Source organism: Medicago truncatula, chromosome 4, assembly GCF_003473485.1.
Source record: "Medicago truncatula cultivar Jemalong A17 chromosome 4, MtrunA17r5.0-ANR, whole genome shotgun sequence".
NCBI lineage: Eukaryota > Viridiplantae > Streptophyta > Magnoliopsida > Fabales > Fabaceae > Medicago > Medicago truncatula.
In genome coordinates, this window is record NC_053045.1 from 25747821 (window position 1) to 25808768 (window position 60948).

General features: G+C 33.5%; 5 protein-coding genes across 6 annotated transcripts; 4 read left to right on the forward strand and 1 right to left on the reverse strand.

Moving 5' to 3' along the window:
- The first annotated feature begins 21162 nt into the window (after positions 1 to 21162).
- Positions 21163 to 29874, forward strand: LOC11443944 (DNA repair protein RAD16). 2 transcript variants are annotated; one of them, XM_003605907.2, is made up of 16 exons: positions 21165 to 21396; positions 22207 to 22314; positions 22656 to 23884; positions 24451 to 24573; positions 24733 to 24806; positions 25266 to 25329; positions 25467 to 25613; positions 25700 to 25785; positions 26614 to 26683; positions 27256 to 27384; positions 27508 to 27735; positions 28121 to 28225; positions 28300 to 28452; positions 29166 to 29254; positions 29383 to 29463; positions 29555 to 29874. In XM_003605907.2, the coding sequence occupies exons 1-16, from the start codon at positions 21348 to 21350 to the stop codon at positions 29625 to 29627; spliced, it is 2808 nt and encodes a 935-aa protein (XP_003605955.1). In that variant the 5' UTR covers positions 21165 to 21347; the 3' UTR covers positions 29628 to 29874. The 2 variants fall into 2 exon arrangements, 1 of the variants encoding a protein (XP_003605955.1); XR_003011442.2 differs by lacking the exons at positions 28300 to 28452; positions 29166 to 29254; positions 29383 to 29463; positions 29555 to 29874 and adding an exon at positions 27882 to 27951 and having other exon boundaries at positions 21163 to 21396; positions 28121 to 28224.
- Positions 29875 to 39023: 9149 nt separating this feature from the next.
- Positions 39024 to 43860, forward strand: LOC11444046 (B-cell receptor-associated protein 31). The gene is made up of 2 exons (XM_003605910.4): positions 39024 to 39454; positions 43237 to 43860. Exons 1-2 carry the CDS (start codon positions 39172 to 39174, stop codon positions 43617 to 43619), a joined length of 666 nt encoding a protein of 221 aa, XP_003605958.1. The 5' UTR covers positions 39024 to 39171; the 3' UTR covers positions 43620 to 43860.
- Positions 43861 to 46322: 2462 nt separating this feature from the next.
- On the forward strand, positions 46323 to 46862 carry LOC11445205 (dirigent protein 2). Its single transcript, XM_003605911.3, has one exon. The coding sequence runs from the start codon at positions 46323 to 46325 to the stop codon at positions 46860 to 46862; it is 540 nt and encodes a 179-aa protein (XP_003605959.2).
- Positions 46863 to 50153: 3291 nt separating this feature from the next.
- On the forward strand, positions 50154 to 50865 carry LOC25492150 (dirigent protein 2). The gene has a single exon (XM_013600218.3). The coding sequence runs from the start codon at positions 50195 to 50197 to the stop codon at positions 50729 to 50731; it is 537 nt and encodes a 178-aa protein (XP_013455672.1). The 5' UTR covers positions 50154 to 50194; the 3' UTR covers positions 50732 to 50865.
- A 2688-nt stretch (positions 50866 to 53553) lies between these two features.
- LOC120579955 (expansin-B15) lies at positions 53554 to 60740 on the reverse strand. The gene is made up of 5 exons (XM_039832724.1): positions 60560 to 60740; positions 60191 to 60303; positions 58588 to 58769; positions 58222 to 58464; positions 53554 to 53653 (listed from the first exon to the last, which is right to left on the reverse strand). The coding sequence occupies exons 1-5, from the start codon at positions 60738 to 60740 to the stop codon at positions 53554 to 53556; spliced, it is 819 nt and encodes a 272-aa protein (XP_039688658.1).
- Positions 60741 to 60948: the final 208 nt, after the last annotated feature.

The following is a 60948-nucleotide window of genomic DNA, read 5'->3' on the forward strand; positions in this document are numbered from 1 at the left end:
CCCCCTAACTCACCACTAAGACTAGTAACAAAGGCAGCATCAGCATGTTCTAAACGATAAAACACATGTTCATATTTTTCAGCAATGTTCAACATAAGATAGGTAGAATTCCACCTAGTTACTACATCAAGTGTTACCATTGCTTTAGAACATACACCTACAGAATCTGCACACTTCTTGAAAGTAGCCAACCTACTTGGAGAACTCTTGACAAACTTACATGCAGCCCTGATTCTCTGGACAGATGCATCAATATCTTTTAATCCATCAAGTACAATTAAGTTCAATATGTGAGCACAACATCTCATATGCAAGTACTCTCCATTAAACAAGGTACGACCATTCCAAACCCTCATGCCTCTATTTAAATAATTAATGGCCAAGTTGTTGGCACTTGCATTGTCAACAGTAACACAACAAATAGACCTAATACCCCAATCCTTCATGCAATTTTCTAAGGCTATTCCTATGGTTTCACCTTTATGGTCAGCAATTAAATTGAAACTCAATATTTTTTTCTTCAAAACCCACTCATCATCAATATAATGAGCTGTCACACACATATAATTCATGTTTTGAATTGATGTCCAAGTATCAGTTGTAAGAGACACCATTTGATTATTTGCAGACAACACAGATTTCAAGGTTTCTTTCTCATCAAAGTACAACCTCAAACAATCTCTAGCAACGGAGACACGAGAAGGAATTTTAAATTTTGGTTGAGCCTCACCCATGAACATCTTAAATCCTTCGTTTTCAACATGTTTAAAAGGAAGCTCATCAATAATAATCATTTTCGCAAGTGCCAATCTAGTCTTCTCTTGACTAAAATCAACAAGTTTAAAACTAACACTGTTAGGGTCATCCTCACTCCCCATTCCAATGGCTAAAGTCTTTTGTTTTTTATCAACTACCCTATATGGGTTTTTTAGGCACACCTTTAAATGTTTTCCCAGGTTAGTTGTGCCATGACTAGAACTATTTGCGGCATATTCTTTCCCACAATACTTACACACAGCCAAATTTTTGTTCCTATTAAAATGTCTCCAAACTTTAGAACAAGTTTGAGGTTTTTTTTTTTGTTTGCTTACCGCTGTAGCAGCTCCTACCTCAGTTACAGCCCCTGCTTCTGTTACTTCCCCATCTTTTCCTTGTTGTAAGTGAGCTTCTTGCACTCCTTCCACTTCCATTTCTACAACAATTTTGAACAAGCATGATTAAAACAACATCAAAAGAAACAGGACAGTGTATCATCTTTGAATAATATTTACATAAACATAACTTTTTCAAAATACATACAGAGGATTAAGTAAAACCATTAATTATTTTATTATACTTTAATGGTTAAATTATACATAATTTAACTAAATAATATAATTTAACTAAATAATATATTCTGATTTCATGAGTTTCAAATTATATGATTGTGCTTTAAATCAAACCAAAAAAATGTATGTCCAGAAAATCATATTTAGCTTATAAATGCTTAATGGTTAATTACCATGTGCACAAGCACAAGTGAATTTTCTTTCTATCCTTTTCACCTCTATTCACTCCAGTAATATACCGGATCCATATATTATTAATCCATCAAGTATATTATTTAGTTAAATTATACATAGAGAGGAATTTGAAATCGACATATTATTTAGCTTTCCAAATTTGAAACTCACCAAATCGACATAGAGTCTTATGGTTTTAAAAAATCACCAATTTCAAATCAACCTTTCCAAATCATAAAAAAGATGAATTGAAATAATAAAAGGATCCATATATTGTATAAAAGATGAATTGAAACAATAAATAGGAGTTGACAGATGAATGAAGAAGATCAATATATCATAATTCATAACCATGAGAGAACTAAGAAGTAAAAATAGCATACACACGATACCTGGTGTCCTGGTCTGCGGGAGAAGGGAACTGAGAAGGGAACTTGAAGTTTTGAAGTTGAATGGAAAAGAAGAGAGAACTCTGGACTCTGGAGGCTGCAGCCGCAGCGGCTAGGGTTTCTAAGTTTGGGAGAAAATGAAACGTACGAGGGTTTCTAAGTTTGGTTTTATGTGTTAATGTTTGGGCTTAGTAAACATTGGGTTTGGGTTGGGCTCAACAATACGGGTATACGGGTTGGTAAACCAAAACCCAATAACCGAACCAAAGCTAATGGGTTCATGCGGGTTGGGTCGGGTTAGACCCGAACCAGACCGGGTTCGGGTAAATTTTGGGTTGGGTTGGTTTGGATCGCCGGGTCTGCGGGTCGACCCGTACCCGTGTACACCCCTACATAGAATTGGGTTGCTGCAAATTTGAGGATGAAAGTGTGAAAATGAGTGGATTTGAGAATGAGGTGGAAAAAAAACAGAGAGGAGGTTGAAGTTTGAGAAACAAACCTAGAAAATGTCACGCTTCTTCCTTTTTCATTTTCTTTTAATTTTTAATTTTTTTTATTTTCTTTTTAATTTATAAATGATTATGTGGCATTTTAAATTTTTTTAATTCAATAATTACACACGTGGCCTGCCATATAGGCGTTGACCAAGTCAAAATTGACCTAAAGGACTACTATTGTAAAGGGGCTAATTCTTGGGGGGCCAAAATTGTAGTTTATGTACTTAAGGGACCAAAATTGCAAGTTTTTGAAAGTTAGGGGGGAAAAGTGCACTTTAGCCTATAATATATCATTAGATCAAATTTCATACCAAACTGTAAACAACTTCATAGTTACATAATCATTCATTAATATCATAAAACTAGATGTAAGTTAATAATTAATTGTCATTGTTTCAAAGTATGTTCATTGCTAGACATATAAATTACATCAAAATCTTTCAAGAATCAAACTTGCATAGCGTTCTTGAACATTCATAATTTCATCATCAGTAAACAGAGTTTTGTCAACAAAAACTTGAAGAAAAAAAAATATTAATTATAATGTCACGCATTCAACATTTTTTTAATGTATCTCTTAGAAGGATTTTTCCAACATGTGCAATATTGCACATGTTAAAGATTCTAAAAGAAGCAAACTCTAAAACCAATCTCCTCCCCCTTGTGTTTCTACTTTTTCAAATATAACACATCAAATTGATTATCTCTTGTCCTATTACATTTTTTTATTACACTGATCATTTGTGCCATTAAATTTTTTCAGTTACAATAGTCCACTGATTTATTGTTTGTATGTTACGCAGCCTTCAAAGCCTCTTAATAATAAAACTATCATTTATGACATCTTACATTCACTTATATCTTGCTTATGAGACAAGTTCACAAACTGAGTAAAAAAACATTCAAAAGCTAGCTACAATCTTTACAATAATGCTCACTAATATCAAAGGTTCCAAGTATCATTCACAAACTTTGGTTGCAAAAATATTGCCACTTAAACATTCCTATCATATTAGTTTTAAGGCTAAATTACACTAGGGATCCTTTAAATTTTATGTTTGTAACAGATTGGTCTTTTAACTCAAAATAACTTAAAGAAAACATTTGGGATGAAATTCAAGTAACACACTAACTCAATCTAGTTGTAAAATTTTATTTAAGTTAATCTATTTGCGGGGCTGTTCAAATAAAAGTTTAGAACTAAACTGAACCTTTAATTGAACTAATCTCCCTTTTCAGAAATTGAGCTATATTAAAGTTAATCTATTTCTATTTTTGTTATAATTGGTCATGATATAGATTGTCTTGCAGAAAGCTTTTGTGATTGGCGATGAACATCATGAATATGTATTGAGAGAAGCTGGAAAGTTGCATCGGGCGTTCAGAACCAAAATTTCCAAGTTTTTTCTGAAAGATAGTAATTGTGATTTTAATAAACAACGTCCTGCGAAATATTCTTATTGTATAAAACAAGAGCATTGGGATAACTTTGTAGCTCAACGTATGAGTATACATTTTCATGTAATATTTTTATTACTTAGTCACGGATCCTTAATGTTTTACATGCTAATAGTTTTACCTCATATATTACAATTTAAAATTCTAGTATTAGTGATATTGTTGGGGGATACCCTTTTATTAGGCAAATAACTTTATAATTATTGCAGAAACTTAGTATTGAAAATCGAGAAAGAGCATTGAATCCTCAACATCCATATAGAAAATCATGTTTAGGATGTGCTCGTCTTGAATAGGATATGGTAAGTTTATGTATAAAAGTGTTGTACAAGATGTTAAAAATGTTTTGTAGTTGTGTTAATTTGTCAAAATGTATATATAGATAGAAGAGTCCGGTAATGATCCGGTAACCCGTTGTCAAGTTTGGAAGGTTGCCCGTGTCAATAAGGATGGAGTGATTGATAATGAAAATGTTGAAGGAGTTGTGGATGAATGTGTAAGTCAAATATTAATATTTTGCATGCATGTCAGATTCTCTTGTTAATTATGATGATGGTTAACAAGTTTGTTCTACTTATCAATGTCAGGAGAAGTTAACACAATCTTTAACTGAAGAATAGAGAGAAGACCTTGGTCCTACAGATATATTTTTTAAGGCTTTAAATAATCCCAAAAACTATTGTGGCAGTGTTAGGAGTTATGGGTTTGGGGTATGTTCTAGAGACATATTTCCACGTCAAATTTGCCCCACACAAATGGACCTTGAAAAACTTTATGGCATTTGCAATACACTGAAGAATAGAGTTGAGGTGTTAGAGAGAGAGAGAGAGAGAGAGAGAGAGAGAGAGAGAAGCTGGAGAGAGAGATAAGTTAGAGAGGCAACAAACCAATGAAATAATAGAGACACATCAACCTGAAAGAGTGGCAGAAAGGCAACATACTCAAAAAGTGTCTGAGAGGCAACAAACTAAGAAAGTGGCTGAGAAGAAACAACATGAAGAAGTAGTGGAGAGATGACAACCAAAAGAAGAGGTGGAGAGGCAAAAACCTAGTGATAAAAGGTCTTGCAACGCTGTATCATTTGGCAACATTTCGGAGGTATTACTTTGTTTATTAACTCAGAAATTCCAATATTTATTCTTCTCAATAATGATAATAATGTTTACATTCATATCGCAATTGTTTAGGGTCTTTTGCCTGTTGATATCTATTTATCATCCCCAAGTCGGTGTTTGGATGCTCGTGGTAAACTATATAACACCGAAGGTAATATAGTGCACGACATTACATTACCACCTGGATATGTCAAGGTTAAGATCGAAGTTTCTATTGTGCCAAATGCTCTGTTGCCTATATCTGTTGAATATGAAGATGTATCCATGGTTGGTCAGGCAATAGGAACAATTGTGCCATGGCCACTTAAAATTCTTCAATTTGTTGGTGAATGTGAAAAGGTAAATTACTTATTATCTACTTTCTTGATCGAAGGGTAATATATACCTGTTTTATTATTTTATCACTAACCTTCATTAATGTAACTATGTAGATTTCTAATCATTTCAAAAACAAAGATAAGAATATCCAGGGAAGTACTGAATCAGTTTCATAACCTAACAAAAACAACAAAAAATTCAAAATTCAAGAGTCCCCTAAAGTTGGTGGCTCATCTGATCTTGCAAATTTACCGTTCCTTGAAATGTATACTACAAAGATGATGAAGGTTGGATCCTCAATTCATATAAATATGGAGGAGAGTATATTTGGTGAAGAGTTTTTAGAGCGTCTACGGGTAGATAATATAAAAGAGATTATTGATCATAACTGGTTAAGTGCCTCTATTATCACTGTATTTGCCAGGTACCTCTATTATTACCAATGTTCTCTAATCTGACTAATCAATTAATATTAATGTTATTTATATTGTGAGATAATATTAATATCTTTAATTGTTTTTACTTTGAAGGTACTTGTTTGAGAAGTTCATTAGTCCAAATGGATTAATAACCAAGTTCTCCTTTGTATCCCCACATGTATCACGGGACGATAATCAAGGAAATGCTATAGCAAAAACACTCTTGAAAGATAAGAAGTTCAAGGATAGGATGATTCTTGCACCTTGCAATATAGGGTGAGAATTCTATTCAATTTTTTTTTTTTACGTGAACAAGATATATTGAATGCAAATTTTTTATTGTAATATTTAAATGTTTGGTGCAATAAACATTAGGTGTTGCTTGTAATCAATCCTGATGCTGAGATGATATATTACATGGAGCAGTTGAATGGTGAGCCAACAAAATATCAAAATTTAAAAACAAAGTTTGATAAGTGAGTATCGACTCTTTTAATTTCAAATTTATGTAAGTATGTTTATTTATAATAATTACTCATTTGAAGTTAATTTAATCTTGACGGTGCTTTGCAAATTTATCGTGCCCATATTAATTCTAAAGTGTCAAAGTCAAAGAAAATCACATGGCCAAAAATAAAGGTAGTTTGAAATTAAAGTAGTTTTTATACAATTATATAGAGTAAAAGTAATCGATGTAATTTTATTTTTTTTGCGGTGCCCCCGTCAAATTAATGTTATTGACATGTGGATATTTTGTAATGCGATATATGAAAGAGGTCATCATGGAAAATGAAAATATGATCCCCATAAATGTACGTGGTTTTAATTATTATTAATTTGTAATCATATTAATGTAATTTAGTTCTAACTCAATTTTATTTATTTATTTATATTTGAAGTACTTTCCTAACCACAAATGCCGCACCTACTCTAAAGATAAGTTAACTAATGTCAAGGAGAATTGGGCTACCTATGTGGTAGATGATGTTTTTGGTGAGTTTTTGTTGTCTTTTTCTTTGTTTTTATTTTTCCCCAGTATAGTGTACCCTTTTTTATGATAAATAAAAACAAAGTTGGTAAGCATAAAAAAGTAATCTATCAGCTATAATGATGATACACAACTCAAGAAATTTCATATAAACATATGACTTAAATGTTTGACTTTTGAAAGTTGATAATTTTATTGTTTATGTTATAAGTAGTTTGTTACCTTGAGATTTTGAACTCGTTTTAGTTAATATTTTGCTTTGAAACTATCGATAAGAGAAAAGAGTACAGGTTTGTTCAAAATAACTGTTTAGTTGACCTTTTTGGTTTTTACCAAACTGTTTTGACAATTCAGTTTGACATAATTAATATTTCTTCCATGAAACAGGAAACCAAGAAGGTTGAAAGTGTTGGGGTTAATTTGTGGCTATGAAAGATGGACAATTTGGATTTTTTTGGTTCAGCTGTTGTTGCCTGCAGGTTGGAAAGTGCAATTAGTTGGGTGAAGCTGTTATTAGTTGTTGTTGTTGTTTTATCCTTGTTTTTTAATTTAGGTGGTAATTCTTTAGTTAAGGAAATATGAGTAGAATATTTGTTTGAAATATTTTTTTGAAAGAATATTTGTTTGAAATATTGATTTTAGCATTGTGGTTTTATCCACAATTTTGACTATGTAATGCTCTCTTTGTTAAGATATTTGTAGACAAGATTTTTCCATTAATGCAGATTGATTGATCATATTGCATATGCAATGAGTAATTTGAAATGTTATTTGGTATTGGAAATTGAATATAGGTTTTTAACCATTGTTTTGAAATTCTCAATTTGAAAAAGAATATGGCCTTTTAATATCACTTTGTAAAGGAAAGGCTATTAAAAATACACATATTATGATAGCACTTTTAAATAAAACGCTATTAAACACAGCATGAATCCTAATCTCCTCTTTGATAGCACTATAATGATACTACGATAACACTTTCAAGAAATGCTATTAAAAATCAGGCTTTTAATAGCACTTTAAAGTGCTATTAAAGAGGATGCACTTACAATATTTGCGCGTTAAAAAAAGTGCTATTAAACATCTTTTTTGGCGTAGTGTTGAGATTATACTTTACAATAAAAACATTAGCTTAAAAAACAAAAAGAAAAATACAACTCAAGCTGAAGCACAACATAAATATATGTAGTTCTAAACTTCTCTGATTCTGAACACCAGAAGATTAGGATTATTATTATGTATGTATAATGTCATAACAGTTCTTTTTCATAAATGTTATTTTAGAAAACTGAAAGCTCACCGAAGGGGAAAGTGCCACTACCTAGGATCCTAATTGACAACACAATTCGGAAGGCGATTCATATAACTAATAAACTTCAAGATTTAATGTAACTCATCCAGAAGAACTAGAGTCAATATAATACTTCCTTTATTGTGGCTAGATATCTTTTTGTCTTCTAAATATAACATAAATCAACAAAAATATTTTCAAAAAAATGAACAACTCTTCCTTTAGCTATAATAACAACCAACTCACCAGCACTACAACACAAAAATGAACATGCACATTAGAATAGTTAGGTGCTCTGTTAGATGTGTGACTTCACCTCTCGTAACCATGTCAAGCTATAGTTTTTTTAACTCTAAAGAAAAGCATCTACCAATAAAAAGCATTCTAATATTTGAAGGTCATTATAAGGATCAAAATTACTCAAGAAACACAATCACAATTATAAGATATAGGCAACATTTAAAAGTCCAAGTAACACTCTTAATCATCATTAGATATTACAAAGACCTGTTATCTTTCCAAATAACCATTGTGTTTACATCCTGTAATAACATGTCAAGTATTTCTTAACAAATAATAAACTTATTGATGTGTTATATTAATATAATGCATTATGATATACATTTCTTAATTATGCAAATTACTAACCTAGAGAAATATCAAATATGCTCCTTGATGATGGAACTCTTTATGCGCCTGCATGATATTTGTGTGAAAACCAATACAAACATATATTGGGTTTAAGAGATATTAACTGTCATAAAATCACTTCATTATGTAGATTTTTGTTCAAAAATTTCAACCACCAAGGTTTCTTAAAACAAGCTTATGTATATGTTGGCGTTTGCAAAATAAGTAGAAAAAAATAGAAGCCCAGACACGCGGAGAAGAGAGAAGATGAAGTGATTTGCATATTGTTTCTTCTAATCTTTTTTATTTTATTTTAATTTTAATAGACATAAAATACTTTTTAAGTGGGGTTAAACAACTTAATATCTATAGAAGCTAAAAACCTCTCATTCAGACAACTTTTTAAGTCATGTGGATATCAACCCACTTAAAATCCTTGTGCCAATAAGTGTTTTTTGTACTAATATCCCTTCGACAACTTTAACCTTGTCGTATGGAGAATAAGGTCATAACAATAACCCAACAAACTAATTAGAGAAATTTATCTTCTTAATCATAAGGTCGTAGTTTTTCTTTAAGTATTTTGAAAACCTATGCCCTTTCTTTCATTATGTTTCCTATTTCTTCACTTCCTAAAGTTTTTTCAGATCTTTGTATTTCCCCCCGAACTAGAACATGTCTGCCTCGTAGAGCCATTCTTCCACTCTAATCCAAAAACATGATCATTTTTCACTATACCCTTCGACTTTGATCGTTGAGAAAAGAACGACGTTATTTACCAACAACCTTCGTCCTGATTCCACATACCTTCTCCATTTTTTTTAAGACAGGTTTCCTACCGAGGGGAAAACTTCGGCTTTCCGGAAGTTTCCTCGCTCTATGATGCACATTTATCATGGTTGAAGTGAGTTGAGGCTACTCATGGTAAAACATGGAAGTGTTGGGGTATCTATAACATAATCAAACTCTTGAAGGCTGGTATATACTTCGATATGGACCTATTCTTTAGCTTCTTTGGGTACTTGTCAACTGGGGTAAACACCTTTGTCTTTCCTTAGGGGATGATGACTCCCATTATCCTTGATGTGGTTGTGATTCTCAATCTTTCAATCATTGTCTCTAGAGCCCATGCCTTTGAAATTTCACGATTTGGGAATTGTGTTTGAAAAAAAAAAAAATTATTACTCCTTCATCGTAGCCAATTTAACTACTCTTTCAAAAAAATTCAATGTTGAACTCAATGTCTTTTTTGTTATATTAGATTTTTAAATTTTCCGTATGCACGTACTGTAACGCTCGAGAACCTCACATACAATAATTAACTAATAATTCAACAATTATTCATCAAATATATCCAAAACAGTCATAAAGTCATAATCTCAAAATCTTAGAACATCAAAAACAGTCGCAGAGAAAATACATCTCAAACATCATAAAGTCATAATATCAAAATCTCAGATACATCAAAATAGAGAACTCAATGGTTACTCAAAACATAAATCCAAAAGACAATAAAATCCTTGACATCCTAATCATAGCACTACTACTAAGACTCCAAAAGCATAAGGATAAAAATGTGAAGGCATCAAGTTGTCCTTAGGTACTCACATCGACTCAAGTGTCCTCAACCTGCACGACGAGGATGTAGGCGATCAAAAATTCACTGGAGGGTAAGATATACGTTCAACGTAAAGAATATTAGAACCCATGCAAAATATTAGGATTCACAAATACACATATTCATTTCCTAGCAATACTATAATTACAAGCATTCTCATTCAATCAATTAAATAGATATAATAATTCTCAAATCATCAACACAAGATATAACATGTATTTCAGATTGTCGCTTAATCACCAAATCGAATATATATCATTCACACTTCATCCTCATCACCAAATATCACATGAACACACAAAGTCATAAACACATCTTCACATAGATTCACATAATCAAATCACGACTCTCACATATACTCATATGTATGTGATGTTCTAGTTCAACTCTATATGCATGTGGTACCAAGCTTTGGATGTCGGAGTTATGTTACCGAGTAATCCTCGTCTTTAAATAATTGGATAATCAGAGGTATATTACCGATTAACCCACCCGTCATCTAATACCCGTCATTAAATAAGACCGACCATGATGCATGGATACAAGTATAGACTCAACAATGCACGACTCCAAATAGTTCATGTTACATGATCACTTCATCATATAGCATAACAACACACCAATACTCAAGGCATTGTCAAATCAATACATCCATACACTAACAATTCATTTCTTCATCAACATTTATTCCCATTAATAATTCAACATCATCATAATATTCACATCAATCATGTTTATCACACCAACATCGTCTTTATCATCAATATAACATCATCATCATTTTCATCCACAATATAACATAAATAAAACAACATCACTTCATTTAGCTAATTTGCGTCTTAGACGATTTTCCACTTACACTTAGTTAATCAATATTTCATTCACATATCATTAACCAATTCGACTATTATTCATCACCTTATCATTATCATATAACAAATTACAAGGTTACATGCCATAATTCATCATTTCACAAAACCGTCTATTTTCACATCTTCACCCAAGTTCGTCTCTTTTCACATATTTCACAAAAACCAAGTTTCATGCTCACATACATCCTCATCAACCCAACATGTTATTTCTATGTATATCATCACAGTAGTTCAAGCATAACAACATCATTTCATTTGAAAAAATTATATTTCATTCTAAGCCATTTTCATGTTTCAAGTTACATTCCATTTCGTCTAAAAATAACATAACCAATTTGTTCATAAGCAAGCTTTGGTTACCTATATCATTCATCAAAAGAACACCTAGAAGCATGTCAAACCATCCCCCAAGCACCCAAATCACAAAACAACATTTTGGTTGTTCTGTCTTGGGCGTCTGGCGCTAGAGAGCGTCCAGTCAAGCGTTGGCTCTCTATAAATGGGCGCCTGGCGCCTCAGTTGCAGCGCTAGCACTATGAAAAGTGTGAAATTTGATGTTTTGGCATCGGATTTTCTTCAAAATCAACCCAAGAGTGTTTGTACCCAAAGTGTTTTAAATCATTTCCCAAGGCTCAAACACATCACTTAATCTCTTTTCACAACTACACAAAATAACATATACTACTTCAATTAACAAAGTTTTCACTTAATTCATCAAAACCTCAACAACAACAACTTAACACAAATAAACATAGCTTTTGAAATAATCAACAACATAATTCCATCACTTTCACATACCGAATATCATAGCAAGAAGATTGAATATAAATTTAACATCAATCATCAACAACTTCATGATTTTCACACAATTAAACTAAAACGCATAAACACCAACTCATCATAATCAAACATAGATTCCCATGCATCAACAACATGTTTTTACATTGTACTTGTAGTTGGTACAATATCAGATCTAGGGTTTAGTACTGTTTTTGTGATGATTTCAGAATGCTCCCGAGAGGGTTATTTATAGCCTTTTGTGGGCTTGTGTTTCCCATGACTTAAGCCCCAAGCAACCAGGGCCTTAAGTCATTTTACAATTCTCTAGATTCTTCTAGAAGCCTGTTGAGGTGGCGCCCCTAGGGGAACGCGTCTAGGCTTCAAAAGCCTTTTCGGAGGGCGTCTAAGAGCCCTTAGGAATAGATTGACGGTCCACACATACTTAAAATAATCATTACAATTGGGGCACAAAATTAACTTAATTCCACAATCAAATTCATGAAAACTTAAGAGCACACATAATCCACAACCACACATTAAGCTATATGGAGAAAATAACCTTCCATTTTACCTCTTAATCCAACTTAATCCAATTAAGCTAGCCTATAAGCTTTAATCTAACTCTTTTCTTTGCCTCTTCTAGCTTTCTCCTTTTTCTCATCTTTCTCCCTTTATAACCCTATTCTCTCTCTCTCTCTCTCTCTTGCCTCTATTTGCAAAACTTACCAAATGATTTCTTAACCCTAAATTGTGAAGACTATCACTCTTATATGTTGGAACAAAATGTGTTTAGCAATATTAATCCTTAAGTTTTGATGATAACAAAGTATTAAAAATTGTCAATTGGATATGCTAATATTTGTTCAAGTGTACAGGACTATAGACAAAAGTTTGACATTTTAAATTGGTCTTGGAAGAACAAATAAAGAGCAAGTACATCAACAAAAAGGGAAGTTTAAAGTGTCTGAAGAAAACTGCTCCTGAAATTTGAAGTGCTCCTGAAGTTTGAAGTGCTCTTGAAGTGATGACGTCATCAGAAGCAAGTTCATCAGAAGCTATGAATCACCAGAAGCTGCGGTTCATCAGGAGATGCAACTTAAAGCTTCAAAAGTTGTTTCAAGGATTCAAACTCGCCTAAAATTGCAGAAGACTGGAAAAGTATAGCAACGACTATTTTGAAAGGCATTGGATGCTTATTCTTCAAAGAGCGTTGACATAGTACGTTTGTACGAAGTGTACAACCACTAACTCCACTACTCTGTTTTTGTCTCTGCTACAAGACAAGGATAACAGCTCTGCCTGCAACAATGTTTATTCACATTGGGAATGCATTTGAAATTGATCCTTCATAGGACAATAACCATATCAGGCAAATGATCATTGGTGATTGATCAAAAGCTTCAAACGACTCTATTTTGAATGTGCTGGCAATTCAACGTCTCTTCCACACCTCTATATAAAGGAGTGAAGACTCAGAGTTTCAGAAAAACAACACTACGCATCAGCTAAGCCAAAACTCTGTTGAAATTGTTCTCCACTTCAAAGTTCACTTAGAATTTCTTAACAAAGCTTATATCTTAGGAATTCTAGAGTCTTTAGAGTCTGTATCTGATTTGTATTGTGAACACCACTGATTGTATATCAAGTGTTCAACCTCAAACAATTTTCTTTGTAATTCTGTTTGAATTCAGAAGTCTCTTGTAGTTGTGCTTGAGCAATAGAAGTCTCTTGATTGTGTTCAGGAGCATAGGAAGTCTCTTGCAGTTGTGCTTGAGCAATTTGAAGACTCTTACTAAGTTTAGTAGTGAGCATTTGTAATCAGATATTACATAGTGAACTCTCCTTGGAAGTGCAAGGGGGACATGACCGACTTCCGGTTTGTGGAAGGAACCTGTATAAATTGCTTGTGTCTTTCTTCTCCCTCTCTCTCTATCTGTTTTATCCGCTGCATCTAGTTCTGAACATCTCTTCAGAAGTAGAACTCTATCTGCTTCTGAATTGCATTTTCAGTTAGGAGAAAAAGAAGAAAAACCTAACACAATTCAACCCCCCCTTCTTGTGTTTTTCTCACCTTCATTATATGGTTATTGCTCTTCTGCCGTATGTTTTTACTCGTTCCTGTCAAAATAGCCTAGCGTGAGTTAACTAACGCAAGTGCATTTTTAATGTGAGTTAACTCTCATAAGTGATTTTTTCAGCGTGGGTTAACTCACGTTGAACATGAATGAGTAAGAACAAATGGGAGAAGACAGAAGAGTAATTCTCCTCTTATATATCCACACCTATTATGTCTGGTTCACTTAACTCCTTTTGGGCTTAGTCATTATTCTTACTCATAAAAATAACACTACATATTTACTTCACTCAAAAACCCCTTTTTACTTACACAATTATATTTTCTTAATTATTCAAAGTTATTACTAACTTATCCTCCACTCTTAAATTACTAAAATACCATTCACTCTCAAATTTCCAAAATACCCTTAACTCTTCAATCTCTAATAAAAACCAACAAATCCAATAATTCAAACACATCAAACAAGAAAATAAATAATAAACAATTAAAATAATAATAATCCTAAAAAACTGGGATGTTACACGATCTTTGTTGGTATAGTTCATGAACTCCAATTGTATCTTGCACTCTTGCTTAATATTGAGAGTAACACCATCTCCTTGAGTTCTTTTTTATTTCCCTTCTCTATCGATCGTTCTTTTCTATGTTCGAGCCGTTTAGTCAAAGAAATAAATCTTTTTTCTTTCCATGCTCTATCGATCGTTCTTTTCCTGTTGTGCTTCTTGTTAACTGTTACTAACATCCGTTACTAATTTCCTTACTATGCATTAAAAATGTCATTATGACTTATGTCAAATCTCAATTAATTCTAGTTATTTCTTCCTAACTTCCATCATTTACAAATGAATTAGGTGACACATTGCTTTGTTGCATGTAATGCAAGTGGAATTTGTGCGAGTTAGGAGTAACAAGTGACACAAGTCTTATTTGCATGAATTACACATGTCTTTATGCATGTAATTCTTGTTATATGCATGCATTTGATTCATATAATTCTTACAACTATGTCACTTCATGCTTCCTACTAAGTTAAATCTAGTAATGTTTCTAACCTCGATGTAAAATATGTCTACCGGATTTTTTCACTTGGTCTTGGAAATTTCGCATATATGTTATACGGATAATAATCCTTAACTATATTATATCCACCAAGTGATTATTCTCCATATGAAAAATATTATTTAACTACACCAATTAGTAAAAAATAAGAGATTAACCTAATATTATATAAGGTATAGTTCAACAACTCCAATTGTATCTTGCGCTCTTGCTTAATATTGAGAGTAACATCATCTCCTTGGGTTCTTTTTTATTTCCCTTCTCTACTGATCGTTCTTTTCTATGTTCGAGCAGTTGAGTCAAGGAAAACAATCCTTTTTCTTTCTGTGTTTTACCGATCGTTCTTTTCCTGTTTTGCTTGTTGTTAACCGTTACTAACATTTGTTACTAATTTCCTTACTATACATTAAAATTGTCATTATAACTTATGTCAAATCTCAATTAATTCTAATTATTCCTCCTAACTTCCATCATTTACAAATGAATTAGATTACACATTGCTTTGTTGCATGTAATGCAACTGTAATTTGCATGAGTTAGAAGCAACAAGTGACACAAGTCTTATTTGCATGATCTACACTTGTCTTTATGCATGTAGTAATTCTTGTTATATGCATGCATTTGATTCATATAATTCTTACAACCATATCACTTCATATTTCCCACTATGTCAATTCTAGTAATGTTTCTAACCTCGATGTAAAATTTATCAACCAAATATTTTCACTTGTTCTTGGAAATTTCGCATATAAGTTATACGGATAATTAACTATTACATTATTATATCCACCAAGGGATTATTCTCCATATGAAAAAAATTATTTAACCACGTCAATTAGTAAAAAATAAGAGATTAACCTAAAATTATATAAAATGGCCAAGAAATATTTGGATTTTTGAAATTAAAATTTTGAATTTTTGAAACGCACTTATGTTCTAAACAACTCAAAATTAAAGTTGTTCAAAAATTCAAGTTTTGAGTCATCTAATAATTTTGTTGCGAAAATTAAAAAGATTGAAGGAAATTTGTGTAAAGTAACAATGGTAAAATGAGAATTTGGGAAAAATGTTTTAAATCTACAACATCATATAAAGACAATTCTGAAGTTCATTAGCAAGTAACTAGTTTTATTGCCTGAAGCTGCTTTTATATTACCCTTAATGTATGTTTGTTTTATTATACTTAGTTATAATTTTTGAGGAGTATACTACAATCAAATAAATATTTAATTTATATTATTCGTATTGTATGTAATTATTCCGATTATAATAAGATTTTATTGATTTTTTAAATTGAATATTTAAATAATATTATATAAAAGACGATCTTATAATTGATTTATTCATTACGCATGTTGCTCTAAATCACGACGATCTCTTTTCCACTTGATTTGGCTTCGGTGTGTTTGAGTTTTGTGGAATGAACGGAATGATAGGCTATTTAGAAACAGAAAAAGCTCTTTACCACATATGTTAGATAAAGTAAAATCATCTTCTTTGTGGTAGTTAAAGGCTAGTAATGTTGTAGTTCACTTTGGTACTCATAATTGGTGGTCGAGCCCGCTTTTATGCATGAGCATCGACTGACAAGTTTGTAATCTTGACAGGACTTTGATCTTTTAGTGATTGTTTTGGCACACCTTGTGCTGTAACAATTACGTTGTCCGTGGTAATATAATTCATTTTTGCTTGTTAAAAAAAATATTATATGAAATATGAAAATATAATTAGAATATTTAACCTATAGGCGGGGATCCGCGAAAGCTAGACTTTTGGAGACCAATTTTAACCTGTATCATTTCAAGATTGTCGAACTGGAAATTTGTCATCTCGTTTGGTGGTCGTTTGATCCTTCTAAAATCTGTCATGTCATCTGTTTCGGTTTATTTTCTTTCTTTCTTCAAGGCCCCCCCAGATATAATTTCTTCCATAGAATCTTTATTTATTATTATTATTATTTTTTTTTTTGGGGGGGGAGGGGGTGAAGATATTAGAAAAATTGCTTGGTTTGACTGGCATTCTGTTTGTTCACCGAAGAGGGAGGGTGGGTTAGGTGTGCGGAGGTTGATGGAGTTTAATGTTGCTTTACTGGGGAAGTGGTGTTGGCGTATGTTAGTGGATAAGGAATGGTTATGGTATTGAGTCTTAATGGCTAGGTACGGGAGGGAGGGCGGTTGAAGGAAGGGAAGAGGGATAGTTCGGTGTGGTGGAGAATGTTGTCTGCTATATGTGGTGGTGTAGGAATGGGGGAGGGGGGCTGGTTTGAGAAGAACATCCGTAGAGTGGTTGGTGGGGGGAGTAGCACTTATTTTCGTCTAGACAACTAGGTGGGGGGCGCACCCTTACATGTGCATTTTCCACGCCTATTTGAACTGGCTGAAAATAAATGGGCGACGGTGAGTCAGATGGCTGGTAGATGATGGGTGGTTGGAGGTGACGCATGGGAGTGGCGGAGGCGTCTTTTGGCGTGGGAAGAGGGAGTGTTCGTCCTTGCTGTGTAATTTGGTTTTGCAGGATCATGTTCATGACAGGTGGCGGTTGGTTTTGGATCCTACTAATGGTTACTTAGTTAAGGGGACTTGTCAGTATCTCACGCGATCCGACACATCTGTGGAGTGCGGTCTCTATGATGCAGTGTGGGTGAAGCAGGCTCCGTTAAAAGTCTCAATATTTGTTTGGCGGCTTTTCCGCAACAGACTTCCTACCAAAGACAATCTTATCCGTAGGAGAGCTCTTCATCACGAAGACATATATTGCATAGGTGGTTGCGGTTTTCTGGAGACGACGAATCATCATTTTTTCAGCTGCAACATCTTTGGCATTGTTTGGCATCGGGTTTACCAGTGGCTCGGTGACTCTTTCATTTCTCCAAATGCTGGTCGTGACCATTTTCATCAATTTGGCCACATGGCGGGGTTACCGAGAGGTACAAATTCTTTCTTCAAAGTTATCTGGCAGGCTTGTGTTTGGACAGTTTGGAAGGAAAGAAACAACAGGATTTTTAAAAACGAAGCTTGGGATTTGTCACAGTTATTAGACACTGTAAAGTTTGTTTCTTTTTCTTGGCTAAAGGTTAATAGACTAACTTCAGCTTTCAGTTATAATGACTGATGGCGGCACCCTTTAGCTTGTATGGGGGTTATGGAGTAGTAGTCTTTTTTTTTTTTTTTTTTTTTCCATCACTTTAGATGTGTTTTATTTGGCAACAGATACTTGATTTGTATTCTTTTGAAGGCTGATTCTCTTTGCACACCTTGTACGAGATGAATAGCTCTTGGTGATTATTTATTCTATTTTGGCTTCTTAAAAAAAAAATTAGAATATTTAAATGAAAGGTATAATTCAAATATGAAAAAACTAGACGAAAAAACATTTTTTAGGGCAGCAAACACACATATCACCTTTATTTATATAGAATATAATAGATATAGATTTCAATTATTTCAAAAAAAAGATATATATTTCAATCTACCGTCTACATCACAAGTACAAAACATTTTCATTACAAATTTTTTCTTAAAATTTCAAAACATTTAAATCGAACATTCAAAATGAACATGTATTTAATCAGATCAGCCATATAAATATTTATAGAGATATTTCAAGAATAAACATATAAAAGTTACACTATAGTGTAAAAAAAACTTTACACCACCTATGTATAGAAATTAATCTCTCTTTGTACACATACAACAAAGCAGGGGTGGCCCTGAGCACGGGCTAAGGGGGCGGCAGTCCAGGGCACCATAATTTTAGGGCACCAAAAAATATATTTTTACTACCTATGTATGTATGTATACTCCTATAAAAAAAATGAAAATGTTAGTTGCTGACAATTACAAGGGCACTACAAAGTCAAAACTAATAAATGACGTTACTAAATTAAATATAAAACAAAATCAGTCAACTACATTTACCAAAAAAATATTAATTACGTCCATAATTTTAGCAACTAAACCGATGAGTCATGAGTGAAAAACAAGTGAATAATCTAATTGATGCATATATGAAGTATTAAGAATAATAAAGAGTCAAATTTTTTCCATTTGCATATTAAAAGTTGCAATATTTTACCTAATTTATGAGTCTCTTTTCTTTCTAATTCTTATTACTAGAACTTTTACCCGTGCTACCGCTCGGGTCATAAACAATGGAGAAACTAATATAACATCAACAATATTTTAGGACATACAACAAGTGTTCACACATTTTCGAATATCTCTTTATACACAACATTTGAAGTGGTGTAATTATAGTCCCCATTGTCATGCGCTAATAATATCTTCAGACCATCTCTTATCTCTTAATGTAACTCATCTCAATTTGTAAACAAAAACATCTCTCCATCTCAATTATGCAATTATTTAATAGTCAAACGAATTTTCACTTTCCAGGAATCAACATTGAATTATGATCCATGTGCGTTCTTTTGATAAACATATTGTCTTTAGTTAATTAAACTTGTCGAGTGAAGCCTAGATTTTGGAACATGGATCCTACCTTAGAGCTAATTGGTTCACACTTAAAAAATTCATACTTGTGTTCTTCTTGCACAATGTCAAATGAAATGTTTAATAGTCTTCTCATTCATTTATCTTAATCTTATCATTTTTTGTAAAAAATTTCTTTACAGGGGCACCACTCTCTTGATTCGTCTAAGACCTCCAAATTTGTAGGGCCGGCCCTGCAACAAAGTACCGTACACGAAAATGCAGATGGACAAACAATGTTCCCATTGTTTTTGGGTGAATTCTAGGGTCTATCTTTTCACTTGTATAAAAAAAAACAATAAAATTATTATTAACAAATATAAGAGATTATTTTTTATGCATTGACAGATTTTTTTACTACACGCATCTAATTAAATTATATCATAATAATAAATTTTATTTTAAGGAACTTATACCATTATGACAAGATTTGATCGAATTTATGTGTAAAAACTAAAAAGAGTTAAATCCATTATATACAAATTAAATCTCAAACATAACAATACTACTATACTAGTATCAATTTTGTTATGGTAAATAAAGGAAAAAAGTTCAAAAAAAATAAATACAATATCAATTTTCTTAATTTAATTAAAGATCATGTTAACCAATGTCAAGCAGTCAAAAAATGAAAAGAAAAAATAAAATCAGCATTGAAAGCAACACTTTTTCAAATTTCAAAAAATAAAATATACAATTTTTGAAAAAATATTTCCTTTTATAATTTCTTAACTAATGTTCCGGATAACTGGTTAACATTTCTTTAAACTATAGTTACACGGATACACCATACTCTCTGTGCATCTAACTAAACGTCTGAACCGTTGTTGACTTGAGTAGTCCGCGGCTTGCAAAGAAAGTTTCTTTAATATTCTTTACTTTTTTGGTCAAGAAAGTTTTGATAATTTAATACTACTACACTGTATCTTGGTTTCCACACTTAAACTTAAAATATGCCTTTTTATTGGAAAAATATAAATATGCATGAAAAATGAAGTTACTTTTTTCTTAAATAAAAGCAAAATAAATATTCTTGAAGCTGGACTTTATATTTTTTCAAATACACACCCAAAAAAAATTAACAAAAAAATATAAAAATTACTAATCGAACATAGTAGATTTAAATAATGACTTAGAGTTTTCATAAAAAGACTATTTAGAAAATAAAGAATTTATTACCCTAAACATAACTCAGTTGATAGATATTATAATATACAATAATTGTATCCACAGTCGTAAATTGACTTTTGGATTTCCACTTGTTCATCACCTATTTGATCATCAGAAATGAGAATTTATTTGGTAGCAAAAAAGAATTTTATTTTATAAAAAATAAAATAAAATCTTTTTTTTGCTACTAAATAAATTCTCATTTCTGATAAATGTGAACGGTAAATATTAATAGCTCTATCTTTTTAACACCTTCTCTAACATATACCTTTTCATTCGACAAAATTCATGTGCACCCGAGACTTTAGATTTCATATGAATATGAATTTCATCAAATAAAAAAATAATTGTTAAAAAGAATGTTTAAAAAGTAAGTGTTACTAACATTTATCGTCCAAAAATATTGAAACTATGAATCAACCTTATGGTAAAATTAATAAATTAAGATGGGGTAACACTATATTACGATGGTCCATACACAGAGAACCACCATCACTTCGCCATAACAACGCCTATAAATCCGTCTCTCTTCCCGCCGATTCACACAACAGTGTTAAGCGTGTTTTTACAATTCTCAACCATTTTCGTCTCATCCCATCCCATCCCAAAAACCGTTCCTCATTCGCAAACCCTAAATCCCACTTTCTCTCTCTTTTTCTTCGTTCGCTTCGTCAATGGAACTTCGTTCTCGTCGACAACGCGCTTCCGATGAAATCGATTCCGGTAACGAATAATCTCTCTTACCTTTACTCTCTCATTTCTCATTTTTTTTTTATTTTTTTTATTTTTTTATTTATTTTTTTCATTTTTTTTCTGTTGTTTTGATGTTAAATTTGTATTAGTTTAATGTAAAGAAGCTGTAAAGAATTATGAAGCGTTTGTGATTTTAGTTATTTTACTTTTCATTTTTTTAGTCAATGTTTTGATCGAAATCTGAATTGTGATGGTAAGGGTGGATACTTGATTGTTTTGATTTAGGGTTGTTGAAGATTCAATTTATTATGTATGATTTTCTGTAGCACACTTCTGATCGAAGTCGTGTCCTGTGTCTGTGTCAGTATAGTATCCTCCGACAACCTATACATTCAATTATATCATTTTCATTAATTATTAACGGCTAAAAAATTCAATTACATTCAATTGTATTATTTTCACCGATAATTGCCGGTGTCGACATGTTGGTGTGTCCTGTGTCTGTGTAATCGGTGCTTCATAGGTTCGATTTGGGTTTTTTTTTTTTTTTTTTTATTTCAAATGTAGCATTGACACTTCTGATCAAAGTTGTGTCCAGTGTCTATATCAGTATGCAATTACATTAAATTATTTAATTTTCAGTGATAATTGCCGGTGTCGACGTGTCAGTGTCTGGTGTCCATGTCTGTGTAGTCGGTGCTTCATAGGTTCTATTTGTTTTCTTTTTTTGTGTAGTGTGACGTTGAGTTGAGAATTTTTATTTCATATGCAGCGCGGTTTACTGTGTTACTGATTGCTGATTACTTTGTTATTTGTTTCAATGTTTTATGGATGAATTAGTGACTGATAAGGGGAAGCAGCCGATGGAGGATATTGATGAAAAGTTTGACTTTAATACAGATGAAGATGATCATGTCGCGTCTGTGAAATGCGATTCTGATTATGAAGGTATATTTGCTGCCTTTATTCATGTGTTTGAAGTCTTGTGATGATTTATCTATTTAAGATGTTATATTGCGAGTGTTATCTAGTTTATCACAAAGGACATGATACTGATGTTTCTGAAATGTTTGTTGTCTTAAACTTGAGGAAATGTTTGTGATGTGGGAGTTTGTTTATGATTCTAGTTAATTTGTGATTGGACTTTGAATGAGGAGTAAAATTTACTTGGATAACATTTTCTTTTCTGTTAAGATGAAAAATTGGAACCCTTTTATACTGCAAATTTAGTGATAAATTTCATTCTGGTGACATAGCTGAAAGCTTCTCTTTGAAAAACTTTAATGCAGCTGAAGAGATTGGTGGACAGCTCCCCTTTGACTTGAATCGAGATCCGACTATAATCATTAGTGATTCTGATGGAGAAGATAATACTTCTGATTCATCTGACTTTAGCGGGCCTTCATCTAAACGGAGAAAGACACGGTCCAGAAAGAGAGGTAGTAAATCCAAGATAGAATCTGCAGACCTGAGTGGTGTAGAGAGTGCGCTGGAGTTCGACCTGAGTGGTGTAGAGAGAGCGCTGGAGTTCGATCAAAGTTGTGTAGAGAGAGCGCTGGAGTTCGACCTGAGTGGTGTAGAGAGAGCGCTGCTGGAGTTTGATGATGAGTTATTTCCAATGGTTTCTGCTGAAGAGGCTCCATTTGATTTACCTTTACCTAAGCTGCCAAGGAAGAAAAAAGCAAAGAAGACAAAAAAGGGAGATCCTAAACCAGTGTTGTTATGGCATGCTTGGAAACAGGAACATGAGAAGTGGATCGATCAGAATTTGCTGGAAGATGTTACCCTCGATCAGAGTGAAGTGATGAATGAGACGGCCGAGGCATCGTCAGATCTGATTGTTCCGTTGCTGAGGTACCAAAGGGAATGGTTAGCATGGGCTTTGAAGCAGGAGGAATCTGTAACCAGAGGAGGAATCCTTGCTGATGAAATGGGTATGGGGAAAACTATTCAAGCAATTGCCCTTGTCCTTTCTAAACGGGAATTGCAACAAATGTGCTGTGAACCATTTGAACACTCAGATTCACCCGGGTCATCTAAAGTCCTTCCTGTGATCAAAGGAACTCTTGTCATCTGTCCCGTGGTTGCCGTCACTCAATGGGTTAGTGAGATTGCTCGATTTACTTTGAAAGGAAGCACGAAGGTTCTGGTTTATCATGGGCCAAAGAGATGGAAGAGTGCTGACAAGTTCTCGGAATATGATTTTGTAATAACAACATATTCTACTGTGGAATCGGAGTACAGAAAGCATGTGATGCCTCCTAAGGAAAAGTGCCAATATTGTGGAAGATTATTTCACCCGCCTAGTTTAGTTTTTCACCAGAAGTACTATTGTGGGCCTGATGCTATTAGAACAACAAAACAAGCAAAGCAAACCAAGAAAAAGAAAAGAGGTCAGAGTTCAAAGTTGGATGGAGAGTTGGAACAGGGCTCTATCAAAAAGAAGGAAGAGGATCTAGAAGGCAATGACAAGTCATTTCTCCATGCTGTGAAGTGGCAAAGGATCATATTGGATGAGGTCAGTTGTGATAATATAGCATTATGGTTAAGACTTAAGATCTAATCAAATTATACCACTGTCTTTCTGAAAAGTATTATTTTTTTGAATTCAAAGAGTCATTATGTATCTATTTGTTGTTTCTATTCTCTTTCCCTGTTTCTAAACTAACGTAAGTTGATTTTTTCCCCTTGTTTAACTACTGTTATAGAAAAATAAAGAAAACAATGGATTATGACTCAAGCTTAATGTTTTCACTTCGTAACTATATTTGTATATCTTATTGTGTTTTGTATTATTACAAATATTATATTGGGTTTGTCTAACATGTGCAACATTGCACATGTTAAAACAACTAATAGTAGTAACTTTTTCTTGAAAAACAACAATTATTTATTCAAAAAATTTATATTTAATATTAAATGTACAAGTTCCAATACAAAGTTTCTATTTTAAACTTCTTATCATGTGCAAATTTGCACATGATAGAAAAACCCATATTTATATTAGGACATCATCATATTATGTTATTTAACCTGTTGAAACTTCATTGAATTAGCTTATTTTTTCCATTAATTTGAAAACAGGCACATTTTATAAAATCTAGGCATTCTAACACTGCAAAAGCAGTTCTTGCCTTAGAGTCTTTCTACAAATGGGCATTAAGTGGTACACCCCTTCAGAATCGTGTTGGAGAGCTATACTCTTTGGTAAATTACCAGTCTTTTTGGCAGTAATATATTCATTGTTTTTTATATGATTTGTCAAATAAAACACTTCCTAAAAGCTGTTAGGTGAAGGATAAGGAATGTTTTATATAGCTTATAGCTTATCCAACATAATTCAAATACAATGACATGTTTATGCAGGTACGATTTCTACAGATAGTTCCCTATTCCTATAACCTGTGCAAGGACTGTGATTGCAGGACACTTGATCATAGGTATGGTTTACATTCCGTATATTCAATGCCCTTTTTGGAATTTAATTTAGCAGGCAGTGATTTTAATCAAGGACTTAATATATATTACTAAGTGTTTGATTATTATTTTTTATACTTGTTACGAAACTGAGTTGTTAGCTTATTTTTCTTATGTTATCTCATCATATAAAATACTACTACAATCTTGAAGGACTTGATGTATCTAATGCCGTCTGGGCGCTGCTCATGTGGAACCGAGACATATGATATGCCTTCATTTTTGGAGGATATTCATATCTAAATCTTTATACTTAATATTGTTACAACTTTGCAAACATTTGATCCGTCTTCCGAAGCGTTTTCTCTGTTTGAATGATTTAATTAGAAGTTCTGTTTTTACACTATTGCATTGTTCACTTTTTTTTTATCATTATTTCATTGTTTACTGATTATATTCGCTATACCTGTGCTCTTTTGCAGCTCCTCTAAAGTATGTTCAAACTGCTCCCACAGTTCTGTTAGGCATTTTTGTTGGTGGAACAAGGTAAGTTCTGCAGTTTTTGGTCTTTTTTGGTTGGGTTCTCCATATTAGAGAGAATGAGAGAAGAGTTGTTCCTTGTAATTTTATACACAAGATGTTTTAGCTGACGTTTTTTTAACCATTTGTTTAATCTTGATTAGAATATTGCCACACCAATTCAATCATCCGGCTATGGTGATGATGGGAAAAGAGCTATGATTTTGCTCAAAAACAAACTTTTAAAGAGCATAGTCTTAAGGCGAACTAAAATAGGCAGGGCTGCTGATCTTGCACTTCCGCCTAGGATCGTGAGTTCTTGTTCCCCGATGACTAAGTATGGATTTCTTCATATGAAGAGACTACAAATTTATTTCTACAACATTTCTTCTTGCAGGTTTCATTGAGGAGGGATAGCCTGGATATAAAAGAGCAAGACTATTATGAATCACTATACAATGAAAGTCAGGCACAATTTAATACGTATGTCAAATTCCTTATCTTACTGCCTAAAATGTGGTAAAATGTAGTTCTGTATTTGAAGAAATTGAAATGTGTTTGACATGAATGACATTATATTTATTTGGTGGGGTTGGATTTGTGGATCAAATCACTAAACTGTTAGTGAGGGGAATATGAGGGTAGCAAGGCGAGGGAGGAAATCATTTTATTGTTGATTGTTGGTTAGGAGAGTATTCTCTCTGGTAGTAGCATTCCTCTGGTTTATTTCCTTTCATTGTAGAGCCTTTGTGCTCAATTTACAGGATAACTCGCATACTTCCTCTTTGAATTGACGGGTCTATCAAACTGCTTCTAGATTTCCTTCACGCATAATTATTTTTTGTTATTTTTTATCATTTTTTTGGTTGGTATAAGGAAAATAATTATTGTTAACCCACCATTTTACCTTTACAAAAATGAAGATGGAAAATTGGAAGGAAAATAAATGATGGTAATGTTTTGTTGATTATATACACTAGCAGAAACCTGTTTGTCACAGTTATCTTTTACGGTGAAAAATAAATTACAGCAAGAAGGAAAGGAGCCTCAGTAAAAGTTATTATAGAGGTTATTTTTTATTTTATATTGGGCTTGAGAAGTCAAGCGTTAACTGGACAATATTTGTGCACCCCAAAACCTGCTATTAATATTGTAGATAGTAATAGTTTAGTGTCTCTTTTTCTATTTAACCATGCTCAAATTAAATAGCTGTATACAAATGTTTAACTTATGAAATGCCGACAAGACAAAGCCTTGCATGATTTTTTTTATTTAAGCCATGGTTTTATGAATTTGCTTTCTCTTTTGCAGGTATGTCGAGGAAAATACTCTGACAAATAATTATGCTCATATTTTTGACCTCCTCACACGACTACGTCAGGTGAATGATAAGGGAACATAAGAAATCAGAATTTATTTTATGGAACATAAGAAATAAGAAATAATTATGGACACTCGAAATATTGGCCATGCATCGCTATTGTATTTTGAAGTTCTTGAATTTCTAATCATTTTATTGTGTTTCTAACTCTTTTTAGTTTTTCCTTGCTGGTGAATTCATTTAGAATCTAACATTGGTGTGGAAATTAGGTTTGGACTAAAATATACAGCCTGAACTTCAGCTTACACAGAAAACAAAGTCATCTCAATCAGCTATTAATTTACAAAAAAAGAAACTTTTTTCAAATTAGAATCTGGTAGCAAGAACAATAATCATAAATCGGAAAGGCACCGTAGGATAGCAATTCAATAGTTTTATTTTAAAACCAAGTGTCTGTCTGAAATATGGTCAAATGCTTTATGCTGTTTTTCAATCCTTATTTTGCATTTGGGAACTAGGAAGTAAGTTTCCTTATTTTCTAGTAAAATATGTATGTTTGTACTCTTTTGCCTCTGGAAGGTGTATGTGATTTTCTGCCCTCCGTCTTACACATCTCTGGCTTAAATATACAGGCTGTGGATCATCCATATCTTGTAGTGTATTCTCCAACTGCAGCAGCACGGCAAGGTGGGAACTTGGCTAGTAATGGTGATGTTGAACAAGAATGTGGCATTTGTCATGATACTGTTGAAGATCCAGTTGTTAGTACATATTTTCTTTTTCTAATTAAACTTACTTCGTGCTTCTATATAATATAAGCTCCTCCTGCTAATTTTAATGTACTACTGATTTTTCTCTTCAATTCTTTTACTATATTGATTCAGGTTACTTCTTGTGAGCATACTTTTTGCAAGGGATGCTTGATAGATTTCTCTGCTTCCTTAGGACAAATATCATGCCCCTCATGCTCTAAATTACTCACTGTTGATTTGACTTCCAACAAGGATGCAGTGGTTGATAAAACAACAACAATTAAGGGTTTCAGATCTTCAAGCATTTTAAACAGGATTCAGATTGAGAATTTTCAGACAAGTACTAAAATAGAGGCATTGGTATGTATAAATTTGTTGTTGGATGATATTATATATGATGTTAAGCGTCTTTATTCCTGGCAAGTATGAACAGTTCTACTAGCTTTGAGTTGTTTTTTTCCTTTTACCTGCAAGATGTAATTGATAAATGGATTAATGCTTGCTAGAATACATTTTGATTATCTGCAAGTGGGATATTGATGCAAAAGTTGAATGTTGCTGCCATGTGACCAAGAAGTAAGAGGTCTTGGGGGGGGGGGACTTGCATTTTGACAAGCATAACTTTTTTTTTAACATGGCAACACGATAATGCTTTTATCAGTGGTGGAAATTCTCCGTCAAGTGCATATAGTTTACTATGTAATTTATACTCTTCTTCTATCTGAATGAGTTCAAATTGTCGCAGAGAGAAGAAATTAGATTTATGGTTGAAAGGGATGGTTCTGCAAAGGCGATTGTTTTTAGCCAGTTCACATCATTCTTGGATCTCATCAACTACTCCCTGCAGAAGGTAAATTTACTTGTCACTTTCTGTTTTATTAATAAATGAAAAATAGGGATGATGACATGGTGAGCTAATTGCAGTCAGGTGTATCTTGCGTTCAATTGGTTGGAAGTATGACATTGACTGCTCGGGATAATGCCATTAAGAAATTTACTGATGATCCAGACTGCAAAATTTTTCTCATGAGCTTGAAAGCCGGAGGCGTTGCTCTGAATTTGACTGTAGCATCTCATGTGAGTAATCTCCTTTTGCATGTTTATGTCAATCTTTTGGTTTTTTATGGTGTTTAATTTTAAGTTGAGTTGTGAAATATCCGGAAGTATGTTCTACTAGTCGCATTTGGTTGTAGAAGTTAAGCAATCCATTTTCTGAGCTCATCATACATTCTACAATTCTATATAGGATGGGAGTTTAATTATTGGAGTTTTTTCCGATTGTTAAATTTCGGCTCTGCTTGGTAAAAGATAGCAAATAGTTGATAAGTGCATGGCGGAAAAACTAGCTGATGGAATTTCTAGTGTTTAAGTTATAAGCTTTAAGCTCAAAAACATGTCTTAGCAGATAGACCCATTGTCTTTCAATTGACTTTCAATTTTAAGTTATTGCGTTTCTATTTCTGTTTTACATACTTGATTCTCCTGCTATCCTGCTTTATATATTCATCCAATGTTTGACCCAAACGGACTACTTGTTGAATACTTATTGAATGTTTGATGGGTTTGAATATGTTACTTATTCCGCGAACTGTTTTCACCATTGAGTGAGACATGTAGGCATTAAATGGACTACTTAAATTTTCTTTTTTTATTTCTGTTGTTGCCGCTATTTAAACCTTTGATGTAGATTGTGACTGTAATCAAACATTTTTTTAATCTTATTTTGCCATTCTTAAGTTGGGTTTCTCTCACATGGTTAACACGTGCCTCCGTTCATTGCACAATTTCAGGTTTTCCTCATGGATCCTTGGTGGAACCCTGCAGTGGAGCGTCAGGCTCAAGACAGAATTCACCGGATAGGGCAGTACAAACCAATCAGGTACTGCTTCTTGTACTCTATTACTCTAACACTAAATTTTTAAAATAGAGTAGGAAATGCAAAAGTTAATAGAAAAACATGTAGGCTGGTCTTTTATTATGAAATTCCAACATTATTTTCCTGTACAGAATTGTGAGATTTGTCATTGAAAACACAATCGAGGAGAGGATTTTGAAACTTCAAGAGAAGAAGGAACTGGTATTTGAAGGGTAAGTTTGAAGCTATAATTAAATTGAAGGTGATCTGCATATTTTTCCATAATAAATAATGACATTTCCTTTGTTGTTCCTCCTTTAATAGGACTGTAGGCGGTTCTTCAGAAGCCCTAGGGAAGTTGACGGTGGCCGACTTGAAATTTCTCTTTGTTACTTAAGCTGGCCTGATAGCTTAACTGGAAAATTTGTTGATGCTTGATATACATTTTTTGGTGACTATTTTTTGATGAAATTTATCATGCAACTGCCATGTAGCTTACCAGTATCTATGAGCAGTAAACGCATTAGCATTAGCGTGAAACATGAATTATGCGGGTGTTGTGACTTTTTTTGTTAACTAAAATGAAATAATGGGTATAAATTTGGTTGAACCAAATACTTAATTTTAATTTTTTTTTTAGGTTATGTTTCATGTTTGGATTGACCTAAAAGGATAGAGCGAAGTGATTTATGTTTTAAATCCACATATAGTTCTGACACTTATTATGTTGAATTGAATAATGACTTGATAAGACATTGGATGATGAAACAATATGCATATGATTTAAGATTAAATTTACATATCCATTTAGGCTTGGTCTAGTGGTTGACTTGGGATCTTGGAGTGTGTCACTCACAATGTCTCGGGTTCGATAACATCTGGTGTCAATTTTGGTGGGCAAGTTCATACAGAGCTTTCCATATTGACGTTAAACATCCAAAAAAATCGGATCCGTTTACTTTGTGGAAAATATTTTTTTATTTTTCGTACTTGTTTTTAAAATTTCAAGTTTTGGAAAAATTATATTCATCTTCTTTATAACTTGTTTTTAGATAATGATTTTGTCATTAATCTTCTTTTCATGTCATTTTTGTTCATTTGTCAACCAAATAATGTGAACCATAAATTGTATGGCAAGGCTCAATGTTTCATTGTCCAAAGCACAAGACAATCCTAACCAATTTAAGATAGAATGTCATAGACAACTAAACCTTTCACATGTAAATAAAAGATGATGATTAAGGCTTTCCCTAGCACCACAACGGCCAAACCATTGAGAGCCATTAATTGACACAATCTTGTGCCTTACCAAATTGTCCTAGCTTGGAAGACGATTTTTCAGTAACGATTTTTTTTTTTAATGGCAAAATATATTATATATATAGATAGATTAACATAAGCTATAAGGGGATTAAATTCTAAGTATTATACCAAAAAGAAAAAATAAAAACACCAAAAACTTCCAATGAAAAACCACCGGCCAGCACCCTCAAATATGCTGAAACCCCTAACAACAACTCCTCCATGAACCATCACTACCAACAGAGTTCAATTTAGCACCCGATAACTATTTTTGCTTCAAACATTCAGCTTCGACCACCACTCAACATCTGGTCTGTCGGAGGAGACATCACAAAAGCCTAAAAGGACATAGGCAAAAAACTAGCTCCTGATCTCGAATCAAAAGTGATCGGCCCACTAGGCTCTCGACACCAATCATTTAGGCACCCCTCAACTCACGAACCACTAGAGTAGACACCTTAACCTGTCCAAAAACTCGGCCCACAATAAACCAAATGCCAAATTCCTAAGACAGAGAAAAGGTGAAACAATAGCGCAAAGCGAACCAGCTCGAACACAAACAAATCAAAACAAGCCACAAAATACATGAGCACCGTTACAGCGCCACCCACCAGCAACCCAACGAAAACAAACCACCATCACCGGAGGGAGACTACCACCCAAACGAGCACCTGAACCTGAATAGACCGGCACACACCCCAACCCTCGACTAGACAACCACAAACCATCACGATCCTTACGACGACGAACGATCCAGTAGTTACAAAGAATGATGATTAATCGTGAAGGATCTGCAACCGCCGGCAACAGAGCGGTCATGAAGGCCTAAAGTGTGACAAATGACTACTCCGTCAACACGAAGCATCTACACACCTAGCTCTTTTGAGCAACAACAACCAAACAACCAAATCTTAAATCCAAGAGAACAGGAGGCCCGTCGGCGGCAAGGCTCCGGTGACACAAAATGGAAACACATACAAAACACAGTTCCAACAACTCACGGAAACCGTCCTTGTACCACAAAAATGCAACAAAAACAAAACAAATCCAAGCAAAACAAAACCCCAATCCGCAAAACTAACCACCGAACTTGAATCATGAATCCAAAAAGCTTCTCACAAAACCAGATCTACAAAGAACTCAGATTCGCATAAAACGCTTCAGATAACACAAAACCAGAGCACGGAGGACACAAAAGGACCAACGTGAATCGAAGCAGAACGCCGCGGCAGCAGGCCGACGACGCGAAGGGTGGTGCAACCATATTGAAATAGTGAACTGGCACACAGTTGGGCAAGATCCACCCAAAAACAGTTGACCCCATCACAACGCATCAAACATACCTCATTCTATGACACTCTAAATCCCAAAAATAATTATTACTATTATTTAATTAAAAATAGAGTTTGATTCGCAGCAGAACGTGTCAAATAAAAACTTCTCTAATAATATAGGAATTCTTCCACAAGATTTAGGATATCACATTGACTCATAACAAACATAATTCATATTTCACTTCATTAAATATTATAATAATATTAACATCAAATCTTTTGCTTTTGAAAATACTTTCTTTTACATCATATACAATAGTTTTCTTGTACAAAACGAAATAATTAAGCATATCCCTTTTTCTGTGTCACTATCAGACCGGTGCTTTTCCCCAAAATAACAGACGACACAAGACAAGTCTTCACGAAAGGCATGTACTTGACTCCAAGACTCATAACCTATATAACTACGGTTTCACAACCGTAGGGCCAAGCCAACAAACACAAACAACGAAGGGTGAGTTCCGAGAAAATGTAATAGTATAAAAAAATGAGAAGAACACGTAAGCAGTTAAGTCAAGTCGTATCAAATCACAAACATAATATTCAGAACCTTGAAGAATATACTATATCATGTCAATCCATATTAGTAGAAAATATAATTACAGCTTAAGAACCAAAATCTTCACAAACACAATGTCACAATTCAATTTCAAACTAGTCACAACACATATAGTCACCAATAACCATCTTCATAAGAACATCAACAGATAATCACCTTCATCGTCTCACACAATTACTCTTATTCACCAAATACAAATCATCGTCAAATTTTATGCATATGGACTCAGTCCTAAGACCTATATGAATGTGGTACCACACCTATCGTCATAATTTGCCAGAGGTATGTTACTAGACTTTCATCGTCATAATTTACCAGAGATATGTTACTGGACTTTCATCGTCATTTCGTCATCATGATTCCTAGACACAACTCTATATGCATGCATGAGATAGACTCTTCAAGTATTAAAAGATCATAACATCACCAACAAATCAGAATCATAAATGCAGACTCTTCCTATTATGCACAACATCAAGACAAAACACATCATCGCCATTCACATCGTCATCATAAGTAAACATTGTCATTCTCATCATCGATGTATATTAAATATCACCATACGTCATCATTCTCATCGTCAATATAAATTAGACATAGTCATTATCATCATCAATTAAAATAGACATGCATTTTATCATCATCAATACATTTAGTAACATCACCCTAATCATTATTATAAAATGAACGTCATCAATATGTCTGAATGAGGTCAAACCAAAGATAAAAGAAAGTTAATACGCATATCTACAACTTTCATGAAGGAACCTAAATCCAATTCGATACAGAGAGGGGTGAAAAGGTTGGTTTTTCCTAAACCTAGACATAATGTACAACCGTGCTGACCTCTGTGTAGTATTTTGATCATAACTCAAGTTTTTGATGTTCTATTGGAGTCGCTCCAAAGCTGCATGAAAACTGACATCCATATTTACAACTTTTATGTTTATATCGAAACCTAGTTCAGAATATAAAATAGTTGAAAATTGGTTTTCCTAAGACTCGAAAAAGAGCACGACCCTGCTGACCCATGGGCAGTATTTTGATCATATCTTGAGTTCTAGCTTTTGGGATGAGGTCAAACCAACGCCCAATTAAAGCTAACACTCATATCTACAACTTTCATGAAGACACCGAATCCTAACTCTCAACAGAAAAGTCCCAGTGTTTATTTTTGTTTTCGAATTTTCTGCGATTTCGCCTTAGGGGACCTTTCCTAACTTCGTTTTCGACCCTAAATTCGCCAAACTCGACCCCAATCTTCACTCCGTGATTAACCTATCATTCAAACACTAATCATTTGTTAACCTACTGATTTATTCACTCTTTATAAGACTAAAAACTTAATTAAAAAAAACTAAACTAGTTTTCCTCAATTCTCATCTTTCAACTTCATCTTTTCAATTCGTTCATCATCATTCTCTCATCAAAATTCACATCATAATAGTAACAACATTTTAAAATTTAAAACAAATCTTCCTTCATAGATTAAGATACCCTAAAGTGCAAAGATTCTTCCCCTTACATCTATCCACTCGTTGGCCTAAGATACTCCTTAAGAGTACCATCTACAACATAAACTGGAACCATCACTACCTTGTCATATAAAGAATAACATCAATGCTTATTCATCTCAAATCAACATCCCATTCATCAACACTTATCATATTTTCGATCACACGTAATCATATTCCAATAGTCATCATATACATGTGACATACCAAAAATTACATTCAAATACATAACGTCACATCTATATCAATCATTAAATAAGTCATCAATCTATATAGTTGCAGCAAATCAAGCATAAGCACACACAAATTTATCCATGACTTCAAATACCACATATTCACATAATTCAAATCAAGCAACACCTTAATAATGTTTCTAATTCTTCTTTTAACCTCCCACGTCTAAATTTGCACATTAATTAATTATTCTCTCAAAGGGCTACAACCGTTGCGGTAAGCCTCGAATAAACTTTGGGAAATACGATTTTCCCGTTCATCTCAGTTAATTTACACTCATGATCTCAAACTCTTCTCTCTCACCCCATACCTGGTTTGATGCATGTAGGACACAAGGATAAAAAGAATTTCAGCAGCAAAAGAAGATCGGTAGCACACAACCAACAAGTTAAATGGTTCACCGGCAGAATCACGAATCAAAAATATGGCCATGAAACTGAAGTAGATAAAATAGTCACAAGGAAGGGGGGGTTTGAATTGTGACCCTTTAAAAATTAAACCTGTCACTTAAAAGTTATTCTCAAGTTGATAACTTGGAATGGTTAAGTTAACAGACAGACTTCAGAACGTTCTGAAGTGTTAGTATAAAAACAATTTAAATAATTAAATGTGTTTGTGTGTGTTGTGTTTACTGTAAGTAAATAGTAAAGAGAAGAGAAGAAAAACACAGAAATTTATAGTGGTTCACCCAATGTGGGTTAGTCCACTCCTCACAGTTTTGTGAGATTTTCCACTATGATGCTTGAGATAACTTCTCAAATCCTGCACCTTACAACCTTGTTCACCTGAACAATTACAACAACTGTATTCTCTTAGCCTCAGCAGGCTTACACCTTTCTTGCTAAGTTACCCACTTAGACTTTACACCTTTCTACTCAAACTAACACTTTAGTACCCCTAAAGCTAGATGAGACTTTCTTTACAATTTGTATGGAGTTTGAATGATATAGATCAGACAAGAGAAGAATGGAGGTTGAGATTTATCTTTGAAAAGATAAGAGAGATATTGATTTATACTTTTGAAGACTTCTTGGAATCTTTGTGATGATCAATATTTTTGCTAAAGCTTCAAACACTCTTATGTTGTTTTCTTGTATGCTTTGCAAAGGTGTATGTTATGTTGAGGTCTTGATCTCTATTTATAGAGTTCTTGAGCCTTTGTAGCCGTTGGAGAGTGACCACTGGTCTTATGTCACGTGTCCTGGGACCCACCAACTTTAACTTGAAATTCTGGGCAAACTGAAATACTTCAGAATGTTGTTGTGTTCTTGATAATACTTCAGAATGTTGTTGTGTTCTTTATGATCTTCATCTGGGTTCATGTGGATGAACGGTCATATATGCATCTGGGCTTTTGCAGATGAATGTCACATGAATTTCTGGGTTGTACTTTGAAGATTTGCTTTGTACGACTTCAGAATGTTGATAGAACAGATCTTCTTTGAAATCTGTCTTGGAGCGCGTGCAGGATCTCATAAAGTGGAGCTGTCACTTCACTTCCATGCTTTAGGGGATTTGGTTTGCTTTGTACAGTACCAACTCCCTTTTGTGTCGAGATCTTGTTGAATCAGATCTGATCTTGCTTTTGACTTTGCCTTTTGCTTTCCAACCATTGTACTGTTCACGTCAGAAAAAGCATGGAGCAGGATTGAACTTTCTGAACTCAGGGGACTTCAGAATGTTTCTTTTGTTTCACTTAGGATGATTTGTAAGACTTGTAATTGATGTAATCAATTCCTAATAGTGAAACATTTATGAAGTGCAGCATGGAAAACATCTAGGATGATATTCTTAATGGAATATTCCTAATGTTTTGTACTTCAAATGTTCATAGTCTTGAATGAACATTGAAGATGTCCTTTTTGACTTTAATCAAATAAATGGTTTTATTCCTTGATTGATCTTAGTCATGTACTTTTCTAGGCTTTCATTTAAGTCACGTGAACCTTGCATGTTCTTCATTTAGTTCATGAATTTCTGGACTTGGTTCTTGATGTTCATCATGAACAACCTTCTGAACTCTGTCCAACCTTCTGAACTCTTTTTAACTTTCTGAACTCTAACTGAGTTCTTAAGTCTTTATGTCCTTTGATTCTTTGTATCTTGATATGAATTGAAACTTGTTCTGTCTTAGTTAATCACTCAAGAGCACAAGTTAAATACCAACAAATTAATCAAAGTCCATTAATTCCTTAATCATCAAAGTTTGTTATCTTTAAAATAAATTAAAGATTTTGCCTCAACAGAAACTAATAGCTATGTTGATCTTGCTTCTGTTATCGGTGTTATTTCTACATGTTCTACCTTTGCTTCATAGCAGCCCTGTTTTTTTTCCTTTAATTTATTCTCAGGTTGCCTATTAGGTTATGGACATATACAATCGTAGTAGGCTTATACGTTGTTACACTAATTTGATCTACTGTGGATGGCTATGGCACTTGTTCCCTGGTACCCATCCTTGTCTTCCACGTCACTCAATATCTATTAATAAATGTGTCCCATTATTATAGGATTATTTAGCATAGGCATTTGTCATCGATTTTTCTTCTTCTATTAGTAATTACTAATTAGTAATAACAATAACAGTTCTATCTAATAATATTTTTTTTTGTCAACAAAATACTAATCAGTCAATCCACTCGCCCATGACTAAAATTTTAGACTCATAAATACTCATAGTAAACTACTATCATTTTTCTAAAATAATTAAAATAAAATATGCACACACTTCTTATTAATTCACACGATGTCGTAATAATAGACAAAAAAAACATGTATAAATAAAATCCCTTACAATAATAACTAGAGATTTATACCATGAACACACACATATATAATATGGAAAATTTGGGGTGTTACAACTTCCCTCCTTTTCAACCAACCACCCAACCTGGAATAATCTTGCGACGACATATCAAACAACCGACAAAGATATACCGAAGAAGAAAACCAAGTGAAAACGAAGAAGAAAAATCGTGGATTTGAAAACTAAGTGCTAGATTGCGAAAGATCTAATGCATCCACCGTATGAGGGAGGTGGCGTGGTGGTGGGGAGAACAATCTCGTCACACCTATAGTTGCATCTTATCACCTTCATCCACACGATTAAGAAGCCTATAACATCATTTACCGAATAAACATCGTTAACAGTAGACCTCCAAGACCACTTGTCGGATACATTTTCTTGAAAGAAAGAAAAAAAGTTATCCGATTTGGCATAACATATATAAAAGGATGCAAATGTACATGTGAAAAAACACAACTACTTAAGTAAAAAGATACACAATGAAGGAGTGCAATTGGACTTCTATAAGTATATGTAACTTGATGAAAGTTACTAACTTTTTTCGTGGTGGCTGGAGTTTGAACCCCGGACCTTGCATATATTATGCATTGTCTCTACCAACTGAGTTAACCTCAGAAGGACAATGAAAGTTAATAACTAACCAAAGGATTAAGGGTTCTCGCTCTCCAATAAAATATTTTTTAAATCAACCATAAAGAACAGATCATGAGAAAGAACAGATGAGAAATAGATAAACTGGAAATCAGATGATAGAGATTTATGTTTTCTATCATGGATGAAGGTACATTGTTTAAATGTCTTCAATATGTGAGAATTAGATGATCCAAAATCTTTATGATGTAGTTTTCTTAAACGTAAACATAAATGTGAAAACTATAACTTATAGTAGTATCTTCCGTATTACTACCCACTTTAACTAAATGATCAATAAACCAATTTCCATCTTCACATTCCACCCCATGAAAGATACTAAAAATGTTTCTCCATCATCTCGATACCACACTTTCCCTCTTAGTAATGTACGACTAAGACCTTGGAGTGCATTTATCACCTGATCTCAAATTCGAATTCTCTTTATGTCAATTTTTATGGGTTAGTCCATGCAAAATTTTGCTCGGACTTTAATTAGTTTCTCATATCAGTCGGTCATTGAACATTATTCTTAACTTTAATTCATTTTTATTTTATTTTTTGACAAGAAGAAACTTATTGAATTTCATTCATGATAATAGTAGAGATACAAGATGGAATCCTAATATGAATATGGAAACTAGCATGACTCGAAGCCACTCTAGCAAAGCTATGAGCAACTTCGTTGGCTTGTCTCCGAATAAACCTAACATCATAGGTTGCCAAATCAGAAGCTAACATGCGTCTACAGTCATTGATCACTGCGCTAAAATTAGAGACGCCACAATTACTACCATAGAGACTATCTACCACAGTTTTGGAATCAAGCTCAAAGTCCACAATACCTAGCTGTAGATCGCAAACCCAATACATTGCAGATAATAAACCTAAAGCCTCACCCAACTCCACATCAAGGAGCGGAGTCATCCATTCAGTTTTGGCTGACACATATCGACCTTCTTCATCTTGAATACACACACCAATGTCGACTCGATTCAGAGCTTGAGAAAATGACGCATCAACATTACATTTAAACCTTCCGGGACTTGGTTTAATCCACTTAAAATCATTCAGAGTAGTGGGAGACTTAGGGATGAGATGACGAATAGTCTGAGCATTCCTCCATCTAGTAAGAAGAGAACTTGCACGAGCACAAATAGCTTAAGCTGTTTCAGTAACATTGTTACATACCTTATTGTTTCGATGCTTCCATATACTCCAAAGGGCCGCGCTGAAAACTTGTTTCATATCTTTCATTCATAAAACTAAGTAAAATTAGCGATCAAAAAAATAAATAAAAAAAATTAAATTCATCAAAATTAAAAAAGGTAAATAAAAATAGAATCCATCAAAAAAAAAAGAAAAACTCAAATTCAAATCTAGAAAAAGCAAAAAAAGATACCTACCTAAACCAAAGGGTTTGTGTACTTTATTGGACCAGCACACAATCAAATCAAACACTTAACCCAAACCGACACGCTTCATCATATTCACTTCTCTTCACATTCTCATCTCTTTCAATTCCCTTTCATCTTTTACACTGACACACTAAATTCATCACGATGTTGCAGTTACTTTACACTGCGATTTTCGGCGAAATGCTATTGATCCTAACCCTAGTTTTCAAAACCCCACTTCGAAAATTGGTGATTGTTTCATTGGATCGAGTCAAAAGAGGTCGTGGACCAATCGTTGTTACTACAGTTGGTGCTACGTTGATCGTTGTGCTTTCTTCTAGTCTTTATAGTATGGCTAAGATCCAACAACGTACGGTGGAAGCTGGTGTTCTTAACCCCACTGATCAAGTTCTTATGTCTAAACATATGCTTGAAGCTTCTTTAATGGGTACTTTCCAATTTCACGTTTTTTTATGATTATTATTGTTTTGTTTTGTTTTATTTGAAATTAGCCCTATCTGGTAAGAATTTGTAATGGGATTGTTTGTTTTGTTTGATTAAATGATGGATTATATTATTTTATTTTATTTGAGAATTTTATGTTTTAAGGGTTAGACATGTATGAGTGAAGTCCTATTTTAGTTATGAGGAAAAACTGCCACACCCTATTTTATATGTGACGAAAAATAAAAGCTAATATGAAGCACAGACACTCCTCGGATTAGGCGTGTCCTTGTGTCTGACACAGACACATAATTACACTGAATTATGCGATTTTCTCAAATTATTAGGAGTGTTGGTATGTCCGCGTCAGTGTCTTTGTCGTGTCCGGTGACACTGTCCGTATCTGTACTTCATAGAAGCTAACTTATAGCTGACAAGCTTATAGTGGATGACTTATAAGCTAGTTATAACTGATAGCGGATAAACTAGTTGATTGTAGTGTTTGGTAAAATTAGTGGTTGAAGTAACTTATAAATATGAAATGACATGCAGGGGTAAAATTGAGATAAAAAGTGATAGGTTATAAGCTTTAAGCTATAGGCTACTTGAGTTAGCTTATTAATAACCGCTATAAGCTCAAGAAAATACGCTATAAGCTCGTGTTAAAATGGCAGTTACCAAACAAGTATTTTTTAATCATACGGGCTTTTAAGATATATGCCATAAAACTCAAATTTATGTCTTACTTACCAGAGTCTTAGGAGAAAAATAAACTACGACAATCTAGTCCTCTACCTTCTTTAAAGAGGCGAGTATTAAGTTTTTGAGGCAAGGACTAATTTGTCCATGGTTATTTTTCTAGAAGATTAAAACTTCAAAAGTGGCTTTGATTTTATTTTATTTTAGACTAAGTTGAGTCTTGCAATTTTACTTATAGACTAAAATAGGTATGCGCTCTGTTTTTTTTTTTGGTCAAACTCAGTATGTTTTTCGTCTCTATTGTTATGTCAAATTTTGTGTACCTATTTTTCAGTTCCTTCGAATAATAAAAACATATTTACCCTTTCTGCAATGATTATAGTTAAAAGGGAAATTTCTTTGAAGGACTAATTAGCTTGACAGTGTTTGGTTTGTTGATCAAATGCATTTTTGTTATTATCCATTATAAAGAAAATGCCGTATGTGATTGTGATCAACACAGAAGATGAATTGAAAAGATTGTGTTTTGTGCATTGCTAGTTAATGTTTATTTCCTTTGATATGAGTTCTATATAAGGTAGCTATGGACCTTTTTATTGAATGCTATTTGGTGTTATACACTCCTCTGACTTTTATGACATCGGATAAACAATGATTCACTTGATTGGTATCTGATCTAGCAGTTAACATCAAATGACTCAATATTTCGTGGTTTGTTTCGAATTTTCATGTTCGTGGGTTATTGTTTTGGCTGGGAATGGTGGAGTGTGTCTCGGAGTGGGGTTGTGATTGTGTGAATGTTTGACTTAAGCAGGTATCACTGAAATAACAGTCATCATTATCAGCTCAGCAATCGCCGCAAGCATATAATTGATTGCTTGAAATTTTTATGCTTGAGATGAGCAATATCTTTGCTTATGCCTATTCCATAAACTTTTCTGATCTTGTGTGATCATGCAGTGGATGTTTTATGGTTATTGGCTATGTATATAGCAATCTTCAAACCTTTTAATAACTCTTTGGTTGAGGGGGTGTTTGATGCAAAAGTTGGCTAAAGGGGAGGGAATACAAGGGGCAAAATTGGATGGATTTGGAATGTAGGAAAAAATAATTTAGAATTTGTTGACTTAACTATCCTGGTTTTTTCCCAAACTGCAATTATATTTCTCATTCCTGACAGTCCGTCTTAACATTGCCGCCTTTAGCGTCTTTACTTTCATATTGTGCAAGTCTCAATATTAAAGTTTCTTCACGTCAGTCTAAGTCATAGCAGTTAATGTTTTTGCAACTTATTTTCATCTACCTTGTTGAATATCAATTCTATTGTTTGTTGCTGATTTAGATATGATTTGATTGATTGATCCCAACCAAAAGATTATGAAGTTTTGAATTTTTTTAGTACCTTGCTATATAGTTTGGTTTCCCATTTTAGCTATCTATTTATTTATTTATTTTACAATAATGATTTTAAATTTATAAATCTGCATAATGTATTGATGGGGACTATGGTGATCTAGTGATTTTTGATATAGCTCATATTATTGACTAGCTTGATTGGCATTTCTCTGTTTTCTTGGCATAAATACTGAAAACAACAAGAACTATTTCCCACTAGGTGAGTTGCATTGATGGTATGAACAGAATCATTGTGTTTTTGTCAAAATTAAGTTATAGAAAAGGCCCATCCAGATCTAGGATTTTTGAATGGTTCCTCAGAGTTTTCCTTGGTCTTCATCAACCTTTATTTCCTGGGCTTCTTCAATTTGATAAATTCTTCTTCTTGCGACTTTCAGTCATATGGCTAAACCATTTTAAGTAAGCTCTATCATTTCTAATCTCATTTTTCTTGTCCATTCCACTACCGAATTTTCATCCTGGATACAGGTTAGGTTCTGATTGGCATTTTATCCCTCACCATTCATTACTGTAAACCATTGTTATTGTTGATTATAGCTGTTTGGTAATTTTTGTTTTATGAAATGTGAAGACACCTTTCGATCACTGATAATACACACGAAGCATTTTCTGCAATGTATCCACCTAGTTTGAGTTCGATGATTTACATCTCTCCATTTCTCCATCACCAATTATGATTGATAATCCAACTTTCTACTGAATCAAGCATTACTTTTATTTTCTTTCATTTCATTTAAAAATATTTGAAATATTCGAATTTATTACATGTAATATGCCAGCTGTCTTGTTTGGATAATGCTAATAGATTTGAATTTTGTTTTCATAGTTTTTGCTTACTGGGTTTCAAACCTTCCATTGCTTGCTTTAGACAGGGTAGAATTTTGATTTGTGTTTTCTTTTCACATTGCATGACTTTCCCTGCTACTTCTATACTAGTTCCTAAAGGTGGTTTATCTTGCCAAGATTCCTTGATGTAGCTTTTTTCCCTGTTTTAGCTGTTGCTTATGAAGCCCAGACGCTTCAAAAAATGGAGAAGTATAAATGTCCGACACATCCAATGCTGTGTCTGATACTTTCCCATTACGTATCCAAATATTTTTTTTCTTTCTATTTCTTTATAGAAATATTTTCACCGATATACATCTTCAATCCACCTCACGTGATAAAGACAGCTGTCTTCTGGATACTGTACATCTTCAATATGTCTTACTAACTTAAGACACGACTGTATGTTTTTGTGATGCATTCAGTACAAATACGTGGGGGAAATATATGTAACTACGCATACATTATGATCAAATACTTTCTTGTAACTGCTCATCATCATATATCGACTACTACTGATATGTTTTATGTTGTTAGCGAAATGACCTTAAGCTTTGTGGATTATATATATGAATACATTTTTGTAATGTATCATAGACGTGTCATAGTATCTTGATTCTTAAAAATTTCACATATGACACGTATTGCATTCTTAGACATGTCGTAGTATGTTGATTTTTAAAAATTTCATTTATGTGTCGTATTGCATCTGTATTATACTATGTATCCGGGCTTAGTTTATGTCAGTTGGATGTTTCTTTGTCTTAACTTTTTTATCAATTTTTTTCATCCTTATAGATGTTTTGGTCCTTGAATTTGATTTTTCACTTATAATAAAATGTGCAGGTTTTGTGCTGTTCCTCTCTCTAATGATTGATAGATTGCACCACTACATAAGAGAGCTTCGTTTACTCAGGAAGACCATGGAAGCTGTTAAGAAACAAACCCGAAGTTTTGAGGACGGTAAAAATGGCAGCACAGAGGAGCAAAAAGCATTGACCGAAGAAATTACCACATTGAAGTCTAAGGTTAAGAAGCTCGAATCTGAATGTGAGGCGAAAGGAACCAAGGAAAAGACATTGGAAACTGAAGTAGAGGCTCTTAAAAAGCAATCTGAGGGGTTCCTTATGGAATATGATCGTCTCTTGGAAGACAATCAGAATCTTCGGAGTCAGTTGGAGGCCATCGACCAGAGCTCTTCACACCTTGATAACAAAAAGAGTACATGAGGGTTAAAAATATCCATAGAAGAACAGTTTTCTTTGTTTCAAATGCTGTTTTAGTGTTCCATGTTTCCTTGATGAGTTCACAGTTGTAAATTTTATGGTCTAAAAACAGCTATGTGGATTGAGTATACTTGACTGTTATTTAAGCAGCTAGCTATATATTATTATAAAGGAACAGATTGTTATTGCCATAGGTTGATTTTGAATTTCATAGTTTGGATGCAATTATGCATCTCCTCTTCAAGGTCTCAAGTTCAATTCTCCTATATGCTAGTTTAGGTGGGCTAATTAAGCTTATTCAAAAAGGAATGAATGATGTTACCTAGCTGTTATCTTTCGAATGACTTGTAAAGAGGATAAATCATTCACAAATGTTGTGTAGATAAAGTACTTAGGCCTCACCTGCTGCCTGTGCATGGAGAACACAACTGCGGCCAAATAATGTCAGTTGGTTGTTCCTCATTCAACAAAATTCTCGTAGTGTTCTAAGAGCACCGACATCCATACTATCTAATTTAATGGACTTCACACCATAATTATTTAAACAACTCAACTATTTTTTCTAAATATCCCCAACAATTTTTTTTTTTTTTTTTTTTTTTTTTTTTTTTTTTTTTTTATCTTTTAGTATTGTTAAAGAATTTTTTTTTAAGAGGAAGGCATCGTTGCCATGGGCAAAGAAACTCAATTACCATGCTTCTCAAAACGGACACGGGTAATTGTGTTTCTTTGATGGTAAAATTTTACCATGTTGGATAACGAGAGAATCCAAATCCTTAATATATTCATCATATAATTTCAGCTCATGCATTTTACAACAAAGCATTGAACCCTTAGTATTTGTTACTTGTTAGATTATGCAAATATTTATCCATAAAAAAAAGAAATCTAATATGTAAATATTAATTTTTTTTTTTTTTTGAGTGATATCGAAATGACGTTCAAAATAAACCGAAAGCTGAAGAAAAACCGACTCATAATGTGCAAACTTGTGCTGAGATCACATGCTTTGAAGCTAAATGAAACACATTTCATGTGAGTGTATGTGTTAATTTTAGGCCTTCAAACATTAACCAATTTGACTCAAGTCGGTGAATAAAGCAATAACGTATTTCCTGTTATGATTTCATAGCACAAATTGTAATGGAAGCTGGCATATATATGCATGCTATAAAGCCAAATTTTAATGCTCCTTTTGTTCCTGTTACGTTTGATGATTACCACCGTTTCTAATCTCAATTCACGTTAAACCCTTTTACACTACATGGTTTATCCTCCTCCGATTCTATCCGTTGTATTTGATTACTTCACACATATTAAGAAAAGATAAAATAAAGAATAGTAATTTTTAAAATTATTTTAATCATTAGTGTATCTTTATCATCATAAATGCGAATAGAAAAATAATAATTTTCAAGTGAGACTCAAATATTAATAAGAGGGTATAATTAAAAAATGGGTTAAGTAAATAAATTGTCCCTCTAAATATACCAACATTTGATTTTAGTCCCTCTAAAATATTCCTTAGGCTTTTGATCTCTTCAAAATTTTCCATTCAAGAAATTAGTCTTTACTTTTTTAGTCAACTCATGTTTAACCTTCATGTTTTTTAATCGAATTTTCTAGATGAATAGAATATTATGACAATCTCTAAAAAAAATAATTTTTTTTAACAAAACATGAATTAAATATGATTTTTTGTTTTTGATGCTAAAAAAATTATATTAAATTCATGTTATGTTAAATTTTTTTTTTTTTTTTGGAAAATATTGTCATTTTTCTACCCACTTATGGAAAATTTATTAAAAATATGAAGGTTAATTAGACATGAATTAACTAAAAAGTAGGGATTAATTTCATGGATGAAAATTTTTGGAGGGACCAAAAGCCTAAAAAATATTTTAGGGGGACTAAAATCAAATGTTGATATATTTAGATGGACCATTTACTTAAAAAAATCAATTAAATTACTTTTAAAGTTGAAAGTAACACTCTTTTTAAACAATTAGGTCGTATTCATTATTTTCTTTTGTACCATATTTAGTTTTCACTGTATCATATTCAAGTTATTATACTTGTATCTATGATGATGATAAATATAACAATAGTTAATAGTCTTTATGAGCATAACTCAGTTGACAGGGACATGCATTGTTATATGCAGAGGCCCGGGTTCGAAAAAGTGAATTCTAGCCACTAAACTACTTGAGAAAGAAAAAAAAAAGAATAATAATTAATAAGTATATTGAAGGTTGGGTAGCTCAACTGATTTGAGTTAAAGGTTAAATGAGTTGAAAGTGAGTTAGAAGTGAGTTGAAAGTCGCAACTTCAAATTCAAACAAAAGGGTAAATATTAATCTAACTATTGACTTTTGCCAAACATAATTTATTAAAATTGTTATTTTCTTTTATGTGTAGCTTATCTTGTGAAATAGAGAAGAAAAAAAAAATATCTTGTACACTAATTATGAGATGGAGGGAGTTCCGTTTTATTTTATGTAATCATTGTAATGTAACTAATTGCACGGTGTTACTCATATCCTCACATGAAAAATGGTACAAATTTGAAATGATATTTCTATAACGTTTCAAAGAAATCATTGAAATCTTCCTCTTTAAGCATGCTTTTTGCTTTTATTCACTTCTATAAATTTCAGCCACTTTATCAACATTTCTCATCAATATCATTTTACAATAACAAAAAAAATGGCACCAACATCTTCAACACCACTCAAAATCATATCCTTCTCAATATTACTTCTCATAACCATCAACAACATAGCTAATGGTCAACAAAATCAATCAACCTTGGTGTTCTTCCTACAAGATGTCGGAAAAGGAGTTGGCGCAACCGTTCAACCAGTTATCGGCATCAATGGAAAGGTTTGGTCCTACAACTCATTTGGAACAATATTTGTAGTCGATGACCCTATTATGTTAAACCCTAATCCAGGTTCAACTCAAATCGGAAGGGCTCAAGGTATGATTACAGTAACATCTCTTGATGGTTCAAATGTGAGCATAGTTTTGTCACTTGTGTTCAACAATGGGCAATATAGTGGTAGCACTTTGGAGATTCAAGGTGCTAGTCGACAACGCGAAAATTCAAGAGAGCTTTCTGTTGTTTCCGGAACAGGAAGGTTTCGATATGCAAGAGGATTTGTTGTGTTTGAAACTGTATCTTATGATGATTCAACTAATCATTCTGTTCTTCGTTTGACTGTAACTTTGGCTATACCATCTTGAGAAAATTATGTATATGCTTGTTGGTAAATAATATCATATGGATGTATGATATCTGACAAGCTTTATATATGTACCAGCTTTCATAAAATAAAATAAAAGTTTAGAATATGTATCAATAAATTAAAAATTTAATCTAGGGTATAAGTTGAACTTTTATCTTCTTATAGGTTGCATATTGTTACAAAGAAACAAATTGTTATTGTTATGTCCGACACCCTAAATCTCATAACCATAAAACATCATTGAGACATCAAAACATCGAAAGAAACAAGCTTCCTCTAAGCATCACGTTGCTCTTGGAAAATTTGACTCTAAGTAAGACTAGAGAATCTTTCTTGGATACTCTACCACCTCAAATGCATATAGAATATACAACTTGAGAACTCAGACCATAGAAGAGAGTGATAAAGATGATCCTTACCTATCCTCATACAATATTAAGTATTGTGTTGGTTTTATCAAAAATAAATTGTATCGAACCACAAAGACTGGACTTAGTTTTGATCGTTTTTAAATTCAGAGAAATTCTTAATCAAAGTTTGTAAAAGTCGATTTGGTAGTAGGATCACAAATAAAATATGACAAGTTTAGAGAAAGTTATCGTCGGATTCAATTTGGATAACATCCCATCTAATGTTTCCACTTAATCAATTGCATACTTTTTTTTCCTTCAAATATAACTCCACTCATCCCTTGGCACACATCTCCATTCCTGGATGATGATGCAAAATCCATTAAACCAATTGACTTTCAATGCTCGGTGGCAAAATAGCTAATTTTTTTTTAATGGCATACAACCATATAGTTTTACATGAACATAGACCTAATCGCTATTTCTTGAGTATTAACACCTACACACGGTGTAAACCAGATATGTACGTTAGATATTAAGGCAATTCTTTACTTAAACTAAATCAAAAGTTCATTTACGAATTGCACGTCGGCAAAAGCAGTAAGAACACATTTAAACCAAAGATTATATTGAATGCATAAATCATATACAATCAGCCAGACTAAGAGTGCTACATAGAATCCTAGCTATTAAATCTAATCCCAACACAGAGAGTTCAGTTAGCTAGTGAGAGCATAACTAACAAAGAAAGGTTGGTTGTTGGAGAAGCATGAACAAGCTTGAATCCAAGCTCGCTAGCTTTCTTATGGTGATACTCACAACTTCCTCTCTATGTTTTTCTCTCTAAATGCATTAAACTTATGTGCATATACAACTCATAAATGCATTAAATTTTTTCAAATGGATGTAAAATGTCCATTTTTTTAGTGGATTTCTAAATGAAGAAGTTTATGTTCATCAAACTCTTAGTTTCATCAACAAGGAAAAACCTAGCCATGCTTTCAAACTCTTAAAATCTCTATATGGTCTCAAACAAGCACCAAGAAATTGGTACGAGAGATTGAGATATTTTCTAAAAGAAAATGGTTTTTCTAGAGGACATATTGACTTAACACTTTTCGTAAAATTAATCTAGTTAATATGATATGTTTATTATTCTAGTCTATGTTGATGATATCATCTTTGGCTGAACAAATGAAAATATGCGTAAGGAATTTTCAGACCCTGTGCAAAACGAATTTGAACCGAGGAGCATGATGAGAGATTTATTCATTTTTATTTTCTTGCAAATCAAGCAACAAACTGAAGTAATTTTCTCCGTCCTTTTAGGTGTTTGCTTCCATATAAGATGTCTTGGGATCTGAGAACATAATTTCTCCCTCTGTAACATCTTTCGAGGCCTTTTGAAACTTCATTCTTGATCTTCCCAAAGTTTTCACTAATCTTTAGATGTCTTGTTTTGCCGATTTTCATGATTTCTTTGTGAAATACATCAAAATACCCTAGAATTGCTAATTAACTTTCGGGAAGAATAGAATTACAGACCCAAATATAGAAAACATTACAAATGTCCCGAAATCATAAGCAATTGATCTAATACTCCTCTATTCCGCAATTAAAACCTACTGAAAATGACTTAAAAACATGCTAAAAATAACGTAAGATGACCTGTCATCACAAGTCCAGGCACAAAAATGATTGAAGTTCAAAAGATAAGAAGCAAGTTAGAATGACATCAGAAGTACAGATTGAGTAAACACCAAATGAAATGATAGAAGAAACATGTCTAAAGCTGAAGAAGATCAAAATCGAAGATCAGAAGCTGAGAAGAAAAGCACAAGGAATAACAACTAGTTTCAAGATTTACCTGGTCATCAAGGTAAACCACTAAAGGACAAAAAGAACTAGTTCGTAATGCCTATTTTTTTAATTTACATTTCTTATTAATCTGCTGTGTAAATATTTAAAAAAAATTGTGAGATATTGAAATGCGTTCAAAATAAACCTTTTTTTTTTTTTTATAACTCGCCGGTTCCTAAGGTAAGGGATTTCTAGTAATCCGGGGTTAGCCCACGAGATAAATAAAGTTAATAAAAAATTATTTCATCCAACAATTAAACTCGAATTCTTTCAAATAATATTTTTTTTGGTGGAAATCATTAACCACTTTATCTCAATCACTTTTTTGGCATTCAAAATAAACTGAAAACCGAAGGACAATACCGATTCATCATAACAATGTGCACAATCATGCTCACATGCTCTTTCTTACATACATGTAACAAGAATAATATGTTGAGGCCAAATGAAACACCTTTCTTGCTGGTTAGATTTCTTGCTAGTTATGCATCTTACGTTTGCATCAGGTCGGTGAATAAAGCAATAACGTATTCTCATGTCACGATTGTATAGCACAAATTGTAATGGAGGCTGACATGGTATATGCATGCCTATGAAAGCCAACTCTTAATGCTTGTTATACGTCTAACGTTTTGATTATCATCCACGTTAATTTCACTATACTAACTTTACACCATTTGGTACGCAACTTCCCTTTTCCATGATTAGTTTTGCTTCTTCATTGGTGGCTGAAGCTCACACATTTTACATGTAGAGAAGTGGGGTGTGCGGGGTTTGAACTTCAGCCCCTGTATATATTATGCATTGTTCTACTAACAGAGTTTAGCTCACGGAGTGTTTGTAATTTTCGTTGTATGTATATAATTTATTAACAGTGTTACTCGTACTCACATTTTTTTCTATAAGCTACCCGTATACTTCACATGATAAACGTACGACACATATTTCAAAATTAAATTGTTATAACATTATGTGAAAGAAAAGTCTTTAACATTTACGAAATCATTGAACCCTTCCTCTTTAAGCACAATTTCTGCCTCTAATCACTTCTATAAATTCCATCCATTTTAGGAAATAAACTCATCAACATTTCTAATCAATAGTTACAATAACTAAAAAAATGGCACCAACATTTTCAACACCGATCAAAATAATATCCTCAATACTACTTTTGATAACCATCATCATAACTAACGGTCAAGCACCAAATCAAACATCAACATTGGTGTTCTACCTACAAGATGTGGGAAGAGGATTCAACGCAACCGTTATGCCGGTTATCGGCATCAACGGAAGGGTTTGGTCTTACCACTCATTCGGAACAATATTTGTCGTTGATGACCCCGTCATGTTAAGCCCTAGTCCATTTTCAACTCAAATTGGAAGGGCACAAGGTGTAATTACAGTGACATCTCTAGATGGTGCAAATGTGAACATAGTTTTGTCACTTGTGTTCAACAATGGGGAATATAGTGGTAGCACTTTGGAGATACAAGGTAATAGTCGTCAACGTGAGAATTCAAGAGAGCTCTCTGTTGTTTCTGGAACAGGAAGGTTTCGATATGCAAGAGGGTTTGTTGTGTTTGAAACTATGTCTTATGATGCTCCAAGTGAACGTTCTGTCATTAGGTTGACCATAACTTTGGCACTACCTTGAGAAAATTATGTATTATTTATATGGTTAATGCTTGTTGATGTATAATATCATATGGATGTATGATGTCATACAAGCTTTATATAGATTAATTAATAAATGAAAATTATAAAGGAATAATTTATCTTGTCTTGTTACTAGTATTATTACTTTTTTCACCTTTTATATGATTTTATTAGTATTATTTTTTCTTATTCCATGTGGAATTGGGATTGTGATTAAAATTGACTAGCCTCTTATAAAAAAAAAATAAGGAAAAAGAAAGAGGTTAGTCGCAATAGTTAATATGAGTTCCAATATAAGAATGGTTGCCATTGGTTATTTATAGTGGAAAATATTGAGAGAAAAAAACTCTTCAAAATAAAACTTGTCTTGAAAACTAGACTTTTGTTCAAGATTCCATTAAGCATAGAACCTACAATGAAATGTGTAAATTATATATTTTGAGAAGATACGAATCCAAAGATCCAAATATTTTTTTTAACAAAATCCAAAGACCCAAATGTTGTTGAGCAGATTTTGAGGCTTTCAATCAGTTCATTGATGAAAATGTTTTGATTGATTTACCTTTTTGCGGGCGTAAGTTTACTTGGTTTAAGGGTGATGGAAAATCTATGAGTCGGTTGGACAAATTTTTGCTCTCTAAATCGTGGTATTTGGTGTGGCTGAATTGTGTTCAGGTGGCTCATCTGCGTCGGTTGTCCGATCATTGCCCTATTTTCTTATATGTTGATGAAGAGAATTGGGGACCTCGGCCCTCTCGGATGCTGAAATGTTGGCAGGACACGCCTGGTTACAAACAATTTGTTCGTGACAAGTGGAAATCGTTTCAGATTGTGGGATGGGGTGGTTTTGTGCTTAGAGAAAAATTGAAGTTAATTAAATTGGCATTGAAGGAGTGACATGTGTCCCTCACACATAGTCTTCCTGCGAAGATTCTTTCGCTAAAAGGGAGGCAGGCTGCTCTTGATATTAAAGGAGAAGGTGAGGAGTTATCGGAAGATGAATATGCAAAATTACATGGTATTATAACAGATATTCACACTTTGTCTCGTCTTAATAGTAGTATATGTTGGCAACATCCGAGGTTAAATTGGTTACGTGACGGCGACGCCAATTCTAAGTATTTTCATTCGGTTTTTGCTAGCTGGAGACGACGTAACTCTTTATGTTCGATTGTGTGGATGGTGCATTGGTGGAGGGCATGCAGCCCGTGCGTCATGCAGTTTACTCTCATTTTTCTTCACATTTCTGTGCGCACAATATGCTCCGGCCAGGTGTTGGACATCTCTAGTTCAGAGTGTTAACTTGTAAGGAAGAGGGCGCTTTGATCAAGCCCTTTTCCGTGGATGAAGTTAAGGCGGTTGTGTGGGACTACGATAGTTTCAAGAGCCCGAGCCCGGATTACATCAATTTTGGATTCATAAAGGATTTTTGGGTTGAGTTGAAAGATGATATTATGAGATTTATCAGAGAATTTCATAGGAACGGAAAGTTGTCGAAAGGTATTAATTCAACTTTTATTGCTCTCATTCCCAAGGTGGATAGTACTCGGTCTTTGAATGATTTTCGACCGATATCATTGGTGGGGAGTCTTTATAAATTTTTTAGCTAAAGTATTAGCAAACGGGTTGAGACAGGTCATTGGAAGTGTTGTGTCAGAACCTCAGTCTGCTTTTGTAAAAAATAGGCAAATTCTTGATGGCATTTCGATTGTCAATGAGATGGTGGATGAGGCCCAAAAATTCAAAAAAAAAAAAACTTATGTTGTTCAAAGTGAATTTTAAGGAAGCTTATGACTCAGTGGATTGGGGGGTAATTAGACGCAGTCATGGGAAGAATGTCCTTTCCGACATTGTGGAGGAAGTGGTTTAAGGAGTAATAATAACGATAATGATAATGATAATTGAAGAAGTGATGAAACTGAATTGTTACTTTTGAGGAATTAATCACGTACTGAGAATCACTGTTTGAGATCAAAATCACGTTTTGGGTCTGAAAGAGGAATCACGTTTGAATTAATTTCACATTTTTAAGAATCAGAATTGCGTTTTCAGATGTTGTTGCTGTGTAGGTTTTTGAATCGCGTTTTGATTAAAACCGGTTCCAAAAACCGGTTGCAATTCCTGTTTGACGAACAACACCTTGTTGAGAGGGTTTTGTGTTATCGCTTTTTGGATTGAATAAATGGATTTTAAGTTACAGTTCATGCGAACCAGTTTTTATGCATAACCCTACTTTCATCTATATGGTATGAGATTTTCTTTCACACGATCTCAAAGTGAAAAGGATCCATGGGTAGTGTCTTAGTTGCCATCGAAATGAGATTGATATGATTTCTCCAAATTTTGCGATCAAATTCGCGAAGTCACACTTCATAATTAAGAGCGGAAAGGAAATTGCTATGTATCTCGATAGTTATTGTCTCGAGAGATTCACGAGATAACATGTACGAACTCAATATTTCCTTTAAATTATGCCCCACCACCTCCCTTGATTTGTGGCCAGAAAGAAATTTAATTGGACAATTGATTATCGCTAGCCAGCCATTCCGGACAATTTCTCTCTGGAGAAATTAAATAGCATTGCTTGAGAGGAAATTAGGGTTAAAAGAATCGAAATAGATCAAATTTTACAATGCTTATATAGACCAAAATAAGACAACCATACTGTAACATAATCAATATTGCTCTCTAACATAATGCAGAATAGATTACTATAGATCAAATTGTGTCTTCTTTTCTTCTAGAATTTTTTTTGAAAGTCACTAGAATTTTCTTCTAGAATTAAAAGTCACTAGAAGGGTACCTATTTTCATTTAAAATCTAGAAATTAACAAGTGAACGATAAACTTGGCCAGGTTGCCAATTTTGTGGAATAACATTCTCTGCTATAATGGTGTTGTTACTTCCATTTCCATTTCCACTTTCTGTGAGCTTTGTAAGAACTAAAAGTTATTTCAGAAACTTGAAGATAATTTCATTCTACATCAAAATAAAGTTTCTGATACAATATATAGAAAAAACAGAAAAAGTGAACAGCAGGACAGCATAGTAGTCTGTCACCTAACCAAGATTACAAAGTCTTAAACACTCTAACAAGTATGGGTCACCATACTTCTGCAGAGGTAACTTCAACTACTACATTAAAATAAAAGAAAACATAAAATATCACAAAATACTATTGTGTACATCTGAAATCTCAATGTCTCAACACTCCTCCTTGAGATTTTGGATGGACACTCCAAGCAATTCTCGAAACTTTTCAAACTTAGCTCTTGGAAGAGATTTAGTCAATATATCAGAAACTTGAGAGTCAGAACAACAATGAATAAGTTTGATCTCTTGATTTTTAACAGCCTCGCGTATGGCATGGTACTTCACTTGAATATGCTTTGTTTTTCCATGTTGAACTGGATTTTCAGCAATAGCAATTGCTGATTTACTATCACAATAAAGCACAGTTGCTTCCAGCTGTTGTATTCCCAAGTCATCGAGTATTTTCCTCAACCAAATAGCTTGGTTTGCTGCTGCAGCTGCGGCTACATACTCTGCTTCAGCCGTGGATTGAGCTACAATTTCTTGTTTCCTCGAGTTCCATGAGAACATGCCAGAGCCTAAAGAAAAAGCATAGCCTGTAGTACTCTTCATGTCATCTATATTTCCAGCCCAATCACTATCAACATAGCCTAACAAACTTTCATTTTCACTTGGCTTGTACCATATTCCAAATTGAGTAGTACCCTTAACATATCTAAGTACCCTCTTTGCTGCAGCAAAATGTGTCTTGGTAGGATTCTGCATAAATCTTGAGAGTAAGCTTGCTGCATACATAAGATCAGGTCTAGATGAAGTAAGATAGAGTAGACTCCCAATCAAACTTCTATAACGAGAAGCATCAATTTTTTCAGCTTCATCTTCCTTTGAGAGTTTCAAATTCCACACCAAAGGAGTTGGAGCAGATTTGCAGCTTTCCATTTTAAACTTCTTCAAAACTTCACGAGCATACTTCTCTTGATTCAAAAAAATTCCATTCTCAGATTGATGCACTTCCAAGCCGAGAAAATAGTTCATTTCCCCTAAGCTAGACATCTCAAACTGGTTTTTCATCTCCTCCATAAGTTGTTGAACTTCTTGTTGATTATTGCTTGTTACTAGCAAGTCATCAACATACAAAGAGACAATTAAGGAACCACCATCCAACAATCTTCTTACATAAAGAGTTGCATCATTTTCACTCCTTTTGAATCCTTGATTAAGAAAGTGGCTATCAATTTTGCTATACCAAGCTCTAGGGGCCTGTTTCAGCCCATACAAAGCTTTATTAAGCTTATACACCTTGTCTTCCCTCCCTTTCACCAAAAAACCAGCAGGTTGAGCAACATAAATTTCTTCATCAAGGTTACCATTTAAGAATGCTGATTTGACATCTAAATGCCAAATTTTCCACTTCATTTGTGCTGCCAACGCTACAAGAATTCGAATAGTATCCATTCTTGCTACCGGTGCAAATGTTTCTGTGTAGTCAATCCCGGATTGTTGAACATAGCCCTTGACAACAAGTCTGGCCTTGTATTTGTTGATGGATCCATCTGGGTTCATCTTGACCCTATAGACCCATTTCACTCCTATGACATTCTTGTCTCTAGGCTTGTCAACCAGCTGCCATGTCTTGTTCTTTTCAATGTTGTCCATCTCCTCTTTCATAGCCTGGTACCATTCATCAACTTTACTAGCATCTTCAAAGCTGGTAGGTTCAAGGACAGCACTATTGCATCTTTGATAAATCTCTGAAAGAGGTCGGGTACCTCTAACAGCAAAGTCATCATCAACTTCTTCATCTTGATCTTCATTTGCATCCTCGAGAGAAGACAAAGTTGAACCTCTATCAACTTGAGAGGTCTCCCAATTCCAATATGCATCTTCATCCACTTTAACATCTCTATTAATGAAAATTTTATTTGAATCAATTCCATAGACTTTATAGCCCTTAGACTTTGAGCTATAGCCTATTAAAATTCCTTTTTCAGCCTTTTCATCCAATTTGCTTCTTTTCACATCTGGTATGTGAGTGTAGCACAGCGAACCAAACACTCTCAGATGCTTGATAGACGGCTTGAAGCCTCCCCAAGCCTCAATAGGTGTCATCCCTTCTACCGCCTTTGTAGGAAGTCGATTTTGGAGATAGACAGCAGTGTTTATTGCCTCTGCCCAGAAGGACTTTGGCAATTTCTTCTCAAAAATCATGCATCTAGCCATTTCAAGGACAGATCTATTCTTTCTTTCAGAAACTCCGTTCTGTTGAGGCGAGTAGCTGACTGTAAGTTGACGTTCAACACCCAAATCATCACAAAATTTATTGAATTCTGCAGAAGTATACTCCTTCCCGTTGTCAGTTCTAAGTTTCTTCAATAAACAACCACTTTGATTTTCAACAAAGATCTTAAACTTCTTAAAAACAGAAAAAACTTCAGACTTCTGTTTCAGAAAATAAACCCAAGTCATCCTTGTAAAATCATCAATAAAAAGAATAAAATACTTGCTTCCATTGAGTGAAGAAGTATTCATAGGTCCACAAACATCTGAGTGAACCAATTCAAGTTTATCACTTGCTCTCCATGTTGCTGAACTTGGAAAAGGCAACCTATGTTGCTTACCAAGTTGACAACCTTCACACACCTCCGAAAAAGTTTGAATATTGGGCAAGTCTTTGACTAACTCTTGCTTTTGAGCAAATTGAATAGATTTCAAATTATAGTGGCCAAATCTTTTGTGCCAAAGCTTAGAATCAAGTTCAGCTTTACTCATATTACATTCATGTTCAGAAACTAAATTCCAGTTAATAGGAAAACTTCTTTTTCTCATATTTACTTCAAATAATTCATGACCATTAACATCAGTAACCACACAACTTCCTTCTTTAAATAACAAACAATAACCTTTTTCAATCATTTGGCCCACACTCAACAGGTTTTGATCAAGTTCAGGAACTAAAAGTACATCAGAAATGTATTTAATACCTGTTGCAGTGTGAATTTTCACCGTTCCTCTACCTGTGATGGCAACTTTCTGTCCATTTCCAATCTTTACAGATCCTGCAGCGGGTTTGATCTCTGAAAACAGTTCTGGTTTGCTAGTCATGTGTTGTGTGCAGCCACTATCAATAAACCATGTGTCTCCATCCTCCGAACTCCTTGTAGTATTGGCCATGAACAAGAGTTCTTCACTATCTTCAATTTCAGTTACATTTGCCTTTTGAGAAGTATGATTTTGTTGATTTTGGTGCTGCTGTTTCAGCCTACAAAACCTCTCAATATGCCCAGTTTTATTGCAGTATCTACATTGAAATGGTGGTGGTGTTTTTCCTTTGTACCAACAATCACTTTCCTTGTGGCTGGTTCTTTTGCAAATTCCACATTTTGGAAATCTTTCCTTCTTCTTTGTATCTTTCCCAGAGTGCTCTCCAACAAATTTCTTTTCACCTTTGGTTGCTATGGATTTTCCTTTGTGTTTGACTTGTAAAGCTGTTTCTGATGCTTCCTCTTGTCTCAAAAGTCTTCTCTGCTCTTGAGCTTGAAGAGCATTTATAAGCTCTGTTAAGGTTATCTTGGAAAGATCTTTTGATTCTTCAAGTGCAGAAATCTTTGATTCGAATCTTTCAGGTAAAACCACCAAGACTTTTTCTACAATTCTGCTATCAAGAAATTGTTCTCCCAACAATCTGATTTGATTCACAACTTTCATAACTTTCGTCATGAAATCAATTATGTTTTCAGCCTCATTCATCTTTAAGGCTTCAAACTCTCTTTTGAGATTTAGAACCTGCATCTGCTTGGTTCTTTCATTCCCAAAAAACTCTTCTTCTAGCTTTTCCCAAACTTGTTTTGCTGTCTCCAAGTGTGAGATTCTCATGAAAACATCATCATTCACAGCAGAGTGAAGGATGGTAAGAGCCTTAGCTCTCTTGGCAACTTGCTCACTGTGGTATCTCATTTGAGCAACAGTTGGATTTTCTTGCAAAGGTGGTGGTTCAGCAGCTGTTTCCACCACTTCCCAAAGATCATATGCCCTCAAATGAGTCTTCATCTTCACAGACCAGATTTCATATTTCTTTCCTGTAAATACAGGAGGTGCTGGAAGGGTAATATTGTTTGAAGCCATCAAGAAAAATGGTTGGGTGTCAAGAAAGCAAGGGTTTTTAATCACAGGCCCTTTAAGAACAAAGAAGCTCTGTATACCATTTGTAAGAACTAAAAGTTATTTCAGAAACTTGAAGATAATTTCATTCTACATCAAAATAAAGTTTCTGATACAATATATAGAAAAAACAGAAAAAGTGAACAGCAGGACAGCATAGTAGTCTGTCACCTAACCAAGATTACAAAGTCTTAAACACTCTAACAAGTATGGGTCACCATACTTCTGCAGAGGTAACTTCAACTACTACATTAAAATAAAAGAAAACATAAAATATCACAAAATACTATTGTGTACATCTGAAATCTCAATGTCTCAACAAGCTTAATGGAAAATGGAGTTTGTAATGGTGAACCTGTGTTAAAAGCCCATCTTGAACCCCAAGAACGAAACATTGGATGCCATGTGTTTGATTGGCTCAATTCAACTTGAACTAGGTCACCATTTCCATTTTCATATTCTATTTCTGTTGCAAAACAGTATGGGTTGGCTCCATTATCAATTGTGAAGACTATTGAATTTCCAAAAGAGCATGCAACCCTGCAAGTTGAAATTATGGGAGGAATTATAAGTGTAGTGTTTGTCATACTAATACTAATGAAAAAGAAAAAAAAACACATACACACGCGCGATATGTAGGGGCCGGGTTTAAACCCTAAATACCTTGTGTACCGAATGTTAATTTTCCCAGCATTGCGAAGATTATCAGCTTGGTTTGGATTTGCAAGGGAACCAAAGGCAGTTCCACTTAAATCAAAATGGGCAGATTCACATTCGGGGCAATTATCTGTTATCACCACATTCACTGGACTTCCTGAGCATGCACTATTTTCGGTGCATTTCACCTGAAAATGTAACATTTAATATTAAAATATATTTATATTTAAAGTCGTACTAACCAATGCCACATTAAAGATTTTAGAAAAAGAAATTATTCTTTAAAAAAAGTCAAATATTTTAATTTTTAATTATTCTTTAAAGAAATTAGTTTCTTAAAACTGTTTCATAAAATACCTCTTATTATCTCTCTATTTTTATAAACAAGTATCATCTGTAACCAGAAAAATAATAAAAAAATAAGTATCATCTGTTTTATTTAATAGCAAAATATAATATAAGAAAATAAACGGCACCAAGCCAAATTAGGGCTACAGTACCAGAAGTATCACCTGTTTTATTTTTCTGTTTTTTGACAAGGAAATCCCTTTATGATTGTATTTGAATTAACAAGCAACACATTTTGTAGCAAAATTATGGTCACGAATCACAGATTTTTATACATAATTTTACAAGAAGACGAAGATCAGATGTATATTAATATTAAAAGAAAACTAATTCAGTATGATTTTTCTTGATAAAAAAAAAAAAAATCAGTATGATTTTTGAATGAAAAAAAATGAGATAAATCAAACCGACCCCGCGATGCGATCCTTATTTTAGTTGTTCAATTCCATACACATGGTTTCTTTTTTGAAATATTGTCAAAAATATAAAAAATATTAAAATGAGAAATTGCTTTTAATATTTACATAAAAAAAGGGATTTGCTAATATATTATAGACTGGTGCTAGTCACACCCCAAAAAAAACAAGTTACACCCTAGAATGACTAATATACCCCTAAATTGAACATAAGTAAACTTAATTTACATTAACCTAGATTGAACGTAAGTAAACTGAATTTACACTAACCTCTTATATACATATTATATACATATACGTAAACTAAATAACCTAAATTGAACGTAAGTAAACTTAATTTACATTAACCTATATTAAACGTAAGTAAACTGAATTTACACTAATCTAAATTGAACATACGTAAATTTGAATTTACATTAACCTACATACGTAAACTACACTAACCTCTTTTATATACATACACGTAAACTTAATTTACACTAACCTCTCACTTAAAATCAAATTGATAAGCATATCTCATACCAAAACAAACAATAAACAAATAGAAACTCATCGAAAATGAAATTCACTAACCTTTATGAATATAGTACATGTCAATAACAAAGATGTTGATTCAGATCTTGGTTGCACATCTATGGTGATTTGTGGATGAAAGGGGGTAAGGGTTCAGAATGATCATAAAAGATGGGTTTTTAGAAATTTACATGAAGAGGATAATTTTGGTATTATTGTAAAATTTTAAATAAATTTGGGTGTAACTTGTTTTTTTTGGGGTGTAACTAGCACCAGTCTATATTATATATAAAAAAAAAAAAAAACACAAACAAGAGTCCCATTGCATGCACCTGATAACAAGCACCACATCCTCTCCCGCCAAGGAAAATAGATGGACCTCCAGCTGATATCATTTTAGAAAGTGGAGGATTCTCTACACTTTCAACATATCCACATGCACCCCCTACACACAAAAAAATCATTTTTTTTACAAGTATATACATAAATCTTTATCAATGTAAGTAGAACATGAATATTATTTGTAACCTATGATGCATAGGTCGGACAATGGACATGACATGGGTATGCCGACACCACTAATAATTTAAGAAAATCACATAATTTAGTGTAATCATGGTGTCGGACACGTCTAATCTGAGTAGTGTTAGTGTTTCATAGTTTGTAACTAAAAAAACATGAGTATATTATGTATCACTCACCATCCGATCCAGCACCATTTGGGGCTCCATACCATGTAGCTATTGCCGTTTGCCATTGATCATTATCATTTTGAATTTCAGAAACATTTTTAAACAATTTACGGTTGAGGCAATAACAAGGGTTTAACATAAGAGAAGAAAATATTACAAGAGAAATCATGCAATTAAGAACAACAGCCATGATGCAATTTGCTAAAATGAATAGATAGAGGTATATAGTAGTCGTATTTAAAGTAAAAAATATTTTCAAAAATGGTATTATATTTTAATTTTCTCATAAAAGCTATATCAACCAATTAATCGTGTAATCAATTACTACTCCTGTAATGTACGAAATTATCGCAGGTATTTATTCATTATCATTTCATTTAGGAAATTTAATTAAGTAG

Coding starts and splice junctions, on each gene's coding strand:
- LOC25492150 (XM_013600218.3), top strand. CDS start 50,195: ATGGCACCAACATTTTCAACACCGATCAAAATAATATCCTCAATACTA.
- LOC11443944 (XM_003605907.2), top strand. CDS start 21,348: ATGGAACTTCGTTCTCGTCGACAACGCGCTTCCGATGAAATCGATTCC. Junction 24,574..24,732: donor TTGGAGAGCTATACTCTTTG/GTAAATTACCAG, acceptor ATGTTTATGCAG/GTACGATTTCTACAGATAGT. Junction 25,614..25,699: donor TTGCACTTCCGCCTAGGATC/GTGAGTTCTTGT, acceptor TTCTTCTTGCAG/GTTTCATTGAGGAGGGATAG.
- LOC11444046 (XM_003605910.4), top strand. CDS start 39,172: ATGTTGCAGTTACTTTACACTGCGATTTTCGGCGAAATGCTATTGATC. Junction 39,455..43,236: donor GCTTGAAGCTTCTTTAATGG/GTACTTTCCAAT, acceptor TAAAATGTGCAG/GTTTTGTGCTGTTCCTCTCT.
- LOC120579955 (XM_039832724.1), bottom strand. CDS start 60,740: ATGGCTGTTGTTCTTAATTGCATGATTTCTCTTGTAATATTTTCTTCT. Junction 58,465..58,587: donor ATTAACATTCGGTACACAAG/GTATTTAGGGTT, acceptor TTCAACTTGCAG/GGTTGCATGCTCTTTTGGAA. Junction 53,654..58,221: donor GAGACATTGAGATTTCAGAT/GTACACAATAGT, acceptor GCTCACAGAAAG/TGGAAATGGAAATGGAAGTA.
- LOC11445205 (XM_003605911.3), top strand. CDS start 46,323: ATGGCACCAACATCTTCAACACCACTCAAAATCATATCCTTCTCAATA.